Source organism: Miscanthus floridulus, chromosome 18, assembly GCF_019320115.1.
Source record: "Miscanthus floridulus cultivar M001 chromosome 18, ASM1932011v1, whole genome shotgun sequence".
Lineage (NCBI taxonomy): Eukaryota > Viridiplantae > Streptophyta > Magnoliopsida > Poales > Poaceae > Miscanthus > Miscanthus floridulus.
This window is the reverse complement of record NC_089597.1, coordinates 115,956,630-116,019,119: the sequence shown is the minus strand read 5'-3', so window position 1 is coordinate 116,019,119 and position 62,490 is coordinate 115,956,630. Positions and strand designations below refer to the sequence as shown.

Sequence of the window (62,490 nt, the reverse complement as noted above, 5' to 3'; positions counted from 1 at the left end):
ATGTCATGTACTTGAGCTCGTAGTTCGCGAAATCGTCAATAGTAATTTCTGAGACTTTCACCTCATTTCTGCTTGAGTCCTTTTAACTCTGCGTGGGTGATTGGATGTGTAATAATTCCCGTAAAATTTTCACAAAAAACTCTTTGCAAGTCTTCCCAATTTTTGATTGATCCTGGATTCAATTTGTCAAACCATTGGAGTGGCATGGTTTCTAGGGCCATGGGAAAGAACAATGTTTTGATGTCATCGTCTCCTCCGACCAATTCAATCGATTGTGAGTAAATCCTGAGCCATTGCTTTGGTTTGGTCTTGCCATCATACTTGGAGTGGTACCTGGCCAGTGAACGATGTAGTCTTGAGAAGTTATAGTTAGAACGAGTCCTTCCTGGGCTCCCTTCAGTGGCATTCTGAGCACCGGATCGAGAAATCCTTCGGGGCATGTATGATTAGATGTCGCCATGTTGTGGAGTCCGAACAGAAGAGGACCCGACTTCTTTGAAGTATTCTGAGTGTATTCCGAGTAGTATTCTTGATAGGTTGATGTCATGTTCCAGAGCTTTGTCAAAAAAGAACTCGGTTTTCCGAAAGAACTCGGATAAGACTTCGTCTCGGAAGTAGAACTTGAGTTCGAATCGGATGTGTGAAGTCGCGGAATCCGAGTTGGATTAGAAATCACGAGCTGCGAATCTTCCGGCAAGCTGATCTATTGTTGTCGTCGAAATGAAAAAGTTCTGATGATGATCCGAATCTTTGAGGAGACGGCCTTGGAGTTTGTCGTCGTCGTCTGCCTCGCAGATCCATGAACCGAAGATGAAGGTTGATCCTAGCGAGAAGATCATGTTGTCGAGGTCCGTCGAGCTCTCGGATGCAAAGTCGCCGAAAGCCCCTACCTGGCGCGCCAGCTGTCGATGTTTGACCACCGATAGCCTGCCACGGGGGTACCCGGGGCAGTATGTTCGGGCTTCAGCGTATGCAGAACTCGATGGTTAATGCAAGAGACAGTCGATTTATCCTAGCTCGGGCCCTCGATCGTAGATCGAGTAATAGCCCTACGTCCAGTCGGCGTTAGCCTTTGTGTTGGATTGATTGTAAGTCTTGTGTTGTACAATTGTTGTTTTCACTTCCGATTCAAGGAGCCCTGCACTCCTTTATATAGTCAGGAGGCCAGAATCCTAATCGGTTTACCATGAGAGTTCCTAGTAGGATTACAGAATAATACTACTACTAAGATTACAGGGGAAGAATCCTAGTCAGACTAGTTCTTCTTCCTTCCTTGCGGGGTATCCCGCGGGTCCCGCACCGACAATGATCTCACCTATGACTGACGAAGTGACAAGGAAAGCATCGAACCCACAACCCAGTACCAGAGAGCACGGCCATGGTGATGGAGTGCATGGCGTGCGGGTCCTACCTGTGAATGTCTTAGAGTGGCCTGAGTAGTGAGAGACAGACAAAGATGCTAGCCATCCGACAAAAAATGAAAAATCATATTAGGTCAAATAATCCAGAGTTTGATCAAATTTATATAAAATATATTATGATAAATAAGTATTATTAGATTTGTTACCATATATATGTTCTCACATTATACTTGTTTGGATATTATTTTCTAGAAATTTAATTAAATTTAAAAATAATTTGGTTTTGCTAGACCTAAAATTACTTTCTTACGCTAGGGCTTGCCCTGACTCGATGCTTAGGCCTGGTTTAGATGCAAAAAATTTGGCAAAATGGACACTGTAGCGTTTTCGTTGTTATTTGGCAATTAGTGTCCAATCATAGTCTAATTAGGCTTAAAAGATTCGTCTCGTGGATTTCGTCTAAACTGTGTAATTAGTTTTATTTTTTATTTATATTTAATGCTTCATGCATGCGTCCAAAGATTCGATGTGACGGGGAATGTGAAAAATTTTACAAAATTCCTGGGGAACTAAACTGGGCCTTAATTCTTCTCCCCCAACCACCTGCATCTACCTAGCTACCTACGCACACCAACTAGCAAGTTAGCTCTTCCGTTAAGCTGTGCACTGCACAGAGATCGACTACAGCGACAGTTTCTGTTCATACGTACGGCTGCTACCAACTGATTAGCCTTTCTGATTAGCCTGCCAAGAAGCACGCACTGCCGGCCGGTCAGTACTAACAACTCGACTGATCATGCATTAGCTGGCTTGCGTGTGTAGTTTCTTCAACAGTCCTTGTCCTTCTAATCATTCCAAACAATAGTTTACAGAGATCGATCAGTACATCACTGTTTTTTCTACTACTGCTGCTACGCATAATATGAATTGAGAGATTATGCAGGTGGTTGCTGGGGAACGAAGACGCTGAAACAGGAATGTTCCGTTGGCCAGTCATCAGGTCAGTTCGTGATTAATGAGTCATCATCTCTCCTAATCTCCTTTTCAATGCATTCTGGGTTCTGGAAGGTGTAGTATACAATTCTACGTGTATCATGAGCACTGCGTGAAAAGCGGTGAGAATTTGGTGGTTTGCCAGCCCCCGTCAGAAAATGATAGGGCGTATCTTCTGGTCATTAGAGAGAATAGACTGTACTAATTGAAAATGAAATAGGAAAGCTACTAGGTGATGGGGATGGGGATAGAGTTGATTTGTCCGGACATGCTTGATTTAACAAGAGAAAGAAAATGAAATTAAATAAGCTTAAGCTTTTTTTGTTGCACGAAAAAGAACGAAATTGTGGTCGTTTTTTTTTTTTAGATAAGATGATATAGGAGCTTGTCAAATGCTATCAGTTGTTGTGATCTGGACTACCAACAGTCCAACACTAGTGAACATGTCATATAGCTATAGTCTAAACTCGGAAGTCTAAAACTAAGCTAGAAATGGGAATATAGAGGCGAATTCAGTTTTGGTGATTAACCAACACAAGTTATTATGACTAACCTATGCTTTGTAGGAGCATTAATTTAAATTAATCACAAAACCAGCTACAATGTTTTTCTTGGCCCCAGTTACCCGATTCTAAGAATTGGATGCAAATGATATTCACAAAGGCTAATGATTTTTTTGTAGTTCTAAGTGCCACTTAATGTTGAGATGCACTTAGTAGAAGTAGAATATAGGTCTTTGTTTTTGTGTGGCCTTACTATAAGGGGGGCTAAGATGCGTAGATTGGCCTAAGGCTGGCTTTGCTAATAGTGTTAGAGTGATGCACACTTTTAAAAGTTTGGATTAGGTAGCTCAAGAGTGGCCTAAAAAGGGTGAGAGCTCACTTAGGAGCTTAAATAAGTTGAATTGCACGAGTTTTCAGTTGAAACGGGATCAATAGTAGCATCCCAGAATGCATTAAAGCGCATGTAAGGCCACTAGATCATCTAATGCTTACCGTATGATTCCGTGAAGGAGCTGTGACTTGAAGAGTGACTTGAAGTTGTGAAAGGTTTTATATGCCATTTGGTAAAACTTATAAGCTACTTATGATCAAAATAAGCTGAAACTAACAACCACGACAGTTTCTTTGTAGCGTCTTTTGACGCATTATTCTCATCACCTCCATTTGTACTAAAAAGCATATATTAGGTCAGCTGTGGACCACACCTAAAATCATAGGTGGGACCAACTCATGGGATAAAATCACAAATAGAAAATGAACGCGCATATAAAAGTTTAACTGTTCAAGATATGTGATATCCCACATGCATCAGAAAGCGGTGTAATGAAGTCTCTTTTTTTTTTGCACCGTTTAGACATACATCTAAAGCTGAAGAAAGCAAGGAGGCAGGGCATTGCAGCCAACCTTCACAGCCCGTGCCCTTGTGCACATCTCTGAAATTAGTCTGCCCGTCCCCCCGTGCTCGTACATGTGGGATTTTACGCTGAGCTTGTAGGATTGTACGCTCATTGCAACACCACTTTACCACAGCGCCAGCCATTAGGCTCAAGGTCCAGATATGTAAGGTAGGTTGTCCACAAACCCGTAAATGAGCTTAACTTTTATGAGTTATGTGTAACTCTCGTAGAAATTAAGTCTATTTGACTAGTAGAGAAATAGGTTGTAGTTCTGGTTGAGAATTGGCTTTAGTCGGGACTAAAGGTCCTGGTCTTTAGTCCCGGGTCATATAACTGGGACTAAAGGTCCATCCTCAGAAGAAAAATAAACGAAATTATAGGGAGACCTCTCTTGCGATGTGTGAGATTCAAACCCAAGATCTCTTTCCTCGCACATAAACTCCTTACCAATTCAGCTGTACACCACATGTGACAGGATCCTGAACACTCTCCTTTTGAATTGACCTGTGGGGTACCTTTAGTCCCGGGTGGGAGACCTTTAATACGGGTTGGTGACACCAACAAAGACTAAAAGGTCACCTTTTAGTCCCGGTTGGTGTTACCAATCGAAACTAAAGGTTGAATGACCTTTAGTCCGGAGGTGGCCTGCTGCGAAAGCGTGCCAGGACAGGGGCCTTTAGTTTCTGTTGGTAGCTTCAACTGGGTATAATTTTTCCTTTACTCTAAACGCAAAAAATATCGAGACTAAAGTCCAGAATCAAAGCGGATGGTCGTTTCTCTGCCACGAGTCCGTGGAATCCGTCTTGCATCCCGATCAAGGTCTCGGCGCCAGGTCAGCAGGTACCAGCGGCGCGCAGCCATGCACCTCGCAACGCAGACGAGACAAAACCAATCAGGCGCAAGTGACAGCACGTTTGTGGCCGCCGTGTGAACTTGGATTTTGACAAATGATAATTATTCTTTTGTTTTATTTGGGCCACATCCTGGGTCCATGTAAAGCCCAGTAGAGTAGTCGGGCCACTGAAATATGTACAGGTCTAGAGTTCAGACGTCAAACGTTTTCTTTCTAAGTAAAATTCATAAGCGGTCTGCGATTAATATGCTATTGAAATTTTATATTATTTTTTTAAGAATCTTAATGACTTTAAATGATAAAACTTGAAATTAGGATTTTGTAGACCTCATGAGATCTACAATTTTTATATATAAAATATTTTATCCGACACCATATAACAAAGATATAATTTTTTCTAATGCGACAAGCTTAATATGCTGCTCAAACTTTATATTATTTCCTGAAAGTCTAACGATCTTAAACGACAAAACACAAATTTAGGAATTTGTAGGTCTCATCGATAGCTAAAATTTATATATATAAAGCATCTTAATCAGACGACATACAAGAAAGATACGATTTTGCTAAGACGACAAGCTCTAGTACGTGATTAACATACTGCTAGATCTTTATATTATTTTCTTTGACCATTTTAATGATCTCAAATGAAAAAACTCAAAACTAGAAAGTTGTAGATCTCATTGAGCTACAATTTTCATATAAAAATCATTGACACGCGGGCCTACATTTTAAGCATCTCTAGTGTAGTTCAATAAAAAATACAAATAAACAAGCTCAAAAAATAAAAAGTTGTAGATCTCATTGAAAGCTATAATTTTCATATAAAAATCATTGACACGACGGGCCTACATTTTAAGCATCTCTAGTGTACTTCAATAAAAAAAAGGAAAAAGTCTACTCCACCCCCTCAACTATGGAAGGTGGTCTACATAAACCCCTCAACTATGAAACCGTTTGTTTTACCCTCTGAACTTTCCAAAACCGTCTAATTTACCCCCTGGGCGGTTTTTCAGGGCGGTTTTGCTACAGTAACAGCGGGTCTGCTACAGTGACAGCGGGTTTGCTACAGTACCGGTGTTTTGAATTTTCTTTTTTGTTTATTTTCGTTGAATTTTTGAAAAATCATAGTAAATCATAGAAAAATCGTAAAATGAAAAATCTAATTTTATTGGACTCCACATGAGTAGATCTACACAGTGAATATATATAATACGGTATGTTTTAGTACAAATTTTTTTTGTAGCTTTAGATTAATTGGAAAATCCAATTTTGTCTGTAATTAATTAGAATTTATCTATAACTAAGTTATACATAGTCCAATGAGTACGAAATTTTTACTATAGTTCAAGCATACAATAATTAGCGTACCATAAAAATTTCACCACAATTGGACCATAGAAGCTGCAGCTATGAATTATTCCAATTAATTACAGACAAAATTAGATTTTTCAATTAATCTAAAGCTACAAAAAAATTTGTACTAAAACATACCGTATTATATATTCACTGTGTAGATCTACTCATGTGGAGTTCAATAAAATTAGATTTTTTATTTTACGATTTTTCTATGATTTACTATGATTTTTCAAAAATTCAACGAAAATAAACAAAAAAAAGAAAATTCAAAACACCGGTTCTGTAGCAAACCCGCTGTCACTGTAGCAGACCCGCTGTTACTGTAGCAAAACCACCCTGAAAAACCGCCCATGGGGTAAATTAGACGGTTTTGGAAAGTTCAGGGGGTAAAACAGACGGTTTCATAGTTGAGGGGGTTATGTAGACCACCTTCCATAGTTGAGGGGGTGGAGTAGACTTTTTCCATAAAAAAAATGAAACCTACATTTTTCTCATCACGACATTATTTTTTTATGTTCAAATCTATTTCTATTTTTATTTTAAGTATAAAAATTTTGGGGTTTGACACGACAATTTGCACAACCCATCAAGTTTGCGGGACCTAATAGGGCATTATTTCACCTGCTATTAGTATCCCCTCCCAGGTAACTTCTTGGCAAGAATAGTGTTGTAATATTACTATATAATACGAAGCGTTACCTAGTTAGTAAGTACTGGTACAGTACTAAACTTCTACTTCTGCGGCACAGCCTGCTTGTTGGTTTCAGCCAGGGTTTATCAAACATGGTACAATATTTTTCTCTCACAACAAGCCAACACTAGCCGAGTTTATCAGCCCAGAAAACAACCTGTCGGGTACCTTAGAACGGGGTACCCTGAGCGAACATCAAAGGGGTCGCTTAGGTCCCATCAAAAAACAAAGCTAGAAGATAAGCCGTGGGCCCCTCACCCGCCACAACCGGGCCCACCAAGCCCTCCGCCTCGCCTCGAGCCTCGCGCAGGAGGTCTCGGCGTCCTGACGCGATCTTCGCCTCGCGCGAGGCTCTCCACAGGAGGCCTCGGCAGGGAACGCAATTTCCGCCTCGCGCGAGGCTCCCCACGGAAGGCCTCGGCAGGGGGTGCATTCTCCGTGTCGCGCGAGGCCTCTCACGGAAGGCCTCGACAAGGAGTCCGATCTCCGTCTCGCGCGAGGCCTTATTCTCTGTGTCGCTCGAGGCCGGTTCGTCCGTGGCCCGTCGCCCCCCTGCCTCGGCCAACCTTCCCGATAGCACGTCGTGTCTCATTAATACTTCAACCACTCCCGCAATCTCCGCCGGACGAGGGCTCGACGCCACGGAATGGCCGACGGGACCTGAGGTCGCATCATCACCATACGGGCCGAGACAGGGCACGGCGGGGATTACCGGCCACTGTGTTCTGACGCTATGCCCACGATCAGCGCCCATACTGCACTGTGTCCCGCCATCCCCGCCTCGAAAACAACATCGCACGGACAACTTGTCCCGGGACATCACCGCCTCCAAGCCGACGCACCAGATCAGCCGCCCACTCGGGGCCTCGGCACTGTGCACCAAGGTCTCGGCTATCTTGGGGATCATGCCCGCTGAGACCCCCCATTGGGTACAGCCTCGCCACTGGCCAAGCCTCGGCCTCGCGCATAGTCCATCCACAGCGGTTTGCACGTCCACCGCCGCACCCACTTCGAGACGGTCCCAGGGCTCTCACGACGCACAGGATCGGATGGGACTAGCACGCCGCCCCAGTGCTCCAAGGACGGACCACTCCGATGACCACACCGCCACAGGGACAGGCCACAGGGCTCGGACATGTCGCCCCTGTTGGCACGACGCCGCATAGTTAACACATGTACTGTCCTTGTCCTCCCTTCAACTATAAAAGGAGAGGACTTGGGCCACTTAGAGGAGAGGAACGGAGAAGAACACCTTTGTCAGGGACCTAATACCAGGGTACCCCAGAAGGTGGAACCAATAACCACCGAACGTGAAAAACTTCTGGACGCATAAGGGCGCCGAGTCATCCCTTGTTCGAGTGACAGGAGTTCGGTTCCGCCTCGCCCGACACCTTTGGGACGGGCTCGGTCTCGCCCGAGGGCCGAGGGATAAACTCCGTCTCGCCCGACGCCTTTAGGGCGGGCTCGGTCTCGCCCGAGGGCTGAGGGATGGATTCTGCCTCGCCCGATCCCAGAGGGGCGGGGTCAGCCTCACCCGACGCCTTTGTGGGATAACCCTGCCTCGCCCAAAGGCTCAAGGTTAATCTCCGTCTCGCCCGACGCCTTTAGGGCGGGCTCGGTCTCGCCCGAGGGCTGAGGGATGGATTCCGCCTCGCCCGATCCCAGAGGGGCGGGGTTAGTCTCGCCTAAGAGACAGGGATTGGTCTCCGTCTCACCCGACGGCCAAGAACGAGCCTCACCTTGATCAATATCTATCCCTCATGATGATGGGTATAGGACGAGACAAGACGTTCGGGTCAACCATGGCTCCAAGGACCATACCGTGCGCCCTGGCAGGAAAAGTACTACCAGGGAACGACAGGACTAATGCTTTAGACCCTTCCGGGCGTCACAGAACCCAAAAGGCATTACAGGTGCGTGCACCTCGCCCTGTAGAGTTGTAGGCGCCGCCTTTAGCTCTGGGACATGGAACCCGACGAAGATATACGACAACCGCTACGCTCCAGGAAGGGATTTGCTATCTCCACGAACGATGGATATTCCGTCACCACGCTGTGGACCCGAGGGAGCGGCGCCCGCTTCCTGACCCCTCAAGTCCACCCAGTCAGAAGGCCTTAGCCACGGCGCTACACCGGACCCCGACCCCGCATTCCTCCAACGAGGACTCATGAGAACCAGAAGGCGTGCGGAGCAAGGCTGGGGGAGGCTCATAAGTCAAAACCACTGTACTACAACCCATACCCTACGTAGGGCAGCATTCTGTAACTAACCTGACATCCTACAGAGACATCGACAACATTGTAAGCACTTATCTTCCTTCGCACTCATCAGAATGAAGGACCTGACCGGGTAGACGTGAGCCACAAGACTAAGTAGAGTACGCGTCCTAGAGCCCTCACCCTTGTAAAGCCAGCCCCTTCATCTATAAAAGGGGATGCGCTTCCTCCATCAGGGGGACCGAAAAATAAGACCGAACAAGAAAACGCACTCATACACACAGTCAAGTGGCTACGAAGCTCTTGACCACCTTTCAACCCTTCCATCAGAGACTTGGGACCAGTCCCTCTCTCGATCGTTTGTACCCCTTACTACAGACCGTTCACGGTGCTAATAACACAAGCAGCAGCAAACTGAACGTAGGGACGTTCCGCCCGAACCAGTATAAATCTTGTGTCCTTTAGCGCACCATCCAAGCCTAACGTGCATTACTATAAATTTACTTACTCGTGCTTGTACGAAACACCGACAGTTGGCGCACCAGGTAGGGGGTTGCGCGTTCCAAATCAGGCCTCGGATGGCCACCCACGCAATCACCTGGGCCCCGAGCGCACACGTGCGTTTTGGCGACCTAGATTTCATCATCACACTAGGAGGAGAGCTGGCGCTGACTCACTCAGCCGCCCCATCTCCCCCTTCCATCAACCTCAGCCGTCTCAGGCTTGAGGGCCCGCCGGGCAACTCCCGGGGAGTCCCGTCACCCAAGGAGGCCTCTCACAACGCCGCCCTATGTCCGGCAGGGCTCGTACGGAGCGCCCCGACAGCGTTTCTGTTCGGTCTCCGCAACGCTACAGCGACCGCTGGCCGCCTTCTGGCGCTACGTGTGGTTCAATCACCCACGGACATCGAGTTCGTGGGGGCAATTGAGCGAGATATGGAGACCCTCTACGAGCTCCTCAATGAGGAGCCAGTATCGCTCTCTAGCTCGGATTCCAGTAGGGGGAGCCACCACCCTTCCCGAGAATGCTTCATGACGCAGACCCCCGAGGGTCACGTTGGAAGCGCCTCCAGGGAAGAGGCCACCCCTACAAATAATCCTGACAGCAGATCCGGGGAAGAGATGACAGCCCCATCTCACCTAAGGATGGAGCAGCTAAGGGCTCATCAGCAAGAGATCGATGAGGCCAGGCAAGGGCTCGCCCGGGAATACGTGGACATCAATCGCGAGATTGAACACCGTAAAGACGGGGGGCGCACACGCGCCACGGCCCGCACCGTACATCAAAGGATCCTTACCGATGATGGGGCCTTTCCTCACTTTGCCCGAGCCAGCCAGAACATCGCCGCAGCAACCGCCTTGCTGCATGGCCTTTCGGAGGCCGCGACGTCCGAGGATCGCCACGCTCGCCGGGAGATTCGCACGTTGCTCGAGCGTGCAGCGGCGTAGCAGGTGGAAAGTTTGTTGTCTCGACGACGTGAACCTGACACCAGCCAATGCACGCCCTCAGTGCGTCCCACCAAGGACGCATCCGTACACCAAACATCGCCAGCCGGCGGGCAGCCCTCCGTCGTCCCAGTACATCAACGCCTCGGCCATGGCCGCGACGTACGCAGCATCATCAACGCTCGAAGACGTGCCCATGGCGACGATGGAGAAGCAGCACGCCACGACTATCATCCCCGATGTGGTGGGCGCTACGACAGCAACGAGGACCGAAGCCCGAGCCCCGACCTGCCAGGCCCTCAGGCCTTCGCATGACACATCCTCAACGCTGCGTTCCCCCTAAGGTATCAACCGCCTACCAACATCCCTAAATATTCTGGCGAAACAAATCCCGAGCTTTGGCTCGAAGACTATTGGCTTGCATGTCAGGCCGGTGGTGCGAGTGATGACAACTTCATTATTCGCAATCTCCCACTGTTCTTGGCCGACTCGGCGCGAGCATGGCTGGAGCACCTACCGTCCAATGCTATTCAGAGTTGGGCGGATCTGACGGAGATCTTCGTGGGTAACTTCCAGGGCACGTACAAACGCCCTGGAAACCCATGGGACCTCAAAAACTGCCGCCAGAAGGCCCATGAAACCCTTCGCGGGTACATTCGGCGCTTCTCTCGACAGTGCAATGAGCTCCCTAACGTCGCCAACGCCGACGTGATAGGAGCCTTTCTGTCCGGAACAACCTACGAATCCCTGGTCCACAAGTTAGGACGTAGGGGCCCACAAACTACCAAGGAACTCCTGGACATCGCCACCAGTCACGCCTCTGGAGAGGAGGCGGTCGGAGCCATATTTGATCGCTCCGATGGAAAGATGAGGCGGGACGAGGACGCCGGCGAAGGCGCCTCTAACCATCCCGCCAAAAAGAAAAATAAGAAGCAACGGCGCGACAACCCCCTCGTGTCCGCCGCCGACCGCAAAGGTGGCCAGAAGCCTGCGGAAGGCACTCCGAACCACTTCGAGAAAATGCTCAAGGGGCCATGCCCAAACCACGCCTTCCCAGCCAAGCACCTATACAAGGAATGCGGCCTTATGCGCAAATACTTTGCTGGGGGCCTTAATAAGGAGGAGCAGGGGAAGGAGCCTGTTCCCACCACTGACGACATGGAGGAGAAGGACGACACCTTCCCAACGCCAACCGGTGCCCTCATGATCTTCGGAGGATCAACGGCCTACGACTCCAGGAGCCGCCAGAAGGTCGCACGTCGTGAGGTCTATACCGCTGGACTGGCCACGCCAGCCTTTCTCTGGTGGTCGGAATCCACCATAACCTTCGATCGGACCGACCATCCGAATGCCATCCCACACCCGGGAAGGTATCCGCTTGTCGTCGACCCGATCGTCGGTCCAAAGCGGCTCACCAAGGTACTGATGGATGGGGGCAGCGGCCTCAACATCATGTATGCCAAGACGCTCGACGAGATGGGCATCGACCAAATGCACCTCCGTCCCGTCCGAGTACCTTTTCATGGCATCGTGCCGGGAAGGCAAGCCGTGCCACTAGGGCAGATCGACCTGCCCGTCACTTTTGGGGATCGGTCCAATTACCGGACTGAGACCCTCACCTTCGATGTAGTGGGGTTCCCGGGGACTTTCCACGCCATCCTGGGGCAACCATGCTACGCGAAGTTCATGGCCATACCCAATTACACATACCTGAAGCTGAAGATGCTGGGTCCCCGTGGGGTCATCACCATCGGCACCTCCTTCCAGCGCGCTTATGAGTGCGAGGTCGAATGCTGTGGACACGCATCCGCAGTCATCGCATCCGAAGAGCTCGCCACCCTCAGGGAGGAGGTCATTGAAGGGACACCCGACGCAAAGAAGTCGTCCAGATCGTTTGAATCGGCAGAAGGCTCCAGGGACGTCCTCTTGGATCCCAGTAGCTCCGAGGGCAAAAAAGTCCAAATCGGGACCGCGCTCTCCTCCGAATAGGAAAGCGCGCTTGTCGACTTCCTCCGCACCAACAAGGATATCTTTGCGTGGAAACCCTCGGATATGCCAGGCATCCCGAGGGAGGTCGCCGAGCATACTCTCCAAATCCTCCCGGGCTCCAAGCCGGTGAAACAACGCCTGCGCCGCTTCGACGAGGAGAAACGCAGGGCCATCGGCGAGGAGATAGCCAAACTACTGGCTGCTGGATTCATTAAGGAAGTATACCACCTAGAGTGGTTAGCAAATCATGTTCTTGTCCGAAAAAAGAGCGGGAAATGGAGAATGTGTGTCGATTATACTGGCCTCAACAAAGCGTGTCCAAAGGATCCGTTTCCTTTGTCACGAATAGACCAAATAGTCGATTCCACCTCGAGGTGCGAAACCCTCTGTTTCCTTGATGCATACTCCGACTACCATCAAATCGTGATGAAAGAATCCGACCAGCTCGCGACATCTTTTATCATGCCCTTCGGATTGTTTTGCTACATTTCAATGCCATTCGGTCTGAAGAATGCAGGGGCAACGTACCAGCGCTGTATGCCTAATTGCTTCGGAGACCTCATCGGGCGAACCATTGAGGCCTATGTCGACGACATCGTAGTCAAATCCAAGCGAGCTAACCACCTTGTCGCCGACCTTGAACGAACCTTTGCAAAACTCCGGGCAAACGGCATCAAACTCAATCCCGAAAAATGTGTTTTCGGGGTCCTGAGGCGCATGCTGCTTGGCTTCATCGTATCCGAGCGTGGCATCGAAGCCAACCAAGAGAAAATATCAGCCATCACAAGGATGGGCCCAATCCAAAACATAAAGGGGGTTCAGCGGATCACAGGGTGCCTTGCCGCCCTCAGCCGATTCATTTCACGCCTCAGCGAACGAGGACTCCCCCTTTATCGACTCCTGAAGAAAACTGACCGCTTTGAGTGGACAGCCGAGGCTCAGGAGGCGCTTGACATGGTTAAACGATTTTTAACTAAGCCACCGGTCCTAGTTCCTCCATGCGACGGAGAATCTCTCCTACTATATATATCGGCCACCACCCAAGTGGTTAGCTCCGCCTTAATAGTAGAGCGAGAGGAAGAGGGGCACGCCTTCAAGGTGCAGCGCCCTATATATTTCATCAGCGAGGTGTTATCCGACTCCAAAACCCGCTACTCGCAGATCCAGAAACTCCTCTACACCGTCCTCATCACCAAAAGGAAGCTACGTCACTACTTCGAGTCACACCCCATGACAGTGGTGACATCGTTCCCCCTCGGCGAGGTCGTTCGTAGCCATGACGCTACGGGAAGAACCGCAAAGTGGGCACTCGAACTGATGGATCAGGGCATTTCTTATGTCCCCCGAATGGCGATCAAATCTTAGGCACTAGCTGACTTCATCGCAGAGTGGACCGAGGTCCAGATGCCACCAGCAGCCATCGATCAAGAGTACTAGATAATGTACTTCGACGGATCGCTGATGAAGAAGGGCGCCGGAGCAGGACTAGTCTTTGTATCCCCCCTCGGGGTCCACATGAGGTACATGGTTCGGCTTCATTTCCCCTCATCAAACAATACTGCAGAATATGAAGCGCTCATCAACGGCCTACGAATCGCCATCGAGCTGGGCATCCGACGCCTCGACGTCAGGGGCGACTCTCAGCTGGTCATCAACCAGGTCATGAAAGAGTCATGCTGCCACGATACCAAGATGGAGGCATACTGTCAAGAGGTCCGATGTCTGGAGGACAAATTCGACGGCCTCGAACTCAATCACATCCCCAGGCGCTTCAACGAAGCGGCCGACATGCTTGCAAAAGCAGCATCCAGCCGAGAGCCAGTCCTAGCAGGCGTCTTTGCCAGTGATCAACACAAACCCTCGGTACGCTACGTGGGGTCGGAACAAGCCGACGATGGCCCTTCTAGTCCGACCCCCGAGGCCGATCCGCCAACTGCTCCACCCGACCCCGAGGTCATGGAGCTTGAAGAGGACCCAGCAGTGGAGTCTGATCCTCCCAATGACTGGAGAATGCTTTACCTCGACTATCTCCTCCACGACGTACTACCGACCGACAAGACGAAAGCTCGACGGCTCGCACAACGCACCAAATCCTTCGTTCTTGTAGGGGGCGAACTCTACAAACGAAGTCACATCGGAATTCTGCAACTCTGTATCCCTGGCGAACAGGGAAAACTTCTGCTGAGCGACATCCATGGTGGAGCATGCGGTCATCATGCCGCACCAAGAACCTTGGTTGGGAATGCATTCCGACAAGGTTTCTACTAGCCCACCGCAGTAGCCGATGCCGAGCAAATTGTACGCACCTGTGAAGGGTGCCAATACTGTGCTCGGCAAACACACCTCCTGGCCCAGGCTCTCCAGATGATCCCCATCACGTGGCCCTTCGTGGTCTAGGGGCTCGACCTGGTTGGGCCACTTAAAAAGGTGCCCGGGGGCTTTACCCACCTGCTTGTCACCATAGACAAGTTTACAAAATGGATTGAAGCTCGGCCAATATCCACAATCAAATCCGAGCAAGCTATGTTGTTCTTTCTTGACACCATCCATCGCTTTGGAGTACCGAACTCCATCATCACAGACAACGGCACGCAGTTCACCGGTAGGAAATTCGTTCGCTTCTGTGATGAACAACACATCCGAATCGATTGGGCAGCCGTCGCGCACCCCCGGACAAACGGGCAGGTCGAGCGCACAAACGGCATGCTTCTTCAAGGCCTCAAACCCAGAATTTTCAACCGGTTGAACAAGTTCGGCACGCGTTGGCTCGTTGAGCTCCTGGCTGTGCTCTGGAGCCTAAGGACGACTCCTAGCCGGGCCACCGGCTACACACCTTTTTTCATGGTCTACGGTTCAGAGGCCGTTCTCCCGACGGACCTCGACTATGGAGCACCAAGAATCAGAGCATATGATGAACAGGGAGCCGAGGCATCTCACCAAGACGCCATGGACCAGCTGGATGAAGCCCGCGACATCGCCCTCCTCCGTTTAGCTAAGTACCAGCAAGCGTTGCGACGGTACCACAGCCGATGGGTGCGGGGTCGAGCCTTCAACGTCGGAGACCTTGTCCTCCGTCTTGTGTAGAGCAACAAGGATCGCCACAAACTCTCCCCGCCCTGGGAAGGGCCCTACGTCATCGCAGAAATACTTCGCCCAGGCGCCTACCGGTTGAAAACCATCAAAGGCGAGGTCTTCACCAACGCCTGGAACATTGAGCAGCTACGCCGTTTCTATCCTTAAAATAAGCTTACACTTTTCTTTATTAGTTTTTGTCTTAACAGAACCCCAATCCTTAGTGACTTCCGACCCCTGCAAATCACGAGGGGTCATACCTCACTCGGGGGCTGGCATGTGATCGTAACATATGACATGTGTAATACAAGTATTACGCTTGCAAAAAATTCCTGTGTTATACTTACAAACATTCTCTAAGTTTTCCATTCGCCTCATAAACGAGTCTCGAGGGCTAAGATCTTGGGAACCAATTCTGAATACAACTGGTAGGACTGCGAGACACCCACGCCCCAGTGGCTGCAACCTCTTTGCTCACCAGTTCAATCAGAATTAGTTCGCCCACGTTCCTAGCTTCCTATGACTTAGACCATGAGAAGGGTCGGAAAGCGCTAAAATTATTCCTACAGAAGGGAGAAAGATAAAAAATTGCTTGCCATAAGCAAAGGATGTAATTTTGTTCATTTTTTGCACAAGTTAATCACTTACAAAGCGATTTCATTACAAAAAGGAACAATATACTTATAAATTCAGAGGACTGTTTACTCGGGGGCTTCCCCACAAGGTTATTTCATTACAGTCTCTGCTCAGCTCTACCACAAGTGCTACTGCGGTCGCCGCGTCACGCTCTCCATCGGTGACGCCCGGGGCGTGTACACGGGCCAGCTCGTCTACTGCGGTCGCTGTGCCATGCTCTCCATCGGCGACATCTCGATATCCTACCGCTTCGCTGGATCCTCGAAGGCGCCACCATCTACGACACCTCCGCCAGAGCATCCGGGGACTACGCCATCGTCGTCAGCCGCAACCTCGACAGCGACGCCACCGCCATGGCGTCTGGGGACTATGCCATCATCCCCAGCCATAACCCTGACAACGGCGTATGAGCAGGAAACGCCTCCCGTCAAAGGAGGAGCACAGCGGACGACGGCGCAGTCGACGACGTACGATGCCCACCGGCGCCTCTTCTCCTTCGACAACAGCGACTCCTCAGCAAGGGCAGCACGCACCATCTCATCTACGTTGGATAACCTCCGGCTCGACATCACACACTAGACTCGTGAGCAAATTTGTGAGTTTTCTCTCTCTAGCATTACTCTTCCTCACTCAGGAAGTGTCGCGACACACGGACATGTTCGGCGGAAAGGAAGAAGAAGGAGAGATAGCGGCTCGGAGGCAGAAGACGAGGTGGGATGAGAACTCCTCGACCCCTCCCTATTTAAAGAGGAGACACGGTAGCTAAGGAAAGGCGAAAGGTTGGACGAAAAACCCTCTCCCTTCCCCTCTTTAAATACGGAATCAATGCTGATTGATATCTGAGGGGACGCGCCGGAACTGACGGGACGAACCCCGGTCGACGAGGCATCCCTTTTTGGTCAAACTGAACACTGTCTGGGTATGGCCCGCTACTGACCCGCTCCGGACACGGTGATTAAGGCACCCACATAGGCAGACAACTTTTCGCCTCCCCATGCAGGACCACGGACGACCCGATGATAGGACCTTTCGGATCTCCTGGGCCGGCCGTTCGGCCTAGAAGACACGACGAACGAACGTCCAAAGAAAGATAAGCATCTCAGCTTTCTTACTTTATGCATTAAAATTAATTCACGAGCTTCCGACCCCATCAAACGGTGGGGACACGAACATCACTCGGGGGATGCCGAGGATGTCAACCAGTCTAGACATCCCCCTCACCCGACCCCTCCGTACGCTTGAAACTAAGGGCGCGACATACGGGCACAAAGCTTTGAGTAAAACTGGACGAACTAGCAAACCCTACGCCCCGATAGCTACGGTGTTTCTGTTCACCAGAAAAATCATACTCAACGCCCCCACGTCTCTAGTTTCGATGTCTGCCTTCTCAAAGAAGGGATCGGAGGGGTCCGCCTATAGAATCTCCCCCAAAGGAGAAGCTATCAGGTTGCCCAAGTTAATCGAACGGCTCGGATCATCACCGAGACACGAAAACAAAGAATAGCAATTCTTATGCAGGTTATTCCAACCTCGTCACAAACATCAGGGCCCGAACCCATCTGGTAGGAGCTTTTCCGCCACTCATACCACCAAGGTAATGTTACCGACCCCGCCTTTATTTCGATTAAATTTTGCATTCAAAACATTACATATGCAAAACATTGCATCCCAATGATTCGTGTCGCACCACGAAACGACTGTTGCCTCATTTGATATAGGCGACCACAGGCCGAGGTTCGAAGGTCGGCCTGCGAAGGGCTCGAGGCCGCCTCACGCCGAATAGAGCCAGGGAGAGATAACCGAGACAAGCCCCAGCGGCCCTGCCTGACCCCGCTCAGAAGCGAACAAGGACGTCTCGACCTTCTCTCGTTCGATTCTAACCCCGAGCCAAACCCATAGAATCTCCATCAAGGAGAGGCCATCGGGCCCCCTGAGCTTATCGAACGACTCAGGCATCTACCGGGAGGCAGGTTAAGAAGTTGTGGAGTGCCACCAGAGGGCTCTGCCGACCCCATCAGCAAATGATGGACCCGGATTCCACACGAACGTACCCGTTAGTGAGCTCATTGAGCGCAACACTTGAGCCGTCGAGGCAAGTGTCGTTCACTCAGCCCTCTGATTGCGAAAACCGAGGATGGGGTAACACGTAAATAATGGCCGACCCCTATTAGACCCTAACAAGGCTTGGGGGCTTGAGCCAAACAATACAGGGACACAGGTTTGAAGGCCCCACCTTGCCGAGCCCATAGAGTCCCCAGTTAGGGATTTCTGTTGGAAGACAGGGCGGGGAATATTGCGATGACATCCATGGACTTCGTCAACCCTGTCACCAAAACCACAGTTCCGATCTCCAGTAACCCCCGACCCCAGCAAATGCAGGGGGTCAGACCTTACTCGGGGGCTGGTTAAGGTACGGCTACCTCCTTTCTTTCTTTCGGAACAGTCTCCTCGCATTATAACCAGCGGTATAATTCAGGGGAACAGATTGGTAAGATTGTAAAAAATTCAAACAAAATGAAATTACGACACAAAATCACGAAAAGCGTCCAGACTCGAAAAATACTGACACTTGTCCACATATTACATATAAGTTGTTCTCAAAATCGTTCGACTAATTACTCCCGCAGAGGGAGAACCATCTCTTTCAGATTGTCTGCCAGGTTCTTCGCAAGGGGAGCGACCATCTTCTCCATTTCCTCTGGCTCTTCATCCTCATAGGTGGACGGAAAGCCTTCGCTCATCACCTTCAGGTTTATTTCCTTCTCGTAATGGGCGTGGGCAACGGTGAAGGCCTGGGTAATCCTGGCGTGAAAGGCACTCTCCTCAAGTTGGCCCACCTGAGCCGTGATACCTGCGACACGAGCCGCGAGCGGGCTGGTCTCCACCGGCTCCGTCACATTCAGGGCGTTAAGGACCACCCTGACCGCAGCTTGTGGAAGATCGTGCTCATCGCTCTCAACCTGAAGGGCCCTTCGTGTATAGGCAGCCTCTTTTTCCAGCTTGATGGAGACGTTGTCAGCACTCAACCTTCCTTTCACCGTGTCACCAAGCTCTGCCCGGAGAGAGCGGACCACCTCGACGTCCTCGTCCACCTTCTGCTGGAGGGCCGCGGCCCTACTCTCGGCCTTCCGCCGGAGGTCCCGCTCCATCTCTAGCTCCTTCAGGACTTCGCCGGCCTTCTCATTGGCCGCGGCATTCCTCTGCAGCAGCTCATCTCGCTCCTTTTGGAGCCTGACAATCTCCTCCCCGTCCAGCTTGGACCTCGCCGACAAATCCTCAAACATCCCATGGGCCTCCTCCGCATCCTAACGTGCCTGGGCCTCCCGCTCCTAGGCGGTAGCAAGCTGGGCGGCCATGTCTGCTCATAGCCGGGCCTCCTCGGAGAGGCGATCCCACTCCGCCTTCTGCTCGCAGAGGAATTGGGATTTATTTCGACTACGAGCAACAAGAACCTGAAGAGGAAGAAGACTGGTATCAGAAATGCGAAAACACAAAAACATACGAAGAAAGAAGAAAGCCCAGAAAATACCTGAGTGGTAGGAATAACGATCTCACGGAGGGCTCCTCTGGCCTGGTCCAGGGCGTTCAGCATGGTCGAGATCCCAATGTCAAGACCCTCCCGCTCCATGCTCTCGGAATGATCATCGAGCGAGAAAAGAGCCGACGTCGGGTCCTGAGCGGCCATCCACTGGAGCGGCGGCTCCCCCCGCGCAGGGGAGCGGCTTCCTCCCGACAAAGGGGCCGGTGGCGGCTCCCTCCTGACCCTGTGCGGCACCACCGCCGCACTCGAGGACCCTTCGGCTGGACCCTCCTCCGTCTGGGCCGCTTCGAGCGCCACGGGTGGATCCACCTGGGCCCCAAGTGGCGTGGATTGCACTATGCCCTCGGGCGCCACCACGACCGTGCCCGGCTGATCCTGGCTTAGCGCGGTCACGACCACCTCCACCGGCGGTATGCGGCCCTCGGCCGGCTGTTCCACGTCTGCCACGAAGAAGGCCACTCGCTCAGTAACCTCCGCGGGCGTGGGAGCCACCATGGGTGCCATTGGGTCGGCCAACACGGCCCCGACGTCGGCACCACTCCTGCTCGAAACAGGGGTGACTCCAGGCGACGTCGTCTGTCCCGCTTGAAGGGCGAGAGTCTTCTTGGGCGCCAGCCCCAGGGGGTGACCCGTCCACAAGAACCTGCACAAAGGTAATAACCATTAAGTCAAAATAAAAATGGAAAAAGGATGAAAACAGAGGAATCAACAACTTACGTTGATGTCCTCGGCCGACGGAAGCGTTTTGGGGATGGATCCCTAGATCCCTGCCCTGACTCATCTGGGCGGGACCGTTTCATGCCTGCCCCCTGCTCCAGGGCAGGGGGGTTCATCTCGTTGGGTGCGGCACCGGAGTCGCTCCCCTCCATCGTCTCGTCGGGCACGGCACCGGAGCCATCCCCCTCCATCGTCTCGTCGGGCGCGGCACCGGAGTCATCCCCCTCCATCATCTCACGGAGTGCAGCACCGGAGCTGCCCCCCTCCATCGTCGCCTTGGGGATGGCGGCGGTAGGCCCGCCCTCCCCCATCCACCGGTCCTCGGCCGGCACGCCGTGCGAAGCGGCCGACTCGCCGGCCTCCACTGACCTCATCGATCTACTTCCCTCCACGTGGAAAGGGAAGGGCCCCTACACGGATGGGTGGCCACTCATCAGCGTGTCCTCGTCCTCCAGGACGCCCTAATCCATGCCGACGGCTACCTCATCGTCGTCATCATCATCATCGTCATCGTCGTCGTCCTCACTGCTCACGTCCTCTCCCCGATCCCGTGCCTCCTGCTTCAGTCGTTTCGCCTTCTTCATCTCTTTCCTTGCTTTCTTGTCCCGCTCGGCCACGAGTCGATTCGCCGCCGCCACGACCTTGTCCTTCGACAGTGGAACCGGGCTGTCCTTAAAGACCAACACCCTCGGCTGGGCCCAACGTCATAAAGCAAGTGTTAAAAAATGGAGATCCAGGAAAAAAGAAAAGAGCATGGGAGAGGAGGGCTACGAATTCAAAGAACCCAGGCTTCGGCCGCATTGGGGGGTGTCCGGGCACCGGATACACAATGTCGAGGACTCTGCCCGCAGAATCCTTCGTCGGCTCCGTCGCCTCCTTGATGCGCTGTGCCACTTCCGAGTAAGGGAGCGCCTCGTCAACAAGCACCGTCCCCTCGAATGATATCCCGGGCATCATCCGATGCAAGGAAAGCACACGCGCCATCAGGGGCACCACCCTCCTAGCATGGTAGGCACCGATGATCCCTGTCCCCTTTACACCCTGGCCCTTCAGGGCTTAGAGGGCGGAAAGAAGGTCGGTGATGTGTTTCTTGTCTTTGGACTGGACGCCCTAGCCCCACGACTCCGGAACGTCCACAATAAGACGCCCAGTATACTTCGGTAGGGTGGCACTCGCATCATCCCTAACATAAAACCACTGCGAGTGCCATCCCTTGTTGGATGTCGCCAGACGCATGTATGGGTAACCCTTCAACCGGGTATGGCGCAGATGAATACTGGCACATCCCATCGGCGCGTTCACATCCTTCCCCCCAATCTTCCTCTTTGACAGACTAATGTTAAAGAAATACCACCACAGATCAAAATGGGGATCGATCCCCAGGAAACCCTCGCACAGGGCAACAAACGCTGCCATATGCTGAATCCCATTGGGAGTTAGATGCTGCAGCTCTACCTCATAGTAATCCAATAGCCCCCGAAGGAATCTATGCACGGGTACCCCGAATCCCCACTCATGGAAGATGGCAAAGAGACGACATACCCTTCAGGCGGCACCGGCTCACCCTCGTCGCCAGGAAGCAACCACTCCTGGACGGCGGACAGTGGGCGGAGAAGGCCATGGGGGACGAGGCCCTCCAGACGCCGGGAGGTGATGCTTGATCTGCCCCACAACTCCATTAAAGCAGTAGAGGGGAAGGGCAGGCGTGAGCTTGACGGCGGCTGGAACACGAACGCAGGCCGGTCGACGGTGGCGATGCGGGCGCGAGAGGCTGGGACGATTGGCGGTGGATGTTTTAGAACGCAAAGGCAGGGGAGCGAAATACGGAACCTTGGGGGTGAACCCCGTGGTTTTATAGGGGGCGACGGACGCGAGAAGGGCAACCGTCCGCCTCGATCTCCGGGCCTGCCACGCGCGCCACCGCGTCACGTCGCGGGACACGCGCCCGTAGTCCCTATCCTCTCACCCCAAAAATCTCGGCGGACGGTTCGCCTTCCCCAAGCGAATCCGAACTCTCTACCCACCGGGGAAACGCAAGCCACAAAGGCCTGTTCTTTTCTCTTTGGCCCACCTAGGGCCCAAAAGCTCGCCGGTCAGCCCAACTAAGAAAGGATCCACGAACGATCCGAAATCAAGGGCAGAAGCACCAGTTAGGTCAGCCCCGAATCAGTTCCCAGTGAACGGGACGCCACGACCCACTCAGAAAAACATCCAGTTGATAAAAAACTAAGTCCTTCAGCCTTACCCGCGAAGGGGCCGATACAACCCCCCGGGCGACTCTACTCAAATCACCCGGGGGCTCGGGGGCTACACCCATCGGGTGCGCTCGCGCGCACCCTCCGGCAAAGTAACTTCGACGAAGTCAAAAACACCCTCTAGTCGATTCTACTCGAATCACCTAGAGGCTCGGGGGCTACTGTCGGGGACCTAATACCAGGGTACCCTAGAAGGTGGAACCAATAACCACCGAACGTGAAAAACTTCTAGACGCATAAGGGCATCGAGTCATCCCTTGTTCGAGTGACAGGAGTTTGGTTCCGCCTCTCCCGACACCTTTGGGACGGGCTCGGTCTCGCCCGAGGGCCGAGGGATAAACTCCGTCTCGCCCGACGCCTTTAGGGCGGGCTCGGTCTCGCCCGAGGGCTGAGGGATGGATTCCGCCTCGCCCGATCCCAGAGGGGCGGGGTCAGCCTCACCCGACACCTTTGTGGGATAACCCTGCCTCGCCCAAAGGCTCAAGGTTAATCTCCGTCTCGCCCGACGCCTTTAGGGCGGGCTCGGTCTCGCCCGAGGGCTAAGGGATGGATTCCGCCTTGCCCGATCCCGGAGGGGCGGGGTTAGTCTCGCCCAAGAGATAGGGATTGGTCTCCATCTCACCCGACGGCCAAGAACGAGCCTCGCCCTAATCGATATCTATCCCTCATGATGATGGGTACAGGATGAGACAAGACGTTCGGGTCAACCATGGCTCCAAGGACCATACCCTGCGCCCTGGCAGGAAAAGTACTGCCAGGGAACGACAGGACTGATGCTTTAGACCCTTCCGGGCGCTGCAGAACCCAAAAGGCATTATAGGTGCGTGCACCTCGCCCTGTAGAGTTGTAGGCGCCGCCTTCAGCTCTGAGACACAGAACCCGACGAAGATATACGACAACCGCTACGCTCCAGGAAGGGATTTGCTATCTCCATGAACGACGGATATTCTGTCACCACGCTGTGGACCCGAGGGAGCGGCGCCCGCTTCCCGACCCCTTAGGTCCACCCAGTCAGAAGGCCTTAGCCACGGCGCTACACCGGACCCCGACCCCGCATTCCTCCAACGAGGACTCATGGGAACCAGAAGGCGTGCGGAGCAAGGCTAGGGGAGGCTCATAAGTCAAAACCACTGTACTACAGCCCATACCCTGCGTAGGGCAGCATTCTGTAACTAACCTGACATCCTACAGAGACATCGACAACATTGTAAGCACTTATCTTCCTTCGCACTCATCAGAATGAAGGACCTGACCGGGTAGACGTGAGCCACAAGACTAAGTAGAGTACACGTCCTAGAGCCCTCACCCTTGTAAAGCCAGCCCCTTCATCTATAAAAGGGGATGCGCTTCCTCCATCAGGGGGACCGAAAAATAAGACCGAACAAGAAAACGCACTCATACACACAGTCAAGTGGCTACGAAGCTCTTGACCACCTTTCAACCCTTCCATCAGAGACTTGGGACCAGCCCCTCTCTCGATCGTTTGTACCCCTTACTACAGACCGTTCACGGTGCTAATAACACAAGCAGCAGCAAACTGGACGTAGGGACGTTCTGCCCGAACCAGTATAAATCTTGTGTCCTTTAGCGCACCATCCGAGTCTAACGCGCATTACTATAAATTTACTTGCCGGTGCTTGTACGAAACACCGACAACCTTGTAGCACCCACACACACATTCCAGCCGCTTGAGAGCAACGTCTCAAGCGGCCTACGTGACACCTTGCCGAGACCTGGGACCAGCTCCCTCTCTCCCCTAGCTTGTAACCCCCTACTACAAGCACTTCAGTGCGAGGAATACAAGATCGATCTCTCAGACTGGACGTAGGGCATCGATTGCCCGAACCATTATAAACCTTGTGTCTCTTTGCATCACCATCCGGGATTAGAGGTACGCAATTCAAATTCACTGATTGGTTGAGGACCCCCGGTCCGAAACACCGACACAACCAGAGCGAGCGAGTAATTGGATCCAGCGGACATCGGTTGTGCAGAGCTCCGGTAGTGTCGGCTTGCCGCGGCGAGCATGGTGTTGATGGAGTGGCCGAGGTCGTTCCACGTGCCATCGTTGTCGCCGGTCCAGTGCGCGTTGTGCAAACCGGCTGGACCCCATGAACATGAACCTGCTCAGCACGAAAGGCCAACAACCAGTGTCAGCGAGCAGCGCGGGCCACCAGGAATCCGTTGAGGTTTTTCGCGTCGTACGCGCGGACGCTGGTGTGGTCTTGTCGTTGATGGGGCAGCGCACGTCCGAGTTTCTGAGAGTTAGGGTCGTCGTCCAGCGGATGGAGAGGCGCCGGGTCAATTCTTTTTTAATTAGTGACAAATATACCCCAACGATATAAAAAACTATAAATATTTATGGTAAATTATAATAATAGTCTCTGATTAAAGTTAATAAAGTGTTACATAGTTCTTTGTATATCATCTCAGGTGTTACATAGTTTCTTTGTATAACTCAGTCATACATGATCCAATAAGCATGAAAGCTTTATTACAGCTCAACCATGCAATGATGATCCCACCATAAAAATTTTAACATAATTGAATCACAAAAACTGTAGCTATAAATTAATTACAGAAAAACACAGATCTAAAGTTATAGCAAAAAATTTGTATTAAAGCGTACTATATCATATGTTTGTTGTGTAGATATACTCATGTGGAGTGCAACACAATTTGATTTTTTATTTTATGATTTACTATAACATTTCAAAGATTCAGTCGGAATAAACATAAAAGAAAAAAAAAACACCGAGGGAACCCAGCCATGGGGTTGGTTTTGGGAGATGAGGGAGGAGCTGTCTCCAGTTTTATATATAGCTGAGGGAGAAAAGTTGACTTCTACGATATATTATATTTTTTTGAGAAGCGATAATTGAGAGAGGCAAAATAGTCTTTTTCCATTTATGCCTCAATATTTGGGCACAAGATAGAACACATCATGTATAGCTAGAAAGCTCAAACCTAATTAGTAGAGATAATAAACACACCCGAGAATTTATTTCATGCTTTTATAATGGTTGTGAGGAAAGTGTTTCTGGAGAGATGTTTTGCACGGCAGTCTAGGGTACAAGCATGGCCCTTTTATGGCCCTTGGGCCACTTTTTCCATAGGCATCACTTTTATGTGGCGTGCATCTAAAAATTGATTTTCAGAGACGCGTCTCATAAGTGAATCACCTCTGTATATTTATAGAGGCGACCCACTTAAAAGGTTTGTCTCTGAAAATTGATTTTCATATATGATCATATTATTTTAGTGTCTTCTAAAATAATGTCTCCAAAATCATTTACATATACGATTGAATAAAAAGTGCCACCTATAGAAATAAATGCCATCACCTCTCAAAATCATTTCAAAAATTGATTTTCATGGATGATCATATTATTTTTGTGTCTTCTAAAATCATGTCTCCAAAATCATTTACATATACGATTGAATAAAAGTGCCACCTATGGAAATAAATGACATCGTCTCTCAAAATCATTTATATAGTATATGTAATGACCTCTATAGGCCCTGTTCGCTTCTCTTATAATCTGTCTTTTTTAACTTATTTTTTCAGCCGAAATAGTATTTTTCTCTCCCAACAAATCAGCCAGAACAGTGTTTTGGCTTGCTTTTTCAGCGAAGCGAACGGGGCCATAGTGTGATTCACGTGAGTTCACTCCATAAATGTGTGTATATATATGAGCATCTATAGTACGATTCACGTCATTTTTTACTAAAAAAATATATAAAAAGGGTGACAAAAAATATGTCTCCACATATATGAGCATCTATAGTACAATTCACGTCATTTTTTACTAAAAAATATATAAAAAGTGTGACAAAAAATATGTCTCCAATTTATATTACCACTATAGTGTGTTTACGAAAAAAAAGGTTGGGTTTTGATAGGGCATTATTGCACCACCTGCCAATATTCTTTGCCCCTGGTGCCTAATCGGCAAGGAAATGACTATTATATTACCCTTTAAGAAGGCTTAACACGTTAAATGTTTCCATCTGGGACTAAACAGTTTCCCTAACGACGATTTGCCCGGCCATGAAGCCTTTCAGGCCCAATTTGCCATCGTTGATTTAGGCCTCAATAATTGGGCCTGATGTTCATTATGCGCATTTGGGCCCAATCTATAGAGATGCAAAAAAGGCCAAGTGATGAAGGAATACAGTTTCGTGGAAGGAAACTTGAGGCGCTGACGTCTCAGGTGGACGAGGACACGAATTATCGTCCCATTGCACAGTGTTGCTACGTTGCTTTCATAATTCCTTTATTTCGAATTTAAATTTAAACTTTTGATGAGCATTTATTCAGGACCAGCTCGAGTGCCACGTTACGACAACGTCACGACCTTGAGCTCGAACTCCTTGCCGACGGCCAGCGACAGCCCCTCCACTTGAGCGGCGCCGAGTGCTCCACTCCTCTGGTACCCTAGCGCGCCTCCCATCGAGTTGGCCGTCTTCACGCCGTTGACGTAAACGGCGAACTCCTTCGGTGGCGCCGGCGAGTGTAGTCCCAGGAACATCACCTTGCCGATGACCAGCTTCCGGCTCGGCCCGTAGGCGTTGTGCACCACGTGCGACCTCACGGTGACCCCGTCGCGCCCCGCCGCGCAGCTGAACCGCACCAGGCTCCACTCGCCCCGCGGCCCGGCCATCTCCGGCGACTCTCCGTCGTCCAGGAACAGCTCCCCGGAAGCGGATCCGTCCTCGGCGAGCGCGACCAGGAGGTGGAACACGGTCTGGCGCGCCCGCGACGTCGTCAGCGCTGGCAGCTGCAGCGGCAAGATGTTGCCGCCGGCCACGTGCACGTTGACCGTGTCCGCGGGCGCCGGGAGGGTGACGCGCTTGCCCGTCGCCGAGGCGACGGCGAGCGTGCAGTCGTACAGGCTGAACCACCGGCCCGCTGGGAAGTAGGCGTCGACGGTGGTGGCCCCCGGCTCGAGCACCGGCGACACGAGCACGCCGCGACCCAGCAGGAACTGCCGGTCCACACCGTACGTTGCCACGTCCTTGGGGTAGGAGAAGAAGAGCGGCCGCGCGATGGGCGCCCCCGTGGTGTGCGCCTCGTGCATCAGCGTGTACAAGTACGGCAGCAGCCTGTAGCGCAGGCCGAGCGCCTTCCTCGCCGACCGCGCCACCAGCTCCCACAGGTACAGCTCGCGCCGGATCGTGCCGATCGCCGAATGGTCCCTTGCAAACGGGTAGAACGCGCCAAGCTTCACGAGCAAACACGAAAGCTCAGCTCATACGTGTCAATGGACTTGGCATGCTGGTAAGCTTGGAGTGGATGCAAAGCTTTGTACCTGGATCCAGCGGCTGCAGAGCTCCTCGGTGGTGTTGCCGCTGAAGCCACAGATGTCAGCGCCGACCATGGGGATGCCGAAGAGGCCGAAGCTGAGCATGGTGTTGATGGAGTAGCGGAGGTCGTCCCACGTGGCGGCGTTGTCGCCGGTCCAGTGCGCGGTGTACCGGCCGGACCCCACGAACGTGGACCGGCTGAGCACGAAGGGCCGGCGGCCGGTATCGGCGAGCAGCGCGCCGTGCGTGTCGCGCGCCTCCAGGAATCCGAAGAGGTTGTGCGCGTCGTACTCGAGCACGCCTCCGTAGTGCACCGAGGACGCCGGCGTGGTATTGTTGTTGATGGGGCGGCGCACGCCGGAGTTGTTGATGCGGTACGGCGGGTCGTCCAGCGCGTTGAGCGGCGCCGGGTCGACGAAGTTGGAGATCTCGTTCATGTCGATCCAGAGGCCGTCGACGGGGAGCGTCCGTCGGAACAGGGCGATCTCGCGCGCCCAGAACTCGGTGGCGCGTGGGTTGAAGAAGTCCGGGAAGTAGACGTTCCCTGGCCACACCTTGCCGAGGTAGTTCGTGCCGTTCCGCTTCAGGAACACGTCCTGCTGCATCCCTCGGACGAACGTCCCGTACGTCTCGTTCAAGTTGATCCCTGCATATGCGCGTCAGTCGTCACCAAGTCAAGCAATGGCAGTGGCACTGTGGCAGCCAGCACATCGATCGCCATTTCCTGGTACCTGGATCTATGATGACGACGTATTTCTGGCCGTTCCGGTGAAGGCGGTCGACGAACTGCCGCATGGGGCCGGCCGGGAAGTTCACCGGATCCAGCGTGAAGTCCTTGAACGCGTCCATGTAGTCGATGTCCGTCCACATCACCTCCAGTGGGATCCTGGCCTTGGCGTACCCGGCCACCACGCCCTCCAGGTCAGCCAGATTCTTGTACCCCCACCTGCACTGGTGGAACCCTGCAACGAACCGGAACGGATCGCCATTGCAAATGCTCGATCAGCTGCAAGAACAGAGTGAATCCATCCATGGAAGCAAAGCAACAACGGGTTGGCAGCTGGCCGTACCAAATGACCAGTACGGCATGGGAGCCGGGCGGCCGATGAGCTGGGTGTACTGGTCGACGACGTCGAGCGGGGCGGGGCCGGCGAAGAAGTAGAAGTCGAGCACGCCGCCGATGACCTTGTAGGTGAGGTACGACCCACCGTACTCGACGTCCATGCCGTTGCTGTTGAGCAGGAGCACGCCGTGCGCGGAGCCGGCGGAGGGGCGCAGGTCGAGGTAGAACGGGTGGGAGCCGTAGAGGTTGAGGTCCACGTTGGAGGCGGCGATGTCGGCGTTCCAGAGCGTGAACGTGTCGTTGCGCTGCAGCCGGAACGTGCGCTTGGTGTGCTCGCCCAGCCCGTACAGCGACGCCCGGCCGTCCGCCGGCAGCGCCGTGGTCAGCTCCAGGTACCTGTCCTTGAACACCAGCGCCGCGGAGGTGTCGAAGAGGACGTCGCCGCTGGAGCGCCGGGAGACGGTGAAGCGGAACGGCGAGGCTTGCAGGGTGAAGGTCAGGTCGGACGTCGCCGCGGAGAGGAAGCTGCTGTGCGGCGAGGGCGAGGCGCCCGTGCTCGACTCCAGGGTGATGTGCCGCGGCGCCTCGCGGGGGATGACGCTCTGGGGGACCTCCCATCGCGGGTGGTCGGCGTCGGTGATGCGGACGTGCAGCCGGCTGTCCGTCTCAAGGCTGCCGCCAGAGTGGTTAGTAATAATAGCGCAAAATTTTGACAACAAAGCTCTCTCTGGTCGCATGGCCTCCGGAGCGGAAGATTGTGAGTCCCACTGTGATCGTATTTTGCGGATTGTTTTTTTACCCTTTCTTTATCGTTCACATATTAGAAAGGTGCTTTTTTTAGCAAAACATTAGCAAGGTGCTGCTAGCAGCTCTCTCACAATTTAAAACTTAATCAGCGCAACACAAACACAAATGCAATACTCCGCCGAACTGTAACACGACCCTTCTTTTAATATAATCTTGTAATATCTTATTTAATGTAATCTTGTAACATCTTATACATTGTCAAAAACAGCTTGCAGAATGCAACAATTCACAGGGTGGCCAGGTGGGGAACATATATCTTATATACAATACAATGTGAAAAGAAGTTTGCAGAATGCAACAATCCACAAGGTGGGGAACATATATAGTATATTGGAGATTGTAGCAATGTGAATTTGTTGCAATCCTATGTGGGGACTTGTCTGTTTCACCTTGTCGTAGGTTAGAATCTACCAAGCTGAAACACGTGTGATGGCATTAAATTGGTCCTTGATATTTAAATTTGTGGCTCGTGGAGCAAATAAACTACGAAATGACTTGTTTGGTACGTTGTCGTAATCACCCAGTCATCTATCAGCTCTTATCTCCGAAGGAATAAGAAAAAAAAGGGAGCCATTGACCTGTCATGTTTCTGACCACAGATGCATGTTGCTTTAAGCACAGATAAGGGATCACTAAAGTAAATAAAAAAAATCCCCAATAATGGATCGTTAAAGTAACTATCTATCCGAATGGAAGAGACCAAGCTAAGTACTGTAAAAGCCATTTTTTGTTTCCAATCAGGAGTTCTGTAGGGATCACGGCATCACGCACTAAGCTAGTAAGCTGGAGACTTTGTGAACCCAAGAACTGACCAACGAGCATCTCCAGTTCAGCACTCGCTAGTCGCTACCCCCAACCACAAAGTATAGCTGAAGATTGGATAACAGGCAGGATAAACAACACATGGCATGGAAGCACACGCTAGTACTAGTAGTAAGGAATCCAGGAAGAACGTACTTGCCTCGCGGTCAGGCTGAGCCTCTGGACATCGGGCCCGAGCTCCGCCTTGCGGCCGGCGCCGGCGAGCTCCAGCCGCGCGGACAGCTGGCCCCCCGCCCTGGCCCTGGCCACTGATACGACGCGGTACCCGGCGGCCGCGCGGGGCCACGGGGCGGCGGCGAGGAGGGAGAGGAGGAGGAGGAGGAAGAAGAAGTGCGCGGTCGACGGCGGCGGCGGCCACGCCATGGCGTGCGCGCGCAGGAGGGGCCAAACCGGTGCGGTGCTGTGCCGGCACAAGATACTGCAAGGCGCTGCGGAAGCTTGGCCCGGCTTGTATTAAAGCCGACTGACAAGTCCACTGAAACTGATTGACTGTCGAAAAATACTGTAGATTAGCGAGAGCGACTGGCGACTGGCGTCTGGTGTCCTCCGGCTCCAGTCCAGCCGTGGAGTGGCTGCAGCAGAAGGAGATCGATGGGAGGCTGGAACTGGGGGTCCCTTTTGTCGGTGACGGCCGGCCTTTCCCGTCGTCTTTTCCTAGTCTGAAATGGAGTGAAACCGCGAGCTGGAAGGATCGGATCTCGCGCGCGGGTTTGTCTGTTTGTTTTTTTCCTCTGCAGGCCGCAGCGTGTCCTCCGCGGTTGGTTTGGTTTTCCGGGCACGGGAAGCGGAGAAGGCACATCGATGTCGCCCGCGGGTCCGCGGGCACGGCGCGCGCGGCTGAAGCCTCACGGCACTCAAAAGGGGATGCGATCCATCTCATCAGAAAAAGAAAAGGCGATGCACTTTTGGGATGAGCACTAACGGGTCAACTAGTGGCAGCGTTTGAAGTCTGGCATGCGAGCGAGCGTTAGCTCGAGTGGTGCCGTTCCCGCCGTGAGAAGGTCGGGAGTTCGACTCCCCGCTGCCGCGGGCACAGCTGCGTATAATACGTAGTTTATTTTCTCGGCCTATGTGAGATGTCTTCTTCTTAGCGCAAAAACTATAGAAAAAAAAAATCCATTGTCTGTCCCGCGTACGTAGTTTATTTTCTCGGCCTACGTGAGATGTCTTCTTCTTAGCGCAAAAACTATAGAAAAAAAAAATCCATTGTCTGTCCCGCGTTTTAAAGTACTGGTAAAAAAGGTTCCGGCCCACTCATAGGGTTACGGGCCCCTATGTAAGGGCAGAACATGAGGTTCGGGGGTTTTCTCGGCCTACGTGAGATGTCTTCTTCTTAGCGCAAAAACTATAGAAAAAAAAATCCATTGTCTGTCCCGCGTTTCAAAGTACTGGTAAAAAAGGTTCCGGCTCACTCATAGGGTTACGGGCCCCTATGTAAGGGCAGAACATGGGGTTCGGGGGTTTTCTCGGTCTACGTGAGATGTCTTCTTCTTAGCGCAAAAACTGCAGGGGCTGTATGCCTACCGCAGGCCGAGTTTTTTTTATGCTAACGAGGTGCCAAGATATGATTGGTCTTTGTGGGGGCTGGGCCAGGGCATGGGTTGAGATTCCAAAGACAGGCTGCTGCAATGGCTAATGTGTTCTCTCCCCATCACTCGTGACTTAGAAAGATATGTATTTGGTTAGCAGCTAAGAGCATGTCATACATCTATTGGCGCTAAGGAGAAATCATAGGAGAAAGAAACAAGTTAGGTCTAGTGTCAAGGGATGCAAGCATGGTTGCTAAGTACATCCCTTGAAGAGAAAGAAATAAGTGATCACCCCTCGGTGACGACGATGGGATTGGGTCCGACGGTGATCTGTGGCAAAAGGAGGTTGTCGGGAGAAGGCCACACACACTGGACCATGTCAAAAGCCACTAGGTGGCAGGATGGTGTTGATGTTGCAAAGGAAAGCGGAGGCGTCGTCATAATGTAGGTTCAACATCCCCTCGGCCCTATCGATTTTAGGATTATGGATAGTGATTTTCAGAGTTGTAGTGGTAAGTGTAGATAGAAAGATTTGTTCTTGGCATGCTGTTGTGGTTTTTGAGGAATTTTTGTTAAGGTTTTGGACTGAGTGATAAACTGATCGAGGTGTGATACCAGTGTAGGTTCTGGTGCTAATAAATTCTCAATTGAGTTACACCATGGGGGTTTCTTTGCTGGGTTCGGTCATCTCGGGTCACATGTGGATGAGAAAATTGACTAGTTCGATTGGCTTCAGTCTGATACATGATCTACTTTGCAGTTTGAGGATTTTTTAGGATATGATAACAACAAAAACATCAACTTCTATTGGTTGTTGCTATGGAAGCATCTTGATGATGGACTAAAGGGTGATTGCATCAGATGGTGATAGAAATTTGATGGTTAGCGTGGTTGAAAAGGTGAAGAATCTAGTTGTGTATGTTGATCATGATAACAATTTGGTAAGTGTCAACTGGAATGACATTGTTGCGCCAATCATGTGAATGAGTTTCCTAAGGTATTATTGAGCCCTCATAAAGTGGTGTATATTGAAAAGAAGCCAGGAGAAAAGTTATTTGTGTTCTATGCTGATCTAAAGAAAGAGTTGATCAAGTTGGACCAAGCCAGTAATCTTATCATAAAGCTAGTAGTGGGTCTGAAGTGCAGGATTTCTTAGAGGTAAAACCGGTCAATAGCTACAAAAAGGGGATAGGTCAAGGCCCGAGCAGGACTAGTGAGGCGATGTTGTTTAGATAGCCCATGGGAGCATCCAGGATGTGTCAAGTAGTGTTTGTGCTAAATTGGCTCTACATATTTTTTTTTGACGAAACTGGAGAGGCCGTAGCCCCTACAGGAAGTTTATCGAATTAAAAGAACAAAGTTTAGATATAATGGGGGGGGGGGGGGGGGGGACAGATCCCCCTCTGTATATTTGGATTTGGATGAATGTGAAAGAAGAGGCACTCTTCCTGGTGCCACAGTAGACGTTGTGAATATGAATAATCAGTGCATGCTGGAACAAGATGAAAGGAACTGGAGGAAGTGACGACACTTTGTCCTTGGCAAGCACCGGATACTATACCCCTGCCACTATTGCTCCGAGCACAGAGTTATTTGGATCAGTTACTGAGCTACATTACTACTACCTTGTCTAATCTATATTTAAGAGCAACTCTAAGAGAGTTGGTAAAAATAGATGTCTAAACCCATGATTTAGCTAATCTCTAAAATAGAAATCTCTGTAAAAAACAGAAAACTCCAACAGCCTTTCTACTATGGCTAGACAGATGGCTAGCGGCACATGCAAGCTATATTTACCATGCGAGAATTCCGGGATAGATGGCTTGCTATTTTAGGAAACCAGATACAATAACTGTTGGACTCTCTTTTCTTCCTAAAATAGTCAAATATAGATTACACAACGTGGATGGCTCTTTTGTTGGAGTTGCTCTAAGTATTTTGGGAAGAAAAAAGAGTCCAAGAGCTATTGTATCTCACTTTCCAAAATAGTAAGCCACCTATCCCGGAGTTCGTGCACGCTAAATATAGCTCGCATGTGCCGCTAGCCATTGGACTTGCCGTACCGGAATGGCGGTTGGAGTTTTCTATTTTTTTTGTGAGGCTTTCTATTTTAGAGGTTGGCGAAATCATAGGTTTAGCCATCTATTTTTACCAACTCTCTTGGAGTTGCTCTGGACCAAGAAATGGAAACACTAGAAGATGCAGGAACTATGTTTTCGTTATAGAATGATAAAAATAGCCAACACAAGAGTAGCAGGTTAGCAGAAAAAGGAAGGAAAAATTCAGAGAAGAACTTAGTGCAACTCGCACAACAAGCGATTTCTAAGAAAACTAGGAGAATTGTAGTGGCTGCAGCAGAAGGAGATCGATGGGAGGCTGGAACTGGGGGTCCCTTTTGTCGGTGACGGCCGGCCTTTCCCGTCCGTCTTTTCCTAGTCTGAAATGGAGTGAAACCGCGAGCTGGAAGGATCGGATCTCGCGCGCGGGTTTGTCTGTTTGTTTTTTTCCTCTGCAGGCCGCAGCGTGTCCTCCGCGGTTGGTTTGGTTTTCCGGGCACGGGAAGCGGAGAAGGCACATCGATGTCGCCCGCGGGTCCGCGGGCACGGCGCGCGCGGCTGAAGCCTCACGGCACTCAAAAGGGGATGCGATCCATCTCATCAGAAAAAGAAAAGGCGATGCACTTTTGGGATGAGCACTAACGGGTCAACTAGTGGCAGCGTTTGAAGTCTGGCATGCGAGCGAGCGTTAGCTCGAGTGGTGCCGTTCCCGCCGTGAGAAGGTCGGGAGTTCGACTCCCCGCTGCCGCGGGCACAGCTGCGTATAATACGTAGTTTATTTTCTCGGCCTATGTGAGATGTCTTCTTCTTAGCGCAAAAACTATAGAAAAAAAAAATCCATTGTCTGTCCCGCGTACGTAGTTTATTTTCTCGGCCTACGTGAGATGTCTTCTTCTTAGCGCAAAAACTATAGAAAAAAAAAATCCATTGTCTGTCCCGCGTTTTAAAGTACTGGTAAAAAAGGTTCCGGCCCACTCATAGGGTTACGGGCCCCTATGTAAGGGCAGAACATGAGGTTCGGGGGGTTTTCTCGGCCTACGTGAGATGTCTTCTTCTTAGCGCAAAAACTATAGAAAAAAAAATCCATTGTCTGTCCCGCGTTTCAAGTACTGGTAAAAAAGGTTCCGGCTCACTCATAGGGTTACGGGCCCCTATGTAAGGGCAGAACATGGGGTTCGGGGGTTTTCTCGGTCTACGTGAGATGTCTTCTTCTTAGCGCAAAAACTGCAGGGGGCTGTATGCCTACCGCAGGCCGAGTTTTTTTTATGCTAACGAGGTGCCAAGATATGATTGGTCTTTGTGGGGGCTGGGCCAGGGCATGGGTTGAGATTCCAAAGACAGGCTGCTGCAATGGCTAATGTGTTCTCTCCCCATCACTCGTGACTTAGAAAGATATGTATTTGGTTAGCAGCTAAGAGCATGTCATACATCTATTGGCGCTAAGGAGAAATCATAGGAGAAAGAAACAAGTTAGGTCTAGTGTCAAGGGATGCAAGCATGGTTGCTAAGTACATCCCTTGAAGAGAAAGAAATAAGTGATCACCCCTCGGTGACGACGATGGGATTGGGTCCGACGGTGATCTGTGGCAAAAGGAGGTTGTCGGGAGAAGGCCACACACACTGGACCATGTCAAAAGCCACTAGGTGGCAGGATGGTGTTGATGTTGCAAAGGAAAGCGGAGGCGTCGTCATAATGTAGGTTCAACATCCCCTCGGCCCTATCGATTTTAGGATTATGGATAGTGATTTTCAGAGTTGTAGTGGTAAGTGTAGATAGAAAGATTTGTTCTTGGCATGCTGTTGTGGTTTTTGAGGAATTTTTGTTAAGGTTTTGGACTGAGTGATAAACTGATCGAGGTGTGATACCAGTGTAGGTTCTGGTGCTAATAAATTCTCAATTGAGTTACACCATGGGGGTTTCTTTGCTGGGTTCGGTCATCTCGGGTCACATGTGGATGAGAAAATTGACTAGTTCGATTGGCTTCAGTCTGATACATGATCTACTTTGCAGTTTGAGGATTTTTTAGGATATGATAACAACAAAAACATCAACTTCTATTGGTTGTTGCTATGGAAGCATCTTGATGATGGACTAAAGGGTGATTGCATCAGATGGTGATAGAAATTTGATGGTTAGCGTGGTTGAAAAGGTGAAGAATCTAGTTGTGTATGTTGATCATGATAACAATTTGGTAAGTGTCAACTGGAATGACATTGTTGCGCCAATCATGTGAATGAGTTTCCTAAGGTATTATTGAGCCCTCATAAAGTGGTGTATATTGAAAAGAAGCCAGGAGAAAAGTTATTTGTGTTCTATGCTGATCTAAAGAAAGAGTTGATCAAGTTGGACCAAGCCAGTAATCTTATCATAAAGCTAGTAGTGGGTCTGAAGTGCAGGATTTCTTAGAGGTAAAACCGGTCAATAGCTACAAAAAGGGGATAGGTCAAGGCCCGAGCAGGACTAGTGAGGCGATGTTGTTTAGATAGCCCATGGGAGCATCCAGGATGTGTCAAGTAGTGTTTGTGCTAAATTGGCTCTACATATTTTTTTTTGACGAAACTGGAGAGGCCGTAGCCCCTACAGGAAGTTTATCGAATTAAAAGAACAAAGTTTAGATATAATGGGGGGGGGGGGGGGGGGACAGATCCCCCTCTGTATATTTGGATTTGGATGAATGTGAAAGAAGAGGCACTCTTCCTGGTGCCACAGTAGACGTTGTGAATATGAATAATCAGTGCATGCTGGAACAAGATGAAAGGAACTGGAGGAAGTGACGACACTTTGTCCTTGGCAAGCACCGGATACTATACCCCTGCCACTATTGCTCCGAGCACAGAGTTATTTGGATCAGTTACTGAGCTACATTACTACTACCTTGTCTAATCTATATTTAAGAGCAACTCTAAGAGAGTTGGTAAAAATAGATGTCTAAACCCATGATTTAGCTAATCTCTAAAATAGAAATCTCTGTAAAAAACAGAAAACTCCAACAGCCTTTCTACTATGGCTAGACAGATGGCTAGCGGCACATGCAAGCTATATTTACCATGCGAGAATTCCGGGATAGATGGCTTGCTATTTTAGGAAACCAGATACAATAACTGTTGGACTCTCTTTTCTTCCTAAAATAGTCAAATATAGATTACACAACGTGGATGGCTCTTTTGTTGGAGTTGCTCTAAGTATTTTGGGAAGAAAAAAGAGTCCAAGAGCTATTGTATCTCACTTTCCAAAATAGTAAGCCACCTATCCCGGAGTTCGTGCACGCTAAATATAGCTCGCATGTGCCGCTAGCCATTGGACTTGCCGTACCGGAATGGCGGTTGGAGTTTTCTATTTTTTTTGTGAGGCTTTCTATTTTAGAGGTTGGCGAAATCATAGGTTTAGCCATCTATTTTTACCAACTCTCTTGGAGTTGCTCTGGACCAAGAAATGGAAACACTAGAAGATGCAGGAACTATGTTTTCGTTATAGAATGATAAAAATAGCCAACACAAGAGTAGCAGGTTAGCAGAAAAAGGAAGGAAAAATTCAGAGAAGAACTTAGTGCAACTCGCACAACAAGCGATTTCTAAGAAAACTAGGAGAATTGTTGCCCTCAACTAATGCTTCAAAATCTAAAGAGTTTTGACCATCTCGCGCAACATTTGGATCTTCCACTAACCAAACAAACGATGAAGGCCTTGATGGACCTTAATTGAGCATGGATGCCCCAAGAACAAGAAGGCAACAACACGTTTGAGAGTGGAGCAGGAGAGAGAAGGCTAGGGATAGGTCGTTTCAACTTGTCTTTGTTCTTATTGTGGGGCCCTTCAGCAGGTTGTTTTTCAACCTACGTCTTTGTTGCAGTTAGGTGTTTTCGTTCTTTGGTTTATTGGTATTTTAACCTGGGTTACTTCTTATCAGAGCTGATCATCCTCTTTTGTTAGTGTTTTGTCGTGGCTGCTTTTTTCTTTTGGTCGTTTTCTTGAGGTTTCAAACTGGTTAGTTAGTTTTTTAACAGACTTGCTATTTATCTGCTGATAAAATTTTGAGGAAAAAATCTGTCAAATTTTTTGATGTTGCAAATGTTGTTCTTTGATATCCTGCTGTCCTGGCTCTCATTGTGTCCAAAGATAGAGGAGGAAATATGACAAGTTGTATAAGATGTTGCAGATGATATTTTATCATGTTTCAAGCATTGTTCATGCTTGTTGCATAGTACTTCATTTTTTCAGTCATACGCAACATAGAAGGATAACACATGCAACATCATAAAATTCGACAGGTTTTATCCTTCAAAATCTATCAACAGATAAATAGATGTTCCCTTTTTTTAATTAGTAGTATGGAGTGCTCTGTGCTCTTCTGGTGGTGAGTCTTGTCGGCCTTTAGAACCGAGTACTCGTTCTGTCTTCTACCCAATTTTACTTTAACAACTGGAGTAATTCTTTTTCTTCTAATAATATATGCAGCACTGCTCTTGCCTCTCTTTAAAAAAATCGGTGGGTGGGATCTAGCAGCGCAAAAAATCGGGTGTTAGGGGTGCTGCAAACATAGTGCTGCTAGGCCATCTTTTTTGTGTGACAATGGAGTATCTGGAGTTCTGGACGGTAGAGATTTCCTGTCTTCTCTCAGAACTAGTTTCGCAAAAATGGGATGCGCTGCATGTGAGAGTATCGTGATCACTGATCACCTTATCAACACTTGCAGAGGTGACCAAGCCTAAGCAAGCTGGACCAACGAAGGAGAGAGAAAACCTTAACGAAAGCAGAGGCCAGAGAGAACAGACAGCAGCCTACTATAATATCCATCTCTATGTACCATGCGGCTGAGGAGGGCCCGTTCGGCTCGCTGAAACTGAAACTGGCTGAAAACACTGTTCTGGTTAAATTATTGTGAGAGAAAAACACTGTTTTGGCTGAAAAAACAAACCGAACAAGCCGGTTTCTGGGTAAGCCTACTGTAATATTGTGCGATTCTTGCCCATGATCGTGTGTTCGTTTTCTTCAAAGCTTTCTATACCAGTACCAATTATTCTCTCTTGTTAGCTGTTGTTTTCATGGGATGAGACGAAGAGTCCCCTCACCACGCGCCACACAAACATGGGCATTTCTGCGGCTAATGATAAACCGTGCAGCGCATCTATTTCTCCCATAAAATCAATCGAAATCGACGTTCCACCTGCAACCAGTTCTATTGCACTCCTATTTTATTTGGCTATTTCTCTGCAGCGAGTCACCTACCAAGTTTCCATCGCTGAGAAGGTCTCCACACTCCACAGTTTTCCCGTCACCGATAGTGATACTGATGACTTGATGAGCTAGGTACTGAATGGATGTCAATTCTTGGTAATGGTAACATGCAAACTAGAGATATCACGGCAATTATTTTAGTCTCTTAGCAGAAACAGTCTATACTCTACCGTCACTCCATCAGTATTCAGTAACAGTAATTTTGCAACCAAATACATGCAGATGCAGAAGCTAAAGAACTAAGGGGAAAAATCGGAGGTGAATAGCTAGTAGTACTATATACTCGTCGCACCTGGCATACACGTCGAGGTTCCGGACGTCGTCGCCGTACGCCGCGTGCACGCCACCGCCGCCGGCGGCGGCGACGGCCGCGAGCTCGGCGCGGAGCCGGGCCCCTCCTTTGTCCACCGTCACGGTTCGGACAGCGTACCCGCCGCTGCCGGCGACGAGCTCCGCGCACAGGCAAGGAGCGCAGCAGCAGAGGCACAGCACAAGGTAGAAGAGCAGCGGCGCCCGGGCCGTCGTCGCCATTGCGTGCCCGGTGCCCGTGCAGAGCTACAAACCTACAACTGGGAGTCTGTGAGGGCCGGCTGGCCAGCCAGCAGGAGCACGTACTGGTCGCGATCAGGCACGACGCGACAGGGGACGGTGTTATATATTCCGGGATGGCTGGATGCGTCTTTTCCTCCTCTCGCAGCCGTCCAAATGGACCAGCAGTTGGTCCATGGATGGTGGTAGACGGCTTGGCATGTCCTGTCCTCTGCCGGCACATCCATCGGGAGGCGTTCATGATAACGTCGTCTTTGGAACGAAGGCACAACGCAGAATGAGAGTGTTAGACTGTCGCCGATGGCGGCGTCTCTTTCTCAGCTTCTACCTTGACAAACGCAGGCGCATTATTTGGCAGTTTCGTCTTTGGCATTAGCTTCCGTTCACAGGTCTGGTAGCGCAAGTCCCACGGCCGGCAGCCACTGGCTTGTCGGCAGTCGGCAGTCGGCAGTCGGCAGTCGGCAGCAGAACCAGAGGCAGACGGGTGGATTCACCTGGTTTTATTCAGAATATTGCGCTGAAGGCGGCACGACAAGCCGAATACCAGGGTGAAAACAGCTGCAGCCTTCTGATCTTGCTTGGACGGTGGACGTGGCAGGGCAAGTCACGCGAGTGACTGAACGAAGGTAAGTTACTGTGCGTCGGCGCCGGGACGGGCCTGCGCCGCCCCCGTCACCGAAAAGCCGAGCAGCGCCGGGGCGGAAAGGTCGGTGCGCGAAACAGCGTCGGGAGGAGGAAAGGTCTGATCCCCGGCACCGCGTCCCATGATGAGGAACCTGGTCCGGTCGGGCCAGCTCGCCGACGCGAGGATTCTATTCGACGCAATGCCGCACCGCGACGAGGTCGCCTACGCCACGCTCCTCTCGGGCTATGCGGCGGCAGCCGACTTCCCGGGCGCCATGGCGCTCTTCTCCCGCCTCCGCCACTCCTCCCCGCCTCACGCCGCCGCGGACCCGTTCGTCCTCAGCCCCGTCCTCAAGGCCTGCGCTTCCGCCTCCGCTGCCGCCGGCGCCGGCGCAGGGCTCCTCCCCCTCTGCCTCCCCCACGCCGCCGCCACGGCGGCCGCGCTGCACGCGTTCGCCGTCCTTTCCTCCGCCGTGTCGTCCGTGTTCGTCTCCACGGCGCTCGCTGCATGCACTTGCTGTGGCTGCTGGACTTGAACACCATGCGATGGTCAGACGCGCGCTCATGGACATGTACGGAAAAGAGTGGTAGCATGTCAGATGCTAATGTCGTATTTTCCAGTCGCACTAAAGATGATGTGATTCCATGGACTGCAATGATCGTTGGACATGCTGAGCATGGTCACAGCGAAGAGGCATTTAAACTGTTTGAGGAAATGTGCCATGTCGGGCTAAAGCCGGACCATGTTACGCTCATTGGTGTACTCACTGCTTGCTCTCACGCAGGGGAAGTTGAGCTTGGATTGAGATACCTCAATGCAATGAACAAAAGCTATGGGCTGGAGCCTGAAAAGGAGCACTACGGTTGTGTTGTTGATTTGTTAGCCAGAGCTGGTAGAATACATGAGGCTGAGGAGTTGATTGGAAGAATTGCTGCTGATGGAAGAGGTGGTGTGGTTTGGACATCTTTGCTTAGGGCATGTGCTGCTCGAGGGGCAGAGGAAACCGGAAAGAAAGCTGCAGAGAGGATGATGGAGGCAGGGCCATGGGGTTCAGGAGCACATGTGGCGATGGCGAACCTCTATGCGCAAGGGGCAGTGGCGTGAGGCAGCAGAGGAACGCCATTTGATGAAGCAGAAAGGTGTTGTAAAAGGTGCAGGGTGGTCATCAATCGAAGTTGGAGGGCATAACAGGGGGATTGGAATGTTTGTTTCAGGAGGTCGGACAAATCCCCATGACGATGCCATCCACATGATGCTTGAGCTGATGTACTATGGAGCTCGAATGGTTCGCCATATCCCTGATCAGTTGGGTTTAGGATCTGAAGTGGAGCTAACAATTAACTGAGTCATCCTGAAAGAATCACTTACTGCAAGGGAGAAATTTACATGGTACCTTGTCAATGATGAAGCATCCATTGGACGACACACTGTATCCTGCTCTTCAGTTGCTTCAAGTTATGATAGCCTTCCATTTGTCTTGTCTTTCGTTTTTTGTGGGTGACTTTTTTTTTTTGAGACGAAAGAAGAATTAAATTAAAATATAGCTGAGTACATTATCACGTTACAAGCACTCTGGAAAACACTATGTATATCCAGAAACTAATCTTCATCTATATTGTACTCACGTTTTGTATACCTCCAAATCTCAAATCCAAACACTACCGGAACACAGTCAATTCGCCAAGTGCAAGGGGGTTTGCCGAGTGCAATCCTTCGGACACTCGGCAAACAAGCTCTTTGCCGAGTGCTGTGCGAAAAACACTCGACAAAATAATTGCACTCGGTAAAAAAAGGGGTTTACCGAGTGCAACAAAAAAACACTCGGCAAAGAGCTTGTTTGCCGAGTGAAAAAAAAAACACTCGGCAAAAAAAAAAACACTCGGCAAAGAAGGGGGTTTGCCGAGTGTTTTTTTTTTGCACTCGGCAAAGAAATAAGTTTTTCTTCTCTTCTGACTTTCAAACTTTTTCTACTCTGCACATACAACATGTGGTACTCCATGTTAAAATTTGGTATATTTCTGGATCTATTTGCTATATTTAATTAATTTATTGTATTTCAAGAAATTTTTTGGTTTAAGTCAAATTTGAACCGCAAGTGATTCAAATAATAGAATAAAATGAGTAGAAAAATGATAGTCATGTTATTGAGTCCAGTGAGGCCTTACCTTCGAAATGAAAAGAAATTACGAACATCTGGTTCAGGAAACACGACCACGAACGTGTGGCCGAATGGTTTTTAAATTCTAAAAAAAACAAACGAAGTTTGAAAATCATGAGATTTGTCATGATGTGATGATATCATACGTGGATGCTGTGGTAAAAAATTGATAAGGTTTCGCACGTTTTGTCACGTATAATGTTTACAAACCGAAGCATCTTAGAAGAAGAATCGTAGCGTTGAGAAGGATTCAGTAAGATTTGGAGTCAAAGTGACGGTCGAATTAGGGTTTGACTTTAAAACTTTTTGTATAGGCAATAGTGAACTTAGATGGTTTCACGTGAAATTTTAGTAATTTTTTGGATCCTTTTGATAATTTTAATTTATTAAATATAATTATATAATTTTAATTGATATAAATTAAATTTGAGCTATAACTGCATAAAATAATGGAATAATATTTGTAGAAAATCAAATATATATTGTTGATTGAATTTGACGGAACAAATTTAGAAAAATACGTTATGAAAAAGAAAAAAAATAAAAAAGAAAAAAAAACTAGATTTGTCGAGTACTTAAAAGTGGTTTGCCGAGTGCCCCCCACTCATATACCCGCATCCGACCGCACACACACACCCACACACACGCACACAGGCACACCCGCCCTCGGCCGCCGTCGCCGCCCCCTGCCCCCCGCCGCCGCCGCCGGCGCCCGGCCCCGCCGGCCCCCAGGCCCCCAGCCGCCACCCGCCGCCGCAACGGGAACACGCGACGCGCCCGACGCTCTGCCCGCTGCCTCGCTCGCGTACTCCCCTCTCTGCCGCGAGTACGCGACGCCACCGCCTCTCGCGTACTCCCCTGCTCGCCGTCCGCCGCGGCTCAATCCCACGGAGGAGCAGCGCACAGGCTGGCGACCCCAACGCCGACGGCCTGACCTCCACTGCCGCACGGCCGCAGCCCACTGCATCTGGTGGCCCTGCGGGGCTCCGACCGGTGACGTCGACCTCTAGGCCGTTGGGGCGGTTGCTGGTGACCTCGACCTCGACCTGGAGCTGGACTTCAGCTCGCTGCTCTCCGGCTTCATCTGTGCATCCATGGCTACCTCGCCTCCGACAGCACAACACAGCAGGTCTAGATCCATGGCCCTTATCTCCATTCCCGATCTGAAGTATTTGGTTGTAGAAACTGCAAGGCTGCAAGCTGCGACCTGATCTTTATATATGCGTTTTATTTTCCAGTAAGCCTGTGCCGCGTTTTATCTTCAAGGGGATAATTTTCCTTTAGAGTCATCATCTTTTAAGTCATTCAGCATGTGCTCTTCACCGTTCCTAATAGTAGCGTGAGAAAACAACTTATATCATCAGTCATCACTTGCACTCGTTCAGTATAGGATAAGCATAGTTAATATATGGCATGTAGCTGATTGTAAACTTGTATGTCAACAAGATTGTGAAGACGTGCAGTTTAGTTTAAAGAAGAATAACTGATAATTTGTTGTCAATAGTTACTCTTTTTTTACCTTTATGCAACTGTCAACTCAAATTCAAATGAGAGGCCTTGAGTGAGATTTTGTTCTACACTTGCTTATTCACTTGCACTCGTTCAGTATGGGACCTCTAGTCACATGACAACATGCCAGCTACCAACTATGTTTGAGGTCATGCTTTTATTCTTGAGTTTGATAATGCTGGTAAGACATTTATATATTTGGGATGTTCTTTGAACAGGTGGAAGAGCTTTATTCTCTTGATGTGGACTCTCTTAGTCAACTGCGGTGAGAATCTTTATTCTTTTATGTCATCAATATCTGCTATCTGAATGCCCTGAACACATGTTCTTCCTCTCCGCTTTTCATAGGCCAGTATATGGGCTAATTTTTCTCTTCAAGTGGAGCCTCAGACCCCACTCATGTGGGAGCCCCAGACACTAATGCATGTGGTACTCAAGCTATTCTCTCAGTTCTCATGAATCGCCCTGAAATTGACATCGGTCCAGAATTATCACAATTGAAGGAATTCACAGGAGCTTTCACACATGATCTGAAGGGCTTAGCTATCAGCAAAAGCGAATCTATCCGGATAGCTCATAACAGCTTTGCAAGGCCAGAGCCATTTATTTCTGATGAGCAGAGAGCCGCGACTGAGGATGATGATGTTTACCATTTCATAAGCTATTTACCTTTTGAAGGTGTCCTGTATGAGCTGGATGGGCTGAAGGAAGGGCCTGTAAATCTTGGGCAGTGCGGTGGTGCTGATGACCTTGATTGGCTACCGATGGTGCAGCCAGTTATTCAAGAAAGGATCGAGCGCTACTCACAGAGTGAGATCAGGTTCAATCTTATGGCCATCATAACATGTTTGATGCTTGCAGGACTGCAGGTAGCTATGTTGGCTGCTAGCTGGTAATAAACCACTCTAGCAAGGTAAAGACTTTTTAAGAAATCTCTAACTTGTGTACATGCACCATTATTTTTTAGGATCCATCATTGATTTTTAATTGCCGCCATGCTCAGGTTATTCACATCTTGTAACCTTGAAATGAGGTGGCCTTGTACTGTAAGGTCTGTAGTAGTCATCAATAGAAAACAATACCTTTCCTTTCAGTTCCACACATTTTATTCACACTCTCATGGTATTACAATTAAACTGAAATGATTTGTGCTCTCTGAACTATGTATCTTGCTTTCAAGTTTTTATTTGGAACCATCTGTTAAAAAAAGTGTGACCTTCAATTCATTGTAACCTCCTGGTTTATGATTTGTGATGCATAAGCTGGTTCTTTGTTTCTCTCATGTAGACCAGATGGTAAGATGATGGCTAGATGTGGCTGGAGTTGCTGGAGAGCTCAGAAGGTCTGGACCAGCTAGGCGATAGACGCTGATGTATAGATGTTGGTGAAATGTTAGAATATGTGAATATACAGTTACCTTTTAATGACTAATACTCTACATGTCAAATTGTAATCGCTTTTCTATAGGCAACGTGAGACTATTAATTGTGATAATTGTTTAAATGGGTTTGACCATTGACAATTGTTTAAATGGGTTTGACCATTGATAATTGTACTAAGAGTGTTTTGTATGGCAGCTATTAAACTGAAATATGCAGAGAAAAAATTATTATTTTTTGTTTGGAAAATAGGTTTGCCGAGTGTAATTCCCCAAAACACTCGGCAAACAATAATGGTATGCTGAGATAAAAATTATTATTTTTCTTTGAAAAATAGGTTTGCTGAGTGTAATTTTCAAAAACACTCGGCAAACAATAATCCTTTATCGAGTGTATTTTGGAAAAACACTCGGCAAACCACTTTTTTTGCCGAGTGCGCGATAAAAAACACTCGGCAAATAGCTGTTGCCGACACTGTAGATGACGTGTGCTATTTGTCGAGTGTTACACTCGGCAAAGTCTTTGCCGAGTGTTTTTTGGTCTTTGCCGAGTGCCTGTGGCACATGGCAAAGTCACTGTTTCCGGTAGTGAAACCTGTATGAAGATTCGTATAGATGACTGCACAGGCAAACACTCGGCAAAAGGCCTGAGAACATATTCCCAACGAACGACGGTCAACATTCCTGCAAGCGAAGTTTAGAAACTTCTTCTTTCATATGTCTTCCTTCTTCTTTCTGTCACCGAAGAATAAGGAAGACTGATCTAAAACTTATTCTCCCTAGTCTTTCGTCGTGGTCAGATCTAACGACAACAAAATGGAGAGGAGACCGAAGAAAATTATTCCATGGCGGCGACATCATCTCCACCTTGATGTCGCCGTCCGAAAAACTGAGTCTCCATGTCGTCATGCCAAGGATGATGCTGGCGCCGTAGTTGTCTCCCTCATCTTCAACAGAGCCGTCATGGATAAGACGAATCCACCCTGCCCCCTCGCCGTCGCCGGGACGGAGGAGGAAATAATGTAACACCCTCGGTGTTACACTGTATAGTCTTTTGCTAAAACACTGCATGAGCATTATATTTATGTGTGAATGTATGAATTATAGTGTGTAAATCAATTTATGTGACTCGAAACGTTCATCGGAAACGCGAAACGAATGTTATATTTCATGTCGCGTTATATCGCTTAGAGTTCTAAACGAATTTTTATTGAATGAAAATACTATAGAATGCATATCCGGTACTTTAATAAAGTTTGTACTATAAGCTTCGTAGGTGGCGGTGAAATACTTGCGGTCGAGAATGTGATTCGCTAGCTAGCTTCCTTAATAGCTTGGAAATCGCATTCGACGCGAAACCGTTTGAGACTTAGCCGAAATTCCTAAGTCGGACAATGCTTTGACGAAGCTAAGTTCGGCAATTTTCATAGAAGAATCGGGCTAAGTAGTGGTATGGTCTTAGGGTGTGTTCTAGTAGCTTGACATACCATCTCGAGTGTTAAATAGTTGGTTTAGCAATTGAAGCATTGAGATGGGTTTTTGGGACACTTTAAAAAGCGTGCAAGACACGTTTCCGAGCGGTTGCAGCGTCTGGCCGCGGTCACCCCGACTTGGCCGACGTTGCCGCAAGCAAACACGCACGCGCCCACGTGCACCGCCGCCTAGGCCGCACCGCCGTTGCCGCGCCTTGGCACACGAATCGCGCGCACACGTGCACGTTGGGGCCCAGCGAGACTGGCCGCTCTGCCCGCCGTCGTGTCTGCCTGAGCCACTCTACTCGCCGTCGCGTCGAGCTACGTCCCCAGTCGTGCTGCGCTCCGACCGCCGCTCGCACGGCACTGCTGCTGCTGACCCTTCACGGCTGCACGCACGTGGGCTTGCCCCGTCTGCCTTGGGCGTCATATCGTGCTTGATACGACCCTGCGCTGACCGGCGCCATCCACTGCGGCGTGCGGGACCAATGTTTGGAGCATGTTTTGCTGTCCCCCCATCGCCCTGTAGCCCGTGCGCATTTGTGCTTCGAGTTGACAGCCGTGTCCTGCCACGGCAACGTCGAGCCTAGCCATGCCGGTCGTCCCCCTGTTCCGCTGTCGCCATGGTCGCCGGACCCATGCCTCTCAATTCGGCCAGGTGGAGCCACCTCAATCCAATTAATGCCGTCCACGGCTCCGCTGTGTAGTCAGCCAACCACCCGACCCTAGCTTGTAGTGAGCCTTTGCCGTGTCGTGCTCCAATTTGGAGCTTCCTTCCCGCCGGGTCAATAAGACCGTGTCGGTATGCGTCGACGGCAAGCCCCCTCTCCAGTGCTGCTCGCGTTCAATTCGTTGCACCGCCAACTTCTCCTCCACCTACTCATCACCCTGCGCACCCTTGCCTAGTCGCTACCACCCTCTAGCCTCACCTGACGTAGCCTTGCCACCGCAGCGCACCACCGCACCGTTCGTGCGCACGCGGCCAGCTTGGCTCGGGCTGTCTCCGGTCTAACCGCCACCTCTTCTGGGTCCATGGTGAGTGCCTAGAGCACACTCGCTGTTCTATTTACCTCGGCATTGTTGTAACTCACCGGAACACCACTGCCGTGATCGTAGGAGCTCCGCCACCGTGGTCCGGCCTTACTTGCGGCGTCCCACCTCACGCTTTCTTCGCCTAGCATCTCGCGTTCGTGCCTAGGAAAGTATTGACTCGCTAGTGGGGGCGGGGAGGGACTGGTCTGGCCGGCGTAACCGCCCGGTGCCAGCGCCGCCGCACCGGTGCGCGCGCGGGGGCCCGAGGGTATGGCCGTGGTAAAGATGGAAAGGGGAAGGGGCGTAGTTGTAAGATAGTAGACTGACAGAATAGTGCTCTTAGTGTTTGTGTGATTACTGGGTAGGCTGAGGGAGTTTTCGCAAGATGACCGGCGCGCGCGGGTCCTCCCCGTCGTGGGCCGTCTTTGCATGGACTGGGCCATGCCGAGCGTCGCGTGCGCGCTCGTTGCGCCAGAGCGGGCCGAGCCACTCGCGCTTTGGGCCACAAGGTAGATTTAGGTTTTTCATTTTCCAGTGAATTAGTAAAGGTTTATTTAATTTAGTTTTGAGCTGAACTTTAAAAAATAATAGTAAATTCTATAGATGTCCAAAAATAGTGAAACAAAAATTGTTAGGTTCACAAAAATGCTATCTATCTGTTGGTGTAGTTAGTTTACAGTTAGCTGTGGTAATGATAGACTCATAAATTCACTTTAGAAAGCTTAGTATTATTTAGCTTAATATTTGTAGGAATTTTTGTGGCAAATTGATGATAGCTTTAGCTATGAAATTTTTACAGTAGGTTCATTAGATTATGATGTACTCACTGTAAATTTTGTAACCCTAGAGTAGGTTGTTAAATAGAGTAGCTAGTACCCCTTGTTTTATCATATATAGAGTAAATCAGTATTAAGAGTAAGAATACCTTAGTCGTAGCAGTAGGTAACTTAGCACCTTAGTCGGTAGGACTAGCTTAGTAGCTTGATGGATGTATTTTGATTTTAAGAGTTTTTGTTGCCATATTACTAAGTGTTGCATCATCATTTCATGCATGTAGATCACGAGTTGGTAGAGTTCGTGCCTGCGGACGAACAGGACTATGAGGAGGTCATTGAGGAGTACGGGGAGGAGATTATCGTACAGGAGGGAGCCTTGGAGCCGTTCGTTGCTAACTTTGTTGACCCACCGCCTGCCTAAGGCAAGCCCCGGTGCATAACCCTTATTTTTGAATGATTACTGAATATATATATATATATATATATATATATATATATATATATATATATATATATATATATATATATATATATATATATATATATATATATATATATGATGTGCATTTACGTCACATGCATTTTATGAAAACTACATGCATCGATATACTTACCTATGAGTCCTACTAGTATAGGTCGAGTAGCTGTTATGCTCAGGGTATCGGTTGCGTGAGTAACCTGCCGTTACTCACAATAGGCGATAATTATGATCACTCATGATAAAATGGTGGAAAGGAAAAAAATGGTGACCGGGCAGGGATATGGTTTGGGTATTGGTGGGTGTAAGAGGTTGTGTCCTACGGCCAACAGGGCATAACTTGGTTACACTTTTTCCCTATCTGTGTTAGTTAAGGACCGGCCGTTGCATAAGTCTCTAGGCAAGTCACATATTTATTATCCCGAGCACATAATTGGGTATGGGCGCAGGGAAGACTTGTTGCTTTCTTGTCGTGGGTTTCGGCTCTTTCTGGACCGACTGATTGGAGGCGGGGATGGTGGAGGTCCTTGCACCGCACTAAGTCTGAGACTTAGGAGAGGGGGCTTGGAGTCCAAGTTTGGACGGGGATCTGGATCCCATGACAGGAGGGTGATGGGTTGGTCCTACTTATGCTTGGGGTATAAGCGGGGCATGTGTTTTTAGGGTACCTAACTGGGGGCATTGATTCATGAATCACCGGGCAATCTGGTACGGCTTGTCTACGGTCTAGCACCGTAGTAAGAACTGAAAGATGGAAGATGATGAAATGGAACTAATTGCTCAACTCTTGCTTGAAAGTAGAATAGGTGCTTACATAGAATGGCTAGAGAATAAATTAATCATGGCTGCTAATAATAACATAAATAAGGACTCACTCTTAGTGTTACTTTCTGCAAAAAGGAAACCAGCAAACCATAAAGCTTTGCATATTCCTTGGAGTCGGGAAAGTATTCCCACTAGTTGGACAAGTCTTGCGAGTACATTATGTACTCAGGGTTTATTTACCCCTGTTGCAGGTAATGCTTGAGGAGTAGCCGTTGTGTGAAGGATTCTTCTGGTGGGCACAGATAGATCCTTATTCGTTACCGCTAGATGTGTATTTTCATTCCGCTGTTTAATATTCCGCACTTTGAATTTGGAATTGTAATAATATATTTCTAAGAACTCTGGATGTATGAAATGGATTAAGTATTGTAACTCGTTCTCATTATTGGATCCTTGGGAGAAAGTGTGGACCTTTCGGGCTCTCCCTTGGGGTGTGTCCGATGGATCCTGCCCGCTGTAGCTTGCTTTCGGGGTGCTTAGTGTCTGATGGAAGACGAGCGCCCCCGTAAGTGCGTTATTTTGGGCGGTTCTGCCACAGTTGGTACCAGAGCCAATAATAAGTTTACGAGTTCATCACTCTTTTTTAAAATTTAAAAATTGACAAACAAAAGTTTAGCGAAAAGTAGGATACGATAAAATTATCTAAATAAGTATAAGCCCTAGCAATATGGTCAATCTAGGATAGCGGCACTGGTTTTATCTAATCGGTTTTGTGCAGGTACACTGACTTATGTTGCGTAAGAAATCGCTTAGCATACGGAAAGTGAGTGTGCGATGTGCCAAAATTTTGTGAATGCCGCTATATTCCGGCTTGAGTGAGCGTACAGGCCGAATGATGCATCATGATAATAGAATCTTGCTTGAACTAAAGTCCCCCTACTCGTATAATTTGGATTAGTAAATTGATAGGATAACAAAAAGAATGCTTTAATAAGTGTCTGGTCATTTCTCTAATCCCTTGCTTCTGATCTGGAAGGTTGTCCTAAGTGGTTGGTTCCTATCTCTTACAGATGAACCTGAGGTCCGGTCGCGGGAGCACCAGTGCCAGGGCGGGCCACGGTCTTGGAGAAGGCCAAGGTGAAAGTGGCCGAGCCAATGAGCACGGCAACGGGGAGAGCCATGATGCTCCACTCCTGGCTCCTCCTCCTCCACCACCGCCACCTCCGATGGCTCATGCGGAGATGATGGCAGAAATGTTAGCTACTCGTCATGAGACAGCCCGTGGCATGGAGCTGCTGGCACAGACTGTCGGTGGCTTCGCCTGTGGAGGCCACGAGGGCAATGGTGGGAACGGGGGTGGTGCCCACGGTCCTGAGGGACCCTGTTCTTATTAAGATTTCTTAAAGACACACCCACCCACTTTCACACAGTCGGCTGAGCCCCTAGATGCGGAGCATTGGCTTCACATTCTAGAGCAAAAGTTTCGGTTGCTCACCATGACTGATGAGCAGAAGGTGTGCTTTGAGGCACAATAGTTGTTCGGGTCCGTGAGTACATGGTGGGATACCTTTAATGCCATGTAGTAACTAGATCATCGGGTGACCTGGCAGAAGTTCACTAAGGCCTTCAAAGAGTTTTATATTCCTGCTGGTGTTCTCAACATGAAGCTGATAGAGTTTCTAGACCTTCGGCAAGGAAGTATGACCGTGATGGACTACGTCAATAAGTTCAATCACTTGTCGTAGTATGCTAGAACTCTTGTGGATACAGATGAGTAGAAGAGGGACTGCTTCTATCGTGGCCTCTCTTGCAGCTTATAGAACGAGCTATATACTAGGAACTATCAGACCTTTGGGCGATGATGAATGCTGCTATCGCCTTGGAGGGCTTGCAGCGGGATTCCCAGGTAGAATGGAAGCACAAGCGGGTGGCTACGGGGTCTTCTAGTCACCCCTATGCTCAAAAAGTACAGGTTGTCAGGTGGGTGCCCTATCAATCTTCTGGCAGGCATTCATTTCGATAGCCTCAGTAGACTTTTTAGTCTCCTTCCACGCAGTATTGTGCACCTACCCAGCAGGTGCAACATCAACAGCCTCAGGGACAGCAGGTCCCACCTTATCTAGGACAGTGCTTGTTTCAAATGTGGCAAGGAGGGCCACTATGCCCAGGAGTGTTCGCAAAACCAGCTAGCCTAGTCTGCCCAGCCATCGGCTAACTCTAGGCTAGTCAAGCGGACAGTGATAAAGAAGAAAGTGCCAGTCAGCCAATCTGGATAGGTCAATTTCACAGAGACTGAGCAGATATTGCAAAATGAACCGGTGATGGCTGGTATGTTCACTATTGATTCCCATCCAGCTTATGTGTTATTTGATTCTGGTGCATCACATTCATTCATGAGCATGAGATTTGCACACCAGCACAATATACCTCTTATGGCTATACTGTTTGCCTATAGAATCAGTACTTCGGGTGCGCAGATGTGCATTAATACTCGGACGGACATAGTGAGCTTGGTATTAGCCACTCACACTTACCGTCTCTAGTTCATGATACTGCCTGGGCAAGGCATTGATGCAATTCTAGGAATGAACTGGTTATGTGTATATGCGGTAGTCTTGGATTTGAAGCAGAGAATTGTCGAGTTACGACTTCCTTCTTCTGAGGATAGGATGTCTCTTCTTGTACCCTCAGATCCAGTCTTACCTATTGCTGCTCATGCTGAAGCTTCTCCTGATCTTACCTCTATTCCTATGGTATATGAGTTCCTGGATGTTTTTCCTGAAGATCTACCTGGGTTGCCACCGGACAGAGAGGTGGAATTCTCCATTGAGCTAGAGCCTAGTACTGCTCCTATCTCCCGACGCCTGTACCGCATGGCTCCGTAGGAATTGGCTAAAATGTAGAAGCAGTTGGAAGAGTTGCTGGAAAAGGGCTTCATCCATCCTAGCTCTTCACCATGGGGTTGCCCAGCCATTTTTGTGAAGAAGAAGGATGACACTCTTCGGATGTGTGTGGATTACCGCCCTCTTAATGTGGTAACCATTAAGAACAAGTATCCTTTGCCCTACATAGATACTTTGTTCGATCAAGTAGCTGGTGCCAAGGTGTTCTCTAAGATTGACCTTCGTTCAGGCTATCATCAGATCAAGATTAGACCACAAGATATACCATAGACAGCTTTTTCTACTAGGTATAGGCTGTATAAATACCTGGTCATGTCCTTTGGTCTTACCAATGCTCCTGCATTCTTCATGTACCTGATAAACTCAGTCTTCATACCGGAGTTGGACAAGTTTGTTGTGGTATTCATTGATGATATCCTAATATATTCCAAGAATGATGAAGAGCATGACCAACACCTTCGGATAGCACTGGCTCGATTGAGGGAACACAAGCTATATGCTAAATTCAGCAAGTGTGAATTCTAGTTAGACCGAGTGCAGTTTTGGGGCATGTTTTGACACCTGACGGTATCTCTGTTGACCCTAGCAAGGTGCAAGATGTGCTAAACTGGAAGTCTCCCAAGTCTGTGCATCAGATTCGTCAGTTCCTTGGTCTAGCTGGATACTATCGGTGTTTTATCAAGGATTACTCCAAGATAGCTCAGCCGATGACCAAGCTGCTCCAAAAAGAAGCCAAGTTTGAGTGGAGCCTAGCCTGTGAAGAAGCCTTCCAAGCTTTAAGAACTATATGACCACTGCTCCTATCTTGGCCCAACCTGATATTAACAGACCTTTTGATGTATATTGTGATGCTTTGAAGATAGGGTTGGGATGTGTGCTAATGCAGGATGGGCGTGTGATAGCTTATGCTTCACGCCAACTGAAAAAGCACGAAGTAAATTACCCCACCCATGATTTAGAGCTGGCTGTTGTGGTCCATGCTCTAAAAATTTGGAGGCATTATTTGTTGGGCAACAAAGTACATATTTTTATAGATCATAAGAGCCTCAAGTATATTTTTACTCAGTCTGAGTTAAATATGAGGCAAAGGAGATGGTTGGAATTGATCAAAGATTATAACTTGGAGGTACATTACCACCTAGGAAAGGCCAATGTGGTAGCGGATGCTTTACGCCAAAAGTCACATCAGGTTGAAGAAACACCTTTGTCTCTCAACCATGCTGAGGTGCTGGCTCACGTTGCCTTGGTCTAAGAATTACTTGAGCAGATTATTCTGGAGCAAAGGCAAGACACTTTAGAAATTCCTCCCATCAAGAAATTAATTGCCGAAGGGCATGGTCCTCAGTTCAGTATTAATGAGCAAGGTGTAGTGAGATACAAAGATAGATTGGTGGTTCCATCAAACGAGGAGCTAAGAAGGAAGATTTTGAATGAAGCTCATCATTCAAAATTGTCTATCTATCCTGGCAGCAACAAGATGTACCATGATTTGTGCCACTTGTACTGGTGGTCCAACATGAAGCAGGATATCACCCAGTACGTCGCGGAATGCGACACTTGTGGGAGAGTTAAAGCAGATCATATGCATACTCTGGGATATTTGTAGCCCTTGCCCATTCCTGTTTGGAAATGGGAAGATATCTCCATGGACTTTGTGGTGGGTTTGCCCCGCACATCCAAGGGCTATGATTCTATTTGGGTCATCGTGGACCGTCTCACTAAGTCTACTCATTTTCTTCTGGTGGACACTAGATATATAACCAAGAAGTATGTTGAGATATATTTTTATTGGATTGTGACCCTACACGGAGTTTCCCTTACTATCATCTCCAATAGAGGGTTAGTTTTTGTCTCCCGTTTTTGGGAGCAACTACAGCAATGTCTTGGTACTCGTCTCCTCAGAAGCTCAGCATATCATCCACAAACTGACGGCCAAACTAAAAGGGTGAACCAGGTGCTCGAGGATATGTTGAGAGCTTGTGCCATTTCTTTTCCTAAGAAGTGGGATAGATGCCTGAAGTTAGCTGAATTTTCTTACAATAATAGCTACCAAGAGAGCATTCGTATGGCACCATTTGAAGCTCTATATGGAAAAAAATGTAGGACACCACTTAACTAGGTTGAGGTGGGAGACCGTTGATACTTTGGGACGTATTTCATCAAAGAGGCTTGAGAGCAAGTAAGCATTATTTAGAGTCACTTGAAGGCAACTCAGAGCCGACAAAAAGCTTATACAGACAAGCGAAAAGGGCCCTTGCAGTTTGTAGTCAGGGATTATGTGTACCTCAAGGTGTCTCCTATGAGAGGGGTGCATCGATTTGGTATCCATGGCAAGCTATCCCCTCGATATGTGGGTCCTTACAAGGTTTTGGCACAGTGTGGCCCAGTTTCTTATCGTCTCTAGCTTCCCGATATTTTATTAGCGGTACACGATGTGTTTCATGTCTCACAGTTGAAGAAATGTTTGCGGATCCCTAATTAAGCTATAGAAATTGAAGGACTTCCGCTCCAGCCTAATTTGAGTTATATTGAGCACCCTATCAAAATCCTGGACGAAAAGGAAAGAGTGACAAGGAACAATGTGGTGAAGTTCTACAAGGTGCAGTGGCAAAACCACTCTGAGAATAAGGCCACGTGGGAACAAGAGAACTATATATTGAAGCATTACCCCCACCTTCTCTCTGGTTCTGATAGGTAGTTGTTATGTTTGAAAGCATCTAGGCCCCTAGTTGGGTTTCGATGATTAATGACAATATGAGATTACTGTGACTAACGTGTGTTTTGCAGATGCAATTAAGTTAGGTCATGGTAATGGAAATTGATTGGGCAATCATGGTTGTCATGCCCCTACGATAGAAATCGTTTTGGTTTTCAAAGGATGGACGACAAGGTTAAGGATGGACTAGTTCTAAGTGTCGTTTGGTGTTGAAGAGACACTTAGAGTAGTTTAAGACTTTGTTTTTCCTTTGGCCGTACTATTAAGGGGGGTATGGACAGGTAGCTTGACCTAGGTGAGTCTAGTGGGTTAGGTGTGGTGCACACTTGTCAAATCTAGCACTAGGTAGCTCCTAAATAGCCCTTAGATCAATTAGAGCGAACTTCATTCACATATGATTGCGAGCTGGAAGTGAATGGAGGGTCAAATGTTGACTGGACGCTGGTTCCGGTGTGACCGGACGCTGGCGCAGAGTTTGATCAGTTCATTTGATCAAGGTGAAGTTGTCTGGATGCGACCGGACGCTGAGTAAAATGTGACCGGACGCTGGGTGCCAAAGTCCGGTCAACTCCAGTAAGGTCCTAGAGAGGGAGAATCCTGATCAGACACATCTGGTCAGTGCTGACCGGACGCTGGTCAGGTTCCGGCTACTGACCAGACGCTGAGCAGCAAAGTGATCGGACGCTGGGTGCTAGAGTCCGGTCAACATCAGTAAGGTTCCAGAGGGCAGTTTTTATGATCGAACGCGTCCGGCCAGTGCTGACCGAACGCTGGTCAGTGTCCGGTCATAACTTAACTGCTCAGTGGCGGGGAGAACTGACCGGAGCGTTCGGTCACCTTGGCCGAAGCGTCCGGTCACCCCGCAGTGGCACATAATGGTTCATTTTGAATGAGGGTGTATAAATACTTCCTCTATTCACTTGAGGGATTACTTTTGCTCATTCCAACAGCTGAGAAACACCCTTGAGAGTGCCAAGAAGAGCAAGGTCCTAGTGAGGTGATTGAGATTTGAGAATCTAAGAGAGAGGCCTCATTAGTGAAAGCAAGAGTAGCAAAGTGTGCATCCACCTTTCTCATTAGGCTTGTCGTGGTCAAGTGAGAGTCTGTGCTTGTTACTCTTGGTGATTGCCATCACCTAGATGGCTTGGTGGTGATTGGGAGCTTGGTGATCATCCGGCGGAGCTTGTGGATGACCCAACTCAAGTTGTGAGCGGTTGTGGGTGATTCACCGCGACAGAGTGTTGAAGAATCAACCTGTAGAGAGCACTTGATCCTTGCGCGGATCAAGGGGGAGCTACACCCTTGCGTGGGTGCTCCAACAAGGACTAGTAGGGAGTGGCGACTCTCCGATACCTCGGCAAAACATCGCCGCGTTCCTCCTTCTCTATTTACTTTAAGCATTTATTTTGAGCAATTCAATTCTTGTCTTTACATTCATAGAATTGCCATGCTAGAGTAGGATTGGAACATAGGTTGCTAAACTTTTGTGCGGTAGAACAATAGGAACACTTTCTAGGCACAAGGGGTGAAGTGGGCTAACCGTAGGGTTTAATTATTGTAAAGAATTTTAGAATTAGCCCAATTCACCCCTCCTCTTGGGCATCTTGATCCTTTCAATTGGTATCAGAGCCTCATTCTCACGTATTTAGGCTTTACCGCCTAGAGAAAGATGTCTCACGGGGATGGTCCTGCTCCTATCTTTGAGGGAGACGATTTTCCTTATTGGAAAATCCGCATAGAGGCGTATTTAGAAGCTCTAGATGTTCGAATACTTAGAGCCGCCTCACAAAGATTCCCAAGACCTCAGGATCCCACGCACCTTCAAGGCGATGAAGTGAACTATAAAAAATGGAATGCAAAGGCTAGAAACACCATCTTTAGAGGCCTTTGCAAAGATGTGTTTAACCGGGTGAGGAACCACAAGGACGCCCATGCACTATGGTCGGACATTTGTGCGCTCCATGAGGGAACTAAGAGCGAGCGTGAGGAACGCTATCATCTCATAGTGAAAAAGCTTAATTCTTTTGAGATGCTTCCTAAAGAGAGTGCTAATGAAATATACTCACGCTTGAATGTTCTTGTAGAGGAAGTCAATGGGCTTGGACTCACTCAAATGCAACCATCCGATGTTGTAAGAAAAATCTTGAGTGTCCTCCCCATTGATAAATATGGGCATATTGTGACCGTGCTTCATCAAGGTGATCTTTCCACCACTACACCGACTCAAATCTTGGGAAAGATCAATGCTCATAAGATGTACATGCACATCACACCACAAGATGGCTCATCCTCTACCAAGAAGAAAGACAAAGACTTAGCATTCAAGGCTAGCCAAGAGAAGGGCAAAGCAAGAATTGAGTATGAGAGCTCAAGTGATGATGAAGTCAATGATGCAAGTCTTGCTCTCATGGTGAGAAAAACTGCCAAGATGCTAAAGAAGCTCAACAAGAATGGCGTCAAGTTTGATGGTAAGAAGAAGTTCTTCACTAGCACTAGAAGGAAGCCAATCTCCGAGATGGATTGCTACAATTGTGGAGAACTTGGTCATCTAGCTCATCAATGCACCAAGCCCAAGAAAGACAAGTACAAGAAGAAGTACAAGGGCAAGAAAGATGACTCAAGTGATGAAGATGAAGATAAGAAGAACAAAAACAAGCCATACAAGAAGAAGGATGACAAGAAGGACTTCCACAAGAAGAAGAAAAATGGCAAGGCATACATCATCGGTGATTGGCTCACGGACATTGATTCATCTAGTTGCTCATCCGATGATGATAGTGACAATAAGAAGGTGGCCGCCATTGTGATTGACTCTTCATCATCTTCACCGACACCACCACCATCATCCTCTACACACCTATGCCTTATGGCCAAGGGTGAACGAAAGGTATCAAATGATGATGATAGTAGTGGTGATGATCATGCTAATAATGATGATAGTGACAGTGATAGTGATGATGATGAATTTGAATCACCTTCATATGATGATCTTGTTAAATTACTAAATCAATATACTAAGATCATTAGAAAGTCAAGAGCTAAGAATGAAAGCTAGAAATTAAGAATGACTCTCTTTTAGCTAAATGTGACATAGCGGAAAAGGACTAGTGTTGAGCTTAGAGAAGCAAATGATACTATGTCATCCAAACTCAAGGAGCTAAAATCTTCTAAGAAAGAGCTTAAAGAAAAACATGATAAACTTGAGAGGATACATAATGAGCTCATCACTAGCCACAATATGCTAAAAGAAGAATATACAACTCTCAAGATCAATCATGATAATCTTGTTATTGCTCAAGAATTTTTATCCAATGAGCCACATGATGCTACTAACGATGTTGTTAAGATTGGTATAGCTACATCATGTGATGATTTAATTGTTGAGAGCATTGAGCAAGGATCTAGTAGCAAAGGCAAGCAAGTGGTTGAAACCGACAACTATGATGAGTATGTCAAGCTCAAGCATGATAATGAAAAGCTCAAGAAAGATCTTGAAGAGCTCAAAACCACCAACACTATAGTGTTAGAAACTCTTGATCATGATGGTGATTTGATTCTTGAGAATGAGAAGCTCAAAGAAGAGAACAAGAGACTCAAGGAAGAGAAAAATGATGATGCACTCAAAGAAGATAATAAGAAGCTCAAGTTGTAAAAAGAACATCTCAAGATTGGATTGAGCAAGTTCACAAGAGGCAAGCATCTTCAAAGTGAGTTGCTAATGAACACCGTCATGAAGATGGATAGAAGTGGCATTGGGTACTTGGCAAACCAAGAGAAGAAGGCTCAAGCTCAACAACAACAACACAAGTCAAAGCCAAAGCCAAAGAGGTGTTTTGAGTGTGGACAAGAAGGTCACTTTGCCCATGAGTGTCAAACTCCACCACCACAACCCTTGCCCAAGCATGCTAGACCCTTTGCTTTCAATGCTCATTACATGCTTAGAAAGGACTCTAGTGGAAAGATGAAAGTTATGTTCTTAGGACCTCCCAACAAGAATAGGCCTAAGAAAATTTGGGTTGCAAAGTCACTTGTTGAGAAAGTCAAGGGCCCTCAACAAGTTTGGGTTCATAAAGCTTGATCTCTTGTGTGTAGGTGAACTACAAGACCGGTGGAAGTCATTGGGTAATTGATAGTGGTTGCACACAACATATGACCAGTGATCCTTGTATGTTCACCTCACTAGATGAAGAAGTAGATGGACAAGAAAGAATCACATTTGGAGATAATTCAAAGGGCAAAGTTAAAGGATTGGGCAAAGTGGCAATATCAAATGATCATTCAATCTCAAATGTGCTATATGTTGCTTCATTGAGCTTCAACTTGCTATCCGTTGGTCAATTGTATGATCTTGGCTTTCAATTCCTATTTACCGAGAAGGAAGTGGTTGTATCCAAGAAAGATGATGATCAAGTGATATTCAAGGGATTTAGATACAACAGCCTATATCTAGTAGATTTCACCTCCGAAGATGCTAACTTGAAGACTTGCCTATTCACCAAAACATCACTTGGGTGGCTATGGCATAGAAGACTTGCTCATGTTGGGATGAGCTCACTCAAGAAGCTAATGAAGAATGAATTGGTGAGAGGGTTGAAGGATGTGAAATTTGAGAAGAACAAGCTTTGTAGTGCATGTCAAGCCGGCAAGCAAGTTGCAAATACTCATCCTACAAAAGCTTTCATGTCAACAACAAGAGTGTTAGAGCTCCTTCACATGGACTTATTTGGACCAACAACATACAAGATTTTGGGAGGAAATCTTTATTGTCTTGTGATTGTTGATGACTACTTAAGATATACATGGGTGTTCTTCCTTCATGACAAATCTAAAGTTGCATCATGCTTCAAGAAGTTTGCCAAGAGAGCACAAAATTAGTTTGAGGTGAAGCTCAAGAAGATTAGAAGTGATAATAAGAAAGAATTTGACAACACAAACATTGAAGCCTATTATGGTGAAGTTGGGATCAAGCATGGGGTCTCCGCAACATATACTCCTCTACAAAATCATGTAGTTGAGAGAAAGAAACGAACATTAATCACACTAGCAAGAACAATGCTTGATGAGTACAACACCCCCAAAGCTCTATGGGCGGAAGCTATCAACACCGCATGTTATGCATCAAACCGCATATTCCTTCAAAAGTTTCTTGGCAAGACACCTTATGAGTTGCTCAATGAGAAGAAGCCGGACGTCTCCTTCTTTAGGGTGTTTGGTTGCAAATGCTACATCTACAAGAAGCGGCAACACCTAGGGAAGTTTCAAAGACATTGTGATATTGGTTTTCTTGTTGGTTACTCATCAAAGTCCAAAGCATATAGAGTATTTAATCATGCCACCGGCTTGGTTGAAGAAACATATGATGTGGAATTTGATGAATCTAATGGCTCCCAAGGAGCACATGAGAATCTTGATGATGTAGGTGATGAACCATTGAGGGAGGCCATGAAGAATATTCCGGTTGGAGACATCAAGCCTCAAGATGATGTACAAGTGATCAATCCACCTTCTTCATCAAATGTGCCACAAGATGGTGATAAAGATGGGAGAGTAGAAAATAAAGATACTCATGTCTCCCATGAGCAAATGGTGACACAAGCACAAGATGTTGATGCTCCACAACCTCCCCCTCAAGTGGTTGATAGAAGAAATTCACCTCTACTACAAGCTCATCCATAAGATCTCATCATAGGGAGTCCATCAAAGGGTGTAATGACTCGATCTCAAAAACTTGCTTTGTTTATTGAACATCAATCTTTTGTGTCTTGTTTTGAGCCTATTAAGGTAGAAGAAGCTCTTCAAGATCTGGATTGGATAAACGCCATGCATGAAGAGTTGAATAACTTCACCCGCAATGAAGTTTGGACTCTGGAAGAGCGACCACAAGGTGCAAGAGTCATTGGAACAAAGTGGGTGTTCTGCAACAAGCAAGATGATCAAGGCGTTGTTGTGAGGAACAAGGCAAGACTAGTTGCAAAGGGGTTCTCTCAAGTTGAAGGATTGGATTTTGGAGAGTCTTTTGCACCGGTTGCAAGACTAGAAGCCATTCATATCCCCCTTGCATATGCATCATATCATAAAATGAAACTATATCAAATGGATGTGAAAAGTGCATTTTTAAATGGCTTTATAAATGAACTAGTCTATGTTGATCAACCTCCTGGGTTTGAAGACCCTAGATATCCTAATCATGTTTATAGGTTGTCTAAGGCGCTATATGGGCTTAAGCAAGCCCCAATAGCTTGGTATGAGCGTCTTCGGGATTTCCTCATTGAGAAGGGCTTCACCATTGGGAAGGTCGACACCATACTATTCACCAAGAAGCTTGATGGATATATCTTCGTTTGTCAAGTGTATGTTGATGATATCATATTTGGATCATTAAATGAAGATTCTTGCAAAGAATTTGGTGAATTGATGTCGAAGGAGTTCGAGATGTCAATGATTGGAGAGCTTACATTCTTTCTTGGTTTTCAAGTCAAGCAAATGAGAGAAGGGATTTTCATCTCTCAAGAAAAGTATACCAAGGATCTTCTTAAAAGGTTCAATACGAATGAATGTAAGCCAATCAGGAAACCAATGCCATCTAATGGACATCTCAACCTAGATGAGGGAGGTAAAATGGTTGATCAAACTCTCTACCGCTCTATAATTGGTAGCTTGTTATACTTAACCACATCTAGGCCCGACATCATGTTTAGTGTGTGTATGTGTGCTAGATTTCAAGCTAATCCTAAGGAAGCTCATTTGATTACTGTTAAAAGAATCCTTAGGTATCTTAAGCA

The 62,490-nt window shown here is 48.5% G+C and overlaps 1 protein-coding gene and 1 pseudogene across 3 annotated transcripts; one reads left to right on the top strand and one right to left on the bottom strand.

Annotated features, from left to right (window-relative positions):
• Nucleotides 1-26,787: 26,787 nt before the first annotated feature.
• On the bottom strand, nucleotides 26,788-39,989 carry LOC136519437 (probable alpha-glucosidase Os06g0675700). 3 transcript variants are annotated; one of them, XM_066512839.1, is made up of 5 exons: nucleotides 39,640-39,989; nucleotides 28,905-29,569; nucleotides 28,566-28,796; nucleotides 27,840-28,480; nucleotides 26,788-27,752 (listed from the first exon to the last, which is right to left on the bottom strand). In XM_066512839.1, the coding sequence occupies exons 1-5, from the start codon at nucleotides 39,876-39,878 to the stop codon at nucleotides 26,868-26,870; spliced, it is 2,661 nt and encodes an 886-aa protein (XP_066368936.1). In that variant the 5' UTR covers nucleotides 39,879-39,989; the 3' UTR covers nucleotides 26,788-26,867. The 3 variants fall into 3 exon arrangements, with proteins under 3 accessions (XP_066368936.1, XP_066368938.1, XP_066368937.1); XM_066512841.1 differs by lacking the exon at nucleotides 39,640-39,989 and adding an exon at nucleotides 30,666-31,620 and having other exon boundaries at nucleotides 28,905-29,554; XM_066512840.1 differs by lacking the exon at nucleotides 39,640-39,989 and adding an exon at nucleotides 30,666-31,613.
• A 3,334-nt stretch (nucleotides 39,990-43,323) lies between these two features.
• On the top strand, nucleotides 43,324-45,779 carry LOC136521250 (ubiquitin carboxyl-terminal hydrolase 2-like; annotated as a pseudogene).
• The last annotated feature ends 16,711 nt before the right edge of the window (nucleotides 45,780-62,490 follow it).

Excerpts from the sequence above, each read along its gene's own strand:
- LOC136519437 (XM_066512839.1), bottom strand. The coding sequence starts at position 39,878 with ATGGCGACGACGGCCCGGGCGCCGCTGCTCTTCTACCTTGTGCTGTGC. Across the intron at positions 29,570-39,639 it reads AACCTCGACGTGTATGCCAG|CCTTGAGACGGACAGCCGGC; the intron begins GTGCGACGAGTA and ends CTCTGGCGGCAG. Across the intron at positions 27,753-27,839 it reads TCTGCAGCCGCTGGATCCAG|CTTGGCGCGTTCTACCCGTT; the intron begins GTACAAAGCTTT and ends TTGCTCGTGAAG.